This window comes from Apodemus sylvaticus, chromosome 11 (assembly GCF_947179515.1).
Source record: "Apodemus sylvaticus chromosome 11, mApoSyl1.1, whole genome shotgun sequence".
Lineage (NCBI taxonomy): Eukaryota > Metazoa > Chordata > Mammalia > Rodentia > Muridae > Apodemus > Apodemus sylvaticus.
In genome coordinates, this window is record NC_067482.1 from 44,401,972 (window position 1) to 44,459,639 (window position 57,668).

The window sequence follows — 57,668 nt, forward strand, 5'->3', positions numbered from 1 at the left end:
AAGACCTTTTGGAAGCCAAGTACAGTAGCTCCCACCTATCATAGCAGCCCTGGAGAAGCTGAGACAGGAGCATCACTGCAAGTTTGAGGCCATCCTGGGTAACTGAGTGAGAAAAAATAGTTTCAATTCACAACAACAAGCAGCACACACACACACACTGAAAGAAAAGTAAATACAAAAATCCTTTGTGTGTTGGAGACTGATTTCAGAGGAAATGAGGGATCTGGAGGACATAGCCTATCTCCTCCCCGTCTACTCAGTCCTTTGGCATTCCAACCTTGATGCCCAGTGCCATGAACGGAAGACATGAGCTCTCAACTCAAGGCACATAGGTGGTCCAGCCGCAAGGGCAAGCCACAGAAACAGAAGGCTGAGAGATTAACTGAAAGCAAACGTATGAGCCCTGGGAAACGGCAAGCAATTCTTCTACCCAAGACCAAGATCTAGGTCCCAGGCTTGAGACTGGGCATGGAAGAGAGAGACAGGGGAGAAAGCAGCATTGGGGCGGGGGCAGGGAAGTCTGAGGTGTTTAACAGATTATAACTGCAGAGAGTCAGCCAGAGAATCTATATGCCAGGCTGATTGGCTCATGTCAGCAGAATCCGCAGTAGGGTTGCTCCTGTAGTCGCCTCACCCTTCATGGTGACAGCAACACAACCCCTCTACAATGCTGGGCTCCAAGAAAGGTGCTCAAGTTCCCAGGTATCAGATTGGAACTATAAATGATACATCAGGGTATAGAAAAGGTGAGTGACCCCATCGCTCTCACCCAATCAGGAAGGAGGACTGCATATGCACACCTCCCTATTGAGTTAGTATTTCCCAACAACGCTGTATTATCTCAGTAGTTGCTACAGGCTTTCTCATTCTCTGAACCTGAGATCTGTAATGTTTTTTCACAAATGAGTATCTACTCATGAAACAGGAAAAGCCACAAACACTGCCTTTTCCCCTTACACATATACACAGGCATACATATATAGGCGCCTTTCTAATCACTTTTAGCCTTAAAATTAATAAATGATGGGGTTGTGCTAGCCAATTAACTATTATAACACTGTCTGTTCTGTTCTCTTCTCCCAAGACCTGTAACCAACTAGGAAGTACACATCAGGAGACGCAGGCAAGGAGAAGGGGTCCCCCTCGCATCCATTCCAAGTTCTGCTGCTGTTACTTTGCACAGTGTGACTCTCTAGATGAAAGATTATTTTTCCCTTCCATCTCTGTCTTAATGAGTGAGAAAGGAACATTTAGTATGCAACTGGAGTTCTCTGAGTGACATGTAATATCATAAATAAGAAATGTTCTTTCAGAATTACAGAGAAAACCATTTGGCAGTGTTAAAATACCTTCTGGTCTGGAGCTGTATTTTATACACAACTCTGAATAATAGGAAAATGGAAGATGAATTACAGGGATCAGCTTATGGTTATTGGAAAGTCTGATTATCTAGAAAAAAAAAAACAGCACGCAAGTAGTTCCAACGAAATTAAATTTAGGAGTAAGTAATAACACCACAGACATGGTTGAACCCCATAAGGTCATTTTCCTCATACGGCAGTTTGCCTTTCCAAAGACAAGACTTCCCAAGCATGAAAGCAAGAGCTCTATATTTGGTTATTATTTAAATAAGATGTGGGTTTAAATATGGCATAGTTGTGAAATGCACTTCATTGTCTAAATTTGGATGGTTGTTTTAGTCTCTCATTGAAGATAGACTATTCATATGGCTGCTCAAGAAATCTCTCTGGTGTGCTGGGCAGAGTTCATCTGCAGAGGAGAGCTGGTGGGAGCATCAGCGGCAGACTTCCCTATAACCCGAGCTGCAGAAAGATTGTTTAGATGTGCCAAGGCAGAGCATCGGTCCTCTTGGCTGGCCCCTTCTCCTCTCCCATGAGCCTTTGAGGTTCATTCATGAATGTTGGGTACAGGACCTCAGGGTTTAGAAGATCTTGCATTCGTTAATGGAAAACAGCTTCCTTCTGTTTCGTCTCCTGGCCTGGTTGACAGCAGTTCGGACAGCACATTCAAAAACCTGTTGTACTCCTCGGTTGCTAAGGGCTGAGCACTCCAGGTAGCCCTTGGCCCTCACATCCTGAGCAAGTCTCTTCCCTTCTATGGCATTGATGCAGGAAGCCCTGTGAGGTCCCATCTCTCTCTGGTCAGTCTGTGTGGCCACAACCAGCACCGGGGTACAGGGTAGGTTGCTCCTGATCTCGCTAATCCATTTGTTCTTCAAGTTCAGGAAAGAACTATGGTTGGCCACGGAGTAGCACATCAGTACCACATCTGCCTGCTGGTAGGACAGGGGGCGGATGCTTCTGAAGGCATCATTGCCGGCAGTGTCCCAGAGACCCAGGCTGATCTGGATGCCATCCATGAAGACATCCACACCCGTATTCTCGTACACAGTGGGTTTGTAGGCCTCTGGGAAGGTCTCAGAGGTGAAGCGCACCAACAGGGAGGTTTTTCCCACAGCACTGTCCCCGACCAACACGCACTTGATAGAGCTCAGCATCGTCCTTGTCTGACGTCGTATTTAAGAGTCCGGGGATCCCAAGGGAAAGAACCCTCAAGGGCTCTTGGGCTCAGTGGGCTACTGTAGCAGTCCCATAGAGTAAGGAGACAGCAACCAGGGCTTATGCTCTCAGAATCTCAGACATCAATTATAGATAGTACTTCTCCAGTCTGCCCAGGCGAGAAACGGAGACTGCTTGGAAAGCCTCTGAAGCTTGGTTGCCAACTGGAACAGAAAGAGAAGGGGGAAACTGAGGTTCTCCTTTCTGGTGACAAGAAGCATCTTGTTGACAAACTAATTAAGAACGCCCCCCCCCCCCCCCCCCCCGGCGTTCCCATCTCAGAGAGTAGCTGTTCAACCCTATTTGTCTAGTCCCATCCCTCCCCTTGGCAAGTTAGAACCTGTCCCCCAACACTTAGCATTCAAACACATCTCCTGGCCAAAGGCAGAAGGAGAGTTTATTCTTAAAAATCAGCCCTTAAATGGAGAGTATAGCACTACCCATCTCTAATCCAGGAGGATGAGGTGGGAGGATCCTGAGTTAGAGGTCAGCTGGGGTACATAGCAAGAGATCACGGGGAGAGGAGGGGAAGGGAGGGGAGGGGAGGGGAGGGTGAAGAGGAAGAGGGGGAGGAGAGGGGAGGGGAGGAGAGAGGAGGGGAGGGTGAAGGGGAAGAGAGGGGAGGGAAGGGGATGAAGGGGAGGGGAGGAGGGATGAAGGGGAGGGGAGGGGGATGAAGGGGAGGGGAAGGGAGGGGAAGAGGCAAAAAAGATCACCCTGGTAATAACACAGGAAACTGCTCTGATTGCCACATGGAAAGGGCCTCAGATGCCCACCTGGTGAATGACTCGTGAACAGCTCTTGACTGACCAAGACGCAGGAAGGCAACGGGGGCAAAGGCAGCTGTGCATGCGTGGCCTCAGGTTCTAGTAGATCTCACCTACTTTGGGAACTGCAAGGAAGAAAAATTAATGAGTGACAAATGCCATATATAATTTCCTTCACTTGTTGAATAACCATCCTGTCCTTGACTTACGCAGGAATTGGTGTCGAAGCAGGAAAAATCACTGGACCACTAATAATTGCTATGGTTTCTCCCTTGAGATTCTTTAGTAAGGTTGGCTAGAGATAGGGAAGACTCTCTCCTGTTCTCCACAGCTGAAAGCAGGTCTGTTATCTATGCTGCTGTGTGTAGAGGGTGACGTGTGGCTTTAACTCTAATACTTGGTTTACAAGTGTGTAAGCCTGTGATGCACTTAAAGATGTGGAGACTAATTTATTTCTCTCTTCAACAATTTGGGACAGGCATCTGCAGAGCAGGCCCCTAACAAAACAAAACAACTTGCTTGAAAGCAATAATATTCAACACTAACTGTTAAACAAGAGTACACAAATATGGCAGAACCTGAATTTTATGAAGGGGAAAATAAGACTCTCAGTTGTTTGCGGGTTTAAAAGCGCCAAGCTAAGAACTCAGACTTGCACCCAGGATGCTATCCGATGAGTGATTCTCTCAAGGCCAGCCCTTCAGTCAAGTGAAAGGTGTCTGAGACCAAAGTTTAGAGTAAAGGTTGTCCTCATAATTGGCCTTATTCACCTCTCCTGACAGCAACTGTCCCAGCTTATCACACACTAACCACACCCAAGGCAGAGTCCTGTACAGGACAAAGGTTAAAATCACCCTTCTTAAACCCGAGGATTCCTCCAAAGACTTTTTATATCCTCGTCGGCTTGCACTTTCTGTTTAATTAGACATGACAGCCTTTGCAAATGAGTTAAATAAATAACACATGGTTTTTATGAATTTTGTTTTTCCTAACACATAAGCTATGTGACTTTGGCCAAGTTACTTAACATGTCTGAATCTTGGTTTCCTCTAAAAATGAGCTGTATGGGGACCCATCATGTTCTCTGTTTTCACACTAGAGATGCCAGCCAACCTTGGATGTCCCCAGCATAGCGCTGCAGTGCCACACACATGGGACATATGGGACACACTCACACAGGACGGCCTGGACGCCCTGGACACCCATTTGTCACCAGATCTTTGACAGAAGGGCTCCATAATATGTCTGTTAGACATAAGCTCCTCAGACCTGTAGACAGCCTCAATGAATTTGTGACTTTGTTTAACAGATGATGATCTCATTCTTTAATTTTTCCTGCCAGTGTTGCGGGACAGGATTAGTAAAAGTGTGTGCATCAGACTTGTGGGTTATTTCTATCGGATTTATAGCCATCTATAAAAGGATGTCCCTGAGACGGCATGTTAAGAATGGGAGAGAAAGAAGCCCAGTGGTGGTGGCACACACCATTAATCCCAGCTCTCAGGAGGAAAAGGCAGCAGAGCTCTGAATTCAAGGCTAGCCTGGTCTACTGAGTGAATTCCAGGATAGCCAAGGTTACACAAAGAAACCCTGTCTCAAAAAAGGGGGGAGGGTGATAAAGGCAGGTAGCATTGGAATGGAATCGAGGTGACTAATTAACAATCTGTATGGTCACATTCACCCAGTTTCTTAACCTCACAATCCCTCAGTTTCCTCCTAGTAAAAACCAACGTCATAATACCTGTCTCACATGGTTGTTGAGAGTACCCTGTGGCCTTAGACCCTTGGCTTAACACATCACATGAACAAACTGGACGTAGCTATGTATATAAACACAAAGCACTCGTGATCAGCAGCACTGGCGAGCAGTCATTACTAAATATAATGACAAGCAGTTATTTATTCACATGAGGAACTCGAAACCTCACGAAAGGAATGCTCAGTGATTAGGAGCACTGACTGCTCTTCCAATGTGAGTTCAAGTCCCAGCAACCACATGGTGGCTCACAATCATCTGTAATGCGATCCGATGCTCTCTTCTGGTACATCTGAAGACAGTGATGGTGTATTCATATACATAAAATACATAAATAAATCTTTAAAAAAAAGAGAGAGAGATTTCATAGAAATGAGATTTAAAAAAAAAAAACCCCAAGACAGAAATTTCTTCTTATAGCATAAAAATAAAATAGTACAGGAATAAAGAAATACTGAGATGTGTTTCCCACAGAGATAAAAAGAAATGCCAGGCTGGAGTAAAAGGAGGCTCTTTTCTGAGTGCAGTGGCCTTCCCACAGCAGCCCACTGTCACTAAATGACACAGTCAGGGCTTCAGGTCCCCAAGCAGTAAACAGTGAGGCATGGCAGGCTTTCCTGGTGGCCACCATACTAAGACCTTTGTTGCCTGACCCAGTAGCAGAAGAACCAAATCCCTGCACTATTCTGTAAGGCGAAGTGACAGGCCAGGTCTTCAGCAGATGGCTATATATGGAGCTGTGGGAGTGGCAGAGAACATACCAGTCTAGGCTAGAGCAACCCCCTATATAGACATGATCTTCAGGCCTCAGCACATGTCACATGTACCCTCGGGAGAGCCACCGTGGCCCACACAGGGAGCATGCAGGCTGATGGCCTTTCAGTGAAATTTCTCCTACAGAAGGACATTACCCCTTCTATGGTTTGCAGGTGGAAAATAAAAGTGAGTTTGGAACAGTGTGTCTAACCGGCTGGGTGTCTTCTGGAGGGGTCTCCATTGGGAAGACTTACTTCAAGTGTCCTCAGATAATGTTTTAAGGTACACCCTGAGTGTTAAGCAGTTAAGCTGGTCTCTGCGGGTCTTCAGTCTGCAATGAATGAGCCTCCAACCCCAGTGTGTCTGAGTCTCATCTCGTAGCTTGATTTCCCTTTGCTCTCTTCCTACTGTTTCTGTGAACGGGGACATCGTCTGTGGGGCTCCATAGTTCAGACACAGAGTCACATGAAAGAGAGCCTGTGCGACCAAAGCAAAGTGCTGGTCTTTCGTTCTACTCCGACAAAGGCACAAAGGGGGGCAGAGTGAGGACTTGGGGCGTGAGGTGTCTTGGTCATCTTCCTCTAAGGACTAACATTTAGGACACAACTCTCACCTGGCACAGACAGACACGGTTTCTCACTAGGACCCTTCCATAGACAAACTCAGTGATTCTCTAGTGGCTGACAACATACCCCTCACCCATGCCAAACATGCCCCTCACCCATGCCCCTTTTCAAACATCTTCCTTGACCCCCCAACCCTGTATCTCCCATTACCACACCTACATGCTATCTCGGTTGCCCTGCTTTTGTCCCTATAATTCCTTCTGTGTTTACTTGATGCTGAAATCTGCACACAGCTGAAACAGCCCCATTTGAAAAATGGAACCAGATCCCTTCCTCACAGGGAGCTCGTGAGGACCAGCTTTAGATGCAAACATGGCCGCTAATTCCTGCTGCACTTACAACACTTTGGCATAGAGAACTGCTCTAATTTGCCCTGAAAAGCAAAGCCCCTTCAGAATACATCAAAATTAAAAACAAACATCAAATCATACCCGTATGGAGGGTTTTGAGTAGATGGCATTGGTGGAGGTAATTTTTCACAAATACTGCCCCTCTGGGTACAGCAGTTTGTGCTTGTAATCGTAGCACCATGAGGCTGAGTCAGGAGGGTTGCTATGAATTCCAGGCTAGCACGAGCTACAAAACCTTGTGCTCCCCACCTGCCCTCCCAAAAAGTTGAGATCACAACAGTCCAGCAGTTTGGGCCTTCCTACCAACAATCAGTCACAGAAATAGGCGGGGTCCCCAGGCCCCTGACCATTATTGCTGAACTATTGGCTATTGATTGCCTCTGAGAGAAGAGAGTTGCTTTCTTCAGTTGTGTACACACTGCTAAGCCCGCTGAGCTTCAGGAGACAACTCCAGATTCATGGTCACACAGATCATTCTGGGGAAACTCAGTGGGGCATAAAAAAATAGACATGAACAGGAAAGAGATGTTTGTGAGAAGATGGGGTAGACAGAGGTTGGTAAGGACTTAGCAGGGTGTGCGTGGACAGGATGCACTATGCAAAAGAGAAAAAAAGATGAAAAATGTAAATAAGTAATGTCTTTATTTTCCCTTTTATTGTTGTTTGGTTGTTTTTTTGGTGGTTTTGTTTGTTTGTTCGTTTTCTTGGAACCATGTAGCCCTGGCTGTCCTGGAACCCACTCTGTAGACCAGGCTGGCCTTGAACTCAGCAATGCACCTGATTCTGCCTCCCAAGTAATGGGATCAAAGGCATGCACCACCACTGCCCAGCAGTCTTTACCTTAAATTCCATTTTATACTATTTAATGTCACTAATTCTCAGTGCTATGTGAATGATTCACCCTACTATGCTGCTAATTGCTACAGCCATTCCCTTTCAAAATAAAAAAGACAGTACATTTGTCAGTTTCTTTTCTATACAGATTGCCTCTGTTCCAAACAGATCCTGCTCAGGACTTACCTTGGCAAGATGCCCGCTGCACCTGTTAACGTATTCTTCAGAACCAAGGTTCTGGGTCAGCTTAATATCCCTAAGCCCAAGATGTATCTGACCCCAGCAGAGCCACATTTAAACAGAGCATCGCCTTCCTAACCCAAGGTCTGTATCCAAAGCCTCCAAGTCAGAGTTATGAGTTCTTCTATTATCCCCAGACCAAACCAGGCCCCAGAAGAAGTGGGCACTTTAGTCTGGTCCCCACCAATGAGCTGGAGAGATTACAGGTGTGAAGTTATCCCTGACCCTAACGTGGGGGATGATACGTGGCAGCAAGGACCTTTGCAGGAACTTTGACATTCAATTTCTAACTGGGAGTGTACTCTTTTTTATAGTGTTTAAAATAACAGGCTTTATCTAACAATAGAGAGCTAATAGATAAACTAGTTTCTTCCTATAATTGAGATCCTTTAAAATAACAGTGGAGAGCTGGACAGTGTTGGTGCACACCATTAGTCTCAGCACTTAGGAAACAGTGGCAGGCAGATCTCTGAGTTCAAGGTCAGCCTGGTCTACAGACTGAGTTCCAGGGCAGCCAGAGCTACATAGAGAGAAACCCTGTCTCAAAACAAACAAATAAATAAATAAATATTTTTTAAAAAACAGTGAAATAGATGGAGGAAATAAGATTGGAAAGCAGGCTGGAGAGATGGCTCGGGGGTTAAGAACTCTGCCCCCCAAGTACTGTAATTACAGGCCTATGTGACACTGCCTGGCTACTATAATGACTTTTCAAGTGTTTGGAGGAATGTTGTTGGGACATCAGGTGACAAGTGACTGAGACAGACTTGCACGAGCTCAGAGCATGTGCCCTCCAGGTGGAAGCCACCGCCCTGGTTAAGGATCCTAAAGTAAAACCTCGTGATTCAAGTCCAATCTGCTTTGTGTCTCAAAGAAATGTGAGCCAACTGTATCCAGTCTCTTTTTTAAATCTCCTAAGTCTTCAGCTTCTCCCAACCAAACAAGAAGGTCATTGTTTCTTAAAGACTTTTAAAAATTCTTCTTAGGGATGAGAGGGTATTAACTCTTTTCTTGATTAAATGTATTGCTAATATTTGTTTAATATATACGGTGTGCCCATATGTTTTAGGAAATTCCCCTGATTACTGGTACTCCCTCATACCAAACAACCCCACATCTGCAGGGTAACAAGTCCCCCACTGTGGAAAGAAATTCAGTGTGTTGAAAGGACCAAAAGGTCATCAGCATCAACCCACTCATTTCCCCCACAAGGAAGCCAACAGTTACAGAAAGCAGTTCAGCTGCCAGCGACCGACTTCCACGCCCAGAATGGAACCGGCTGAGTCAGCACATTTTCCATCCGCTGGGCATGTTTCAAACGAGCCCTGTCTTTTCTTTCATATTTAAGCAGAGAGAGCTCATAAAGCTAGCTAGTGCCTCCAAGTTTCTCATTCTAAATTAACCAATTCCCCCGCCTCTCTCCAGGGGAAAGATTCTACTACACAAAAGTAACCTTTTTTACTCAAAAAATAGCTCCCAATTCTAATATGAAATTATTTCTCCAGAAAGCCATCCCCTTTCTTGTTGACATGCTTTGCAGACGGATCAATTCTCTTTCAGGTAACCCAGGTAACCGTTACTCTAAGTCCTTTAGAATTAGGATAAACCCTTAACTCTTGGCATTATTTAAATGATGGAGAAGGCGGGCCTTTTAGCCCTGAGAAGAGAGCAGTGATTTCAGTTAGTGAGGACATCTAACATCTGTGAAGGACTCAGGTGCGGAGGCTGGGGGCCTGGTTAGAGCCTCTTCCCCTTTGCTGATTAATAGCATAACCTTAGGTGAGTCACAGAACTGGAGCCACAAAGCATGGATGGTAACAGGTAGCCTCCAGGACTTCTGAGTCATCTGAGAGGATGCTACCGTACCACACCAAGCTGAATGCTCGACCTTTGGCAAGGAATTATCAACACCAGCATTTGCCAGACGCTATTTTAAGTGTTTTACAAAAATTGCCTCCTTTGATGGCAACTGTACCCTGCTGTCAGCTCCACTGTCCCCTCACAGTTTACAGAGAGGACAATAAATAAGGCAGGGAGAAGTAATGAGCCTTGCCCAAGATGACAAGCTAGTGAGGTAGACTGCTGGGGTCTGAACGCCTGTAGTTAGCTGAGGAACCTACCATCAGACTCTCTGCCCCTCCTGTCCCTGTGCTCCCTCGGGTCAGGCCTGCCTACCCCTGTAACCTTAATGAAACTAAGATACAAAATAAAGGCAGTGTGGAGTGGGATTCTGCAGTGTGTCAGTGATCTCTTCCCTATTCCCAACACCAATCACCAAACACAAAACATTTCTGCTCGCTCTTTCTTTTCTTTCTTTCTTTCTTTCTTTCTTTCTTTCTTTCTTTCTTTCTTTCTTTCTTTCTTTCTTTCTTTTCTTTCTTTCTTTCTTTCTTTCTTTCTCTTTCTTTCTTTTCTTTCTCTTTCTTTCTTTCTGTCTTTCTTTCTTGTTTTTTGTTGTTATTGGCAGAGGTTGGGGACTCAGTGATATAACCTCTGCCTAGCATAAGGCCCTGTGTTCAATCCCCAGCGGAGAAAAACAATAAAAACAAAGATCTGTTTGTTTTTTTTTGTTTTGTTTTGTTTTGTTTTTTGATAAATGTTGTTGGACAAAACTCAGTGGACATGTATTTGACAGGGCTCAGCACTTACGCCTCCCTCTGCTTTGTGACAAAACCATTTCTAAGAACAATCATGTTCTTGATTCAATCTTATTTCGAGTAAGTTATAAAATATGTTTCAATTCTAAAATCTTATTTAAATTTAATAAAATAATTTATATAGGCACTAAGACTTGTCCCTATCTGTTAGAGAACCAGTTATTAAGTTAGCAGTCCCCCATGACTGGATGGTTTTCTGAGCTCTGCATAAAGTGGGGGACTTCCTTTCTCAGCAGGCCTTCCCTGTCTCTACCTGTCTTTGTCTGGAGAGTGTCCCTGAACACAGGTGGCTGGCCTTGTCTGGGCTTTGGCTGAAAAGTGACCTTGTACAAAGCTCTCTGCAAGGCTGTATAACTCGGCATACATGTGCTCCTCTGGCTTCCCACCTGCATGATAATCAGGTGCTCTATTATAACCGATCAGCCCTTCCCGCTCGCTTGATGTAATGACCGATTGGCCCTTTCCACTCATACTTCTATATAACCTATTTCTGAAGCCATAAAGTAGACTCATCTTGTTGCAACGTCTCTGGAGGTCAATCTACCACACTCAGCCTTCCAAACCCTGTTCAGGCTCATGGCCAACAGTGTCTGAGGAGAAAGGGGTGGCACACTTACTAGTCAAAATTAATTAAAATTCAAAATTTCCAGAGGTCCCCTGAAAGACCAGGATTCAGGTAACTCTAGGTCTGCTTCCTACTCGTGGCAGCTGCCCCGCTCTCATCAGGGAATTCTGAATCTGCACACGCTATAAAGAACTTACTCAGACAGCCATGGTGGCACCCATCTGTAAGGCCAACATTTCAGAGTCTGAGGCAGGAGGATTGACATGAGTTTGGGACCTGCCTGCTCTAGTACTTTAGAACTAGGCTACATAGCAAGACCTTACCTCAGTAAAGAAGAAGGAAATGAAATGAAAGGAGGGAGAGGGAGAGGAGAGAGGGAGAGAATGGGGGGGGGAAGAAGACAAGGGATAAAGGAGAAAAAAGAGAAGAGAAGAGCAAGAAAGAAAAGAACTCAGTCTGACTTGTCACTGCCAGAGCACAGTGTTCAGCCAAGAGGACTCTTGACAGATCATAGACCCCTTATTACCTTGTCCGCCCCACTCTTTCCATATATGCCAAAAGTTTAAACGCAGACACCTTCTAACCAGCAGCTCCATTCTCTACACACATTGTGCCGGAATATTCATGCACGTCGTAGAGGCAAGTGAGAACTTCCACTGCTGCAGCACTTGTAACAGCAACAAAATAAATAAGTATGCTAAACTAACAATGCCATGTCCACACAATGGACTGTCATGGGGCATACACACACACACACACACACACACACACACACACACATACACACCCAGAGTCAAATCACCCTTTGTGCATTGCCCAGCAGTATACACTGTACACACAGAAGCAAGTTCTTGGCTTGGTAAAGGATTCTTCCTTCCCATTCATATAGAACTAAATGTGCAGATACAACCCAACCCAGTGGCTCTAGTGAGATCCAGCTTCCCTTGTCCAAGAGAACACTGGTCCAGGCGGAGCAAAAGGCATACGTAGGTAAAAGGCCTTGCTCTCACCGATGAGTGGCCACTCCAGCTTGTTGGGGGTCCTAACTTTACCTGACACTTGCTCCTCTGGAATCTAGCCCGATAGGTGCATGGCTGCAAGCCTTAAATTGCCTGCTCCTTAAATCCTCTAGGTAAGAGAAGAGTCAGGTAAGAACAAGAGATCCTGATGCCGTCTTAAGAGTTTTAAACCCTCCTTTGGAATACAGACATAAGTCCTTTTTATGTGGATTACGTCACAGACATAGTCCACAGCTATGCAATTAAATGTCTCTCTAGAAGCATCTGCTCAGCTCAGGTCAAGAAACTGAGACAGGAAGCTGTAACACCCATGAAGCCACTGGGGCACCTCTGTGGAGGGCCCTTCTTTTCTTCTTTGAATGGCTGAATTTATTGTTTATACATATATAATGCTCTATTAATATTAACTTAAAAATTCACGGAAGTCTGAAAAAAAAACAAACTACCTTTAACTGGCTTTCTCCTAAGCTTGACCTAATGGGGACAGAAGGTAACAAAAAATAAAATGTTAATGTGGTGAGATCATGAGGGTATCATTTGAACTAGAACCTGGAGTAAAAAGGACAAGAGAGAGTGGGCGATGACCAAACAGAGGAAGTGGCCCTAAGTCCAGGTGAGCACATGGAAAAGCCTGCATAGGTAGGTGGAGACTGTGTCTGAAGCACAGCTGTGTATGTGTGTGTGGGGGGGGGCGGGGAGACAGGAGCAGATTTGTGGCTTGTTTTTGTGCATTGCATGCAGGTGCGTTCTCTCTGCATTCCACTACAGCATCGACTGGATAGCCTTCCCCACCTTGGTATCCTCGACTACACTGCCCTCCTCTTCTGCTGAGATTAAAGACACTCACTACCCCTCCCAGCTGGATAGTCATTTTCAAGGAAACATGACACAGGAGGCTTGAGCCAGGGTGGGATGGGCTAGAAAATTGGCTTGGAACAAGTCTAGGGACATGACCACAGTGGTGTGACTATCTCCCTCCTCTTCACCACTGCCCCATCCGCCATGCCAGGGAGCAGCTCTTGCATAGCCTACCCCAATTTAAAATGAAAGAAAGAGAGCATGGGGTCCAGTTACTGACAGCCTTAGTTTGCTCCAATATTCCTCCCAAAGGGACAGGATAATAAAAAGTACTGTTTAAGATATCTTTTTCAAAAGCAGGCTCTTGGTAGATACGAAAAGGTACTGTTAGGACATGAGAACTTAGTAAGGGAGATAACGTGTGTAAGCTAGAAATGACAGAATTAGCAGCCCCCACGGGGTCTCCAGGCAAGGATGACAGGCGTTAACCCGGTAGCCACCCAGAGACATGGATGGAGCCTAACAGAGCTCCAAAGGGCAGGTCAATGAAAAGTAAGTGCACCTCCTCCTCTACCCACAAGGCACTGGGGGTGGGGGGCGCTGGCCTGACCCCAGAGAGAGTGGGAGGGAAGGCGTGTAAGAAACATGGCATCCATCTGGGTTTCCCACAGACATTTTCAAGTCCTCTCTAAAGAAACATACATTTTTTTATTCTGGCTTTGGAAAAGCCAGGCAAATAACTTTTCAAAGGAAATACGGGGCACAGAAAATCATATTAGTGTTTGTGTACTGACACCGAAAGCAGAAGTGGCAAAAGTTGAAGAGAGGTTGCTTTGGTGTTCCAATTAGTGATGTCCTGTTTCTGACACTCCTGTTACATAATGAGAACCTTCCTGAACATATTTTATTATAGTACCAGACAGATTACAGACTATCCAAAAAATGCCACCATACCCATTAACCCTATATCTAATGAAGATATTAAAGAATTTGCATTATAGCAATATTGCCAAAGTGAGGAACCAAGCATGCTTCCCCAGCACTCTGTGTTTTGTGCACTTGGGTTTCTAACACAAAGGAACCAGAGAGAATATCCCAACGGAGAAACAGAGGTGCCCTGCTAAGAGCAATCACTGTTCTTAGGAACCACATGGAATTCTTGTCTCTGCCACCTCTGATCAGGGTGCTGCAGTAAACTGTGTCCTGGACTATGTTGCTCTGGGCCCTCCCAAGCATCTCCCACCATGGGCTTATTCATTTCAGAGACTTTCTTATTGTTGTTATGTTTTGTATGAAACCTTCAAGTAAGTACTCAGTAAGAGTAAACCTGAAAACCTTTCAAAGGGATCTTCTGCTTCATTTCTAACCTAGTCCAAGTTAGGTGAGGGTAAGCATGTGTGTGTGTGTGTGTGTGTGTGTGTGTGTGTGTGTGTGTGTGTGTGTGTGCGCGCGTGCATGTGGTCAGGTACTAGAACAATGAGATACACACATGCCATTTTTCAGAAACAAGGTCCAAGTTAGGTGAGGGTACACACATGTGTGTGTGTGGGGGAGGGTCAGGTATTAGAACAATAAGATACATATATGCCATTTTTCAGAAACAAGGTCCAAAGCATGTCTGCTGTCTGGGGTTCAGTTTGAGCAGGCGGCGTCCATCCCCTCCTCTGTACCCCACAGTGCTGATGGTGTAGAGGTTTCCTCTCTCCATCACATGAAAGCCTGTTACCATTCTTCCTTACGTGTCTTTTCCTGGATGAATTCCAGGGTCGCCTTGGCTGGCTATTTTGCACTGCTTGCACTGCTATTTTGTTTTACAGACCAGAATATTCTGGGCCCCTTGTTTTTAAGGATTACAGACCAGAATCTAATCAGATACCCCAAAGAGGAAGAAAAAGAGAGGTCACATCAAGTATCCATGAGGTACCTGCTGGCCTAGGGTGACATCAGGTACCGTAAGAACACCCTCCACAGCAAATATGGCCCTCCATTAATGAGGTAGAAGGTCAAGTCTTTTTCACAGTCCACTGGACTTCTGGTCCCATGCTCTCTTCAAAGCCACTGGAAATAAAAATTACCCAAGTGAACCACGCAAACAAATCCACTTGTACACCAGAATGCGGCACCAGGAAACAGCGTCCTGGGTGTTGATTCCATTTCTGAACACTCCCCATTTGAGTACCCCCATAGCAAACCAGTCACAGCTGACCTTTAAACTGTCTCCAAAAAGGCAAGGGCTGGGAGACTTGGCTGAACATATCTTGACAGTTGGTGGAACTGTGTAGCCCTGGCTGTTCTGGAACTCACTCTGTAGACCAGGCTGGCCTCAAACTCAGAGATCTGCCTGTCTCTGCCTCCCAAGTGCTGGGCTTAAAGGCGTGCGCCACCATGCCCAGCTTAGCCTAGATGTTTTAAAAATGAAAAATCAAAGATAGTTTTGTAAAGTAAGATAGTAATGAGTTTTTAATTACACTTATATATTATTTGTTTATCTTGTGGTCAATTCTCCCCTCCCACCTGGGGATTAAACTCAGATCCTCAGACTTGGTATCAGGTACCTTTTTACTCACTGAGCCATCTTGCCAGCCCCTTAGTTCCTATTGATTTTTCAGTTTAGCATTCACAGGAAAGCGCTTCAGTGTGGCATCTTCAAATATCTGTATGCCATTATCCTTCAGTCTCTTCCACTCCAGCCTCAGTTTACTAGTTTCTTTCTTTTTTCTTTTTTTCTTTTTTTTCTTTCTTTTTTCTTTTTTTCTTTTTTTTTCTTTTTCTTTTCTTTTTTTGGGGGGGGCTATATTAACATTTTTGGAATAATAGAACTTAAAAAACACTGACGACAACAATGTCCTCACTATTCCAGTGCCTTTCCTCCTTTCAAAGGCACATTCTCAAGGCCAAGAGAAACAGCATGCCGATAGCATAATTAACATCTGATACTCCCTACCAATTCATTTTTTCTAATTTTTTCCTCTAAAACAATTTATTTTTTAATTGGTACTCATGGGATATTTATATACTAAAATTATTACTAATTCTTTATCTGAAATTCAGATTTTTAAAGGTGGTATCTGGTATTTAATTTGCAAGTTATAACATCTCTACTTAAGTTAGAATGGGGTTTTTTTTACACTATGGAATACTACTCAGCTATTAAAAAAACAATGAATTCATGAAATTCTTAGGCAAATGGGTAGAACTGAAAAATATCATCCTAAGTGAGGTAACCCAATCACAAAAGAACACACATGGAATGCAGTCACTAATAAGTGGATATTAGCCCAGAAGTTCAGAATACCCACGACACAATTTACATATCAAATGATGCCCAAGAAGAAGGAAGGAGAGGGCCTGGTCCTGGAAAGGCTCAATGCAGCAGTGTAGGGAAGTACCAGGACAGGGAAGTGGGAGGGGTTGATTGGGGAACAGGGGGAGGTGATAGGGCTTATGGGACTTTCAGGGAGCAGGGAACCAGAAAAGGGGAAATCATTTGAAATGTAAATAAAGAATATATCTAATTTAAAAAGGGGGGGGACCTAATTAAGAGCCAAGACAACTGACTGACCTCAGCTGGGTTACTGGAGCAATTTCAAGGCCTGCCTGCACACAGAGAACAAGTGGTCTAAGTTTTGCTTAGACACCAGGAGCAAGTTATCATCTCTGGACTTAGTTTCATCATCGTGTGAAACAAAAGGATTTCATTTCAGGTCAGAATGCCAGGAGGACTTTGGAGGTGTGTGTGTTACTTATTTCAGTTCCTAGACATACAGCTACACCGTGCCTGTCATCTGTAATGGGCTGCATATCCAACAATGGCTCCATAGCATCTGTGACGTCACAGCTGCCCCCACTCCTACCCAGTACTGACGACTGCCCCTAGAGATCTGAACAAGCTAGGTAGGCATTCTACCACAGAGCTTTGCCCTCGGCCCTCTTTGTTTTTATTTTATTTTGCTTTATTTTTATTTTACTTTTGAGCCAGGGATTTTAAACTAAGCTGTCTAGGTAGGCTTTGAACTCACTCTAGCCTAGACAGGTCTCGTCTTACAACTATCTCACCACAGTCTCCTGCAATTACAAACTATGTTATCACGTCCAGTTTAGTAGCTGACTTGCTTTATGTCAGTACACTTTATGAAGTCTACACAGTGACTATGTGAATATGTTAGCTCATTTTCTCTTCACAATAATCTCATATGGTAGTACATACCCTGAATTTATAGACCTACTGGTCAAGACACAAAGGAAAATGTATGGCCTCTGATTATGTTCACTGTTCATTGGGCCAGAGCTACAACTCTGAGTATTACATCATCCCACCATCCCCTCCTCCATAGAGGGGAAAGAATCAGAAGGCAGGACAGGGCAGGGGAGCAGGTTTTTACTCTAGCCAGGCTGCCTAGCACTCCCCCACATGTGTGTGTGTGTGTGTGTGTGTGTGTGTGTGTGTTCTTTTTAGATAACAGTCTCACACCATAGCCTTGAACTCACAACCTACTCAGGCCACAGCTTCTCAAGTGCTGATATTATAAATGTGAACCACCACACCCAGCTTAGGTTTTGGTTTTTTTGTTTTGTTTTTGTTTGTTTTTTGTTTGTTTCTCTGTGGAGAAACAGGGTTTCTCTGTGGAGCCCTGGCTGTCTTGGAACTCACTCTGTAGACTATGCTGACCCCAAACTCAGAAATCTGCCTGCCTCTGCCTCCGCTTTAGAGTTGTATATAGCTGTGAGCTATACCCATGATGGTAGATGTAGCTATATTAAGACACAAATAAAGTAGGGTGTAGAACAGCCCTCCGACCACCTAGTGCTTCCATTTAGTCTACTGATGTCTGTGCATTTTATCTTGTCTTAAAAAAAACTTTTCTTTTTTCTTTTTTCAAAGGTTTATTTATTAATATATGTAAGTGCACTGTATCTGTCTAAAGATGCACCAGAAGAGGGTGTCAGATCTCATTACAGATGGTTATGAGCCACCATGTGGTTGCTGGGATTTGAACTCAGTCAGTGCTCTTAACCACTGAGCCATCTCTCCAGACCCCAAACAACTTTTCTTAATTACTTGTTTTACACACAGCACTCGTTGGTCATGGTAGTCCCAGCTTGCCTGGGATTTGGCTAACTGTGGAGACAAGATACAAAGGAAGACACAAATGCAGGTGCAAGATGCACTAATTAATGAGTAGATGCATCAAGGAAGAAACCAGACTGGAAATGGAAAGGGATGAGTGGGGTTGAGAGGCTCAGGCTGAGGACCCTACGAAGGACTTATGGAGGAAGCTGGACTTCAGAGAAAGATATTAAAGACTAGAGAGGAAGCAGTGAAGATTGCCAATGGCTGAAACCACTCAAGTGGCACACAGGAAGGGGCGCCGAATAAAATCTGGGAAGGAGTTTCACAAAGCAAAAGGAGGGCAAAGGGCAAAGGCTTGAAGAAGTAACAAGCGTGTGTCTAGGGACCATGCAGCTCACTCTACCTGTACCCAGGCTAGAGCTGAAGAGGCAACAGGAAACGAGGAAGAGAAGCTCGGCCTGCTGGGATGGCCAAGTGGCTCAGTGGTAAAGCACAAGGCACACAAGTGTCAGGGCAAGCCTAGCTAAGTCCGTGAGCTCTGGACTCAAGCGAGAGAGTCTGCTGCAGTCGACAAGGCAGAGGGCAATGGAGGAAGGCGTCCAGCCTCAACCTGTGGCCTAAACACACACATGGATGTGCACACATACCTAAACACACATGGGTGTGCATACACACACCTAAACACACACATGGGTGTGCATATACACACCTAAACATACACATAAATGTGCATACATACACATACAAACCCACATGCCTATACACACATGCACAGCATGCACACACACCTAAACACATACATTTTTGTACATATATATACACCCACATGTCTATACACACATGTACAGCATACAATACACACACAGATCCTTATGCCTATACTTACACACACACACAGCCCTAAACACACTCATGCATTGCATATGCACACACACCTTAACACACACATGTATGTGCATACATACACATACAAACCCACATGCCTATACACCCATGCACAGCACATACACACCTAAACACAAATGTGTACACACATATACACACACAAACCCACATGTCTATACACACATGCACAGCACACAACACACATACACAAATCCTTATATCTATACACGCATGCACGTGCACAGAATCAAATATATATGGTTCCTTTGGGAAATTTCTGACATGTGAAGAACTTAGAAATATTCAGCTGTATTCATTATTTGAAAATTTTGTTTTGCTTAAATTCCAGAACTAGCTACAGAGCTATACAGCTAACAATAAATTCTCTGATTTTAAAAATATAAACTCACCAACCCTATAAACTCCAATACCCATCATTAGAAGTGGTCTCTGTGTATATTAAAGTATAAGACCCAAGAACCTTAGATTCCTCTAATCTAAGATCCTCAGAATTTTAAAAGATAAAATATAGAGAGGTTTTAAAGCATCAATTATCTTCAAAATGTCACGACAATGTTCACATCCTAGCTGCATCTCACTAGGATCGCTGGGTTTTTCTTAATAATATAGTGAGTACTTCAGAGGCAACAGTCATTTTAAAATTGGCAAAGAAAAGAAAAAAAAGTAACTATAACTGATGGATAACATAGTGAGCTATCCACCTGTTAAAAAGAAAACCAGGCAGCCATGATGAAATTCAGCTGTGAAACAGCATCAATATATGCAGGAAATAAATTTGAAGTACAAATAGCTCAGCTGTCCAAAGGAAGGACACCTATGTCTGAAAAGCTTAAAATGTAAGGTGAGTTTGTCACAGGTCAAACAAACAAAAACATGAACTTAAGTTAAAAATTCTGGGTTTTTTTCCTCCTTGACTACAATATTGAAAACTAGCAATCTAGTTTTAAATGGAAACCACAGGCATCTCACCCCTGTTGGAAGAGGAATTAACCTTTCTCCCAGATAAGCAGGTAATGGGTCTTTCCCAAGTCAGATGGCAGAACTTGGGGAAATCCAAAGCCATCGGTCTGGTTTGGAACTTCCGATTTAAATTTCATACAGGCCTCCCCGCTATCCACATATGTTCACAGCTCTAGAATTTAATATTAATATTGCCACAACTTCTCTTTTAATTACTTTCCCAGAGACACAGATAATGAAAAGAAGGCAAAGACAGCCAGCCAAAATCTCCCTTTAATTCAAATGCTCCTGAGAGTCAGCAGAGAATGTGGGGGAGGGGTTCTCTTACATTGGGATTCTCCCCTATGGACTCTGTACACCTTAGAGTGAAGACCCCGGAGTAATAGGGATTTTAGTAAACAAAATCTTACAGATTGCAAAAAAAGCATATTCTTGTGTGCTCATGTTCAAAAGCATATGTCACATGTGTTACTGTGGATGGGCACCACTATTGTGAATCTATATTTACTATTAGGTCTTAAAGCCAATAGTACTGTAGATATTTCTCTGATACAGCCAGAAAATCTAGGTACCGGAATAAAATAAGACAAAATAATATTGTCTTAGCAGATAGAGGAAACTGTGGGACTGCCGATGTATGAGGGTTTTCTGGCTTTACTCCTATTTCCTGTACAGGTCTCTAACGCTGTCTATCCCCTCAGCATGACCAGAGGAAGAGATGCCACCAACATTAAGTGAGCCAGTTACTGTCCAAAGACACTGGAACTGATGAAAGTCAGGTTTTATCTGGAGAAAAGTATTATAAAGCAAATTATACAAACCCTCCTGAGGGGGGTTATTGCTGAAGGAAATGACTTGAGTGGTTTAAATTTGAGTCTAAATATCTGTTCTTCCTTTCCTTGTTAGGCGGACTGATCCTTGTGTTCTTAGATTTCTCCACCATGGCAGGCATTGCCTTCAGCTCACGGTTGGAATAAAGCTAATAGAAGATTTTGTGGCCACTGAGAAAAAAATAACAGGAAGAGGAGAAGAAAAGGATGCATGGTGAGGTGTGCATCCTTAGAGGAGTCTCAAGAGACAGGGAGATGGGCCTGGAGGGGAGGGAGATGAAGAAAATGCAGGGCTCCTCCTGAAAGACAAGGGAAGCATCCAGAAGGGAGAGGAACCAGCTACTCATCTGCAGTAACGAAGGACTCAACCGGCTAGCAAGGGCAGCAATGAAGTTGAGTGGCCTGCTAAAAAGGTAGGAGCTTGCCACTGGTCTTCGGTGTACGTAGACTGTTCCTTGGCTTACAGTGAGCCTTCCTCAACTGAAAGTATCGTCTACTGGGAATCCACTAGGTAACATGCATCCCTGCTTAAGCCAACCCATGCCGACATGCTCAGAACGCTAGCATCCACCTCTGCCTGGGCATAGTCATCTAACTTGAAGATATTATTTCATAGTAAAATGTTGACCATCTTCTGTGATGTAGGGAATATTATTCTGAAAGGGAAAAGCAGAACAGCTCTATGAGCACCACTGTAACTCAGAACGATCATGAGCCTAACCATTGTAAGTGCGTGCTCAGGGTTGTAAGCAGGGGTTATGGGATGGAATGTTATGATTCGGATACATACAGGACTTGGCACAAAACCTAACCACAGGGCTACAATGATTAATGCAGTAATGGAAGGCAAGCTACACGCCTTACGTGAACACATCTGTTAGAGATCTTCATTTTCTACCTCAAAGATAGGTATACAATTCTCATACTACCCCAGAAAAAGAGACTCTTGACTCATATTTCATAAATCCATAGGCAGTTTCACATACTTGATCTCTGGAGGGTTGAAAAAAAGTCCCCTTCCCTCCCCAGCCTGCAACCCACCCTATGACATCATCTCATGGCTTTCAGCAGAGCTGGCTGGTTAAAGCACACGGATTCGGGTAAGTGTCTCTCTGCTGAGAAAAGACTAGAAGAAGCTTGAGTTTTCAACCAACACACACAGTTCCCCAGACTACAGGCTCTCAAACCCACAATGGCCAAAGGGGCATCTGTGGTCAAAAGACTGTATAGGGAAAAGGCTGTCCCCAAAGCTGCCAAGGCCTGGCCGCATGTCAGTTTCAGGAAAGAAAGACTGTTTAGGTGGAGGATCTGGATCCATGCTGGAGTGCTTACCTAGTACATGCATGAAGCCATGGGTTCAATTCCCACACAGACATAGACAGACAGACATAGACAGACAGACATAGACAGACATGCACACACACACACACAGAATGAGAGAGAAACAGAAACAGAGATGACAGACTCAGAGAGACAGAAAGAAAAGGCTGCATCTTACACTCAGAAACAGCACAAATGCCAGCTGTTTAGCTTTCCCTGCCAGGCTGGGGGTGTCAGCTGATCCTGACCGGTCACTCCACACTGTAGTCTGATCCTCTCTGTATGCAAACGTCGCTGTGTCTCTGGTGCTGTCTGAGGTTACACCCAGCTGTATATAGCATACTTAAGTGGAATCTTGGGAAGCTGTTCTCCCTATAGGGAGCTGACCGTGACTTCACGGAAGAGGACTCAGAAGGAAGGACTTAGGGCAGTGAGCATTCTCTCTCTGGGAGGAACGTGCTCGAGCGCATGCGCAGCGCAACTTGAGGATCTGATGCTCTAAAGCATCCGCCAGCCGCCATCTTGTCCTCAGGTCAGGATCAGTGGAGAGCCTGTGTTAACCTGAGATCGCAATGAACAGAGAGGGATTTCCTCTATCCCATAATGCTTCCCCTGTGCTACTGACAGCCTCTGAGGCCAGGGTTCTTAATGTGAAGCTTATGGAATCATAAGAAGACTTTAAAGAATTTAAACAAAATACAGAAATTAAAGACTAGGTACATACTCCCAAACTGTACAACAAATGTCCATAATCTGATATATGTTCTTTTTCTCAGAACTCTTTGCTTCTCATTAGATCCCAACTGACTCAGTAATCCCAAAACTTACTAAGAAACTTCCCTCAGGGCTGGAGAGATGGCTCAGCAGTTAAGAGCACTAGCTGCTATTTCAGAAGACCCAGGTTCAATTCCCAGCACCCACATGGCAGCTCACAACTGTCTGTAACTCCAGCTCCAGGGGCTCTGACACCCTCCCACAAACATACATGCCGGCAAAACACCAATGCACACAAAATAAAATAAATAATAATTTTCTGAAAGACGAAAGAAGCAACATCGAGCCAGGCTGGTGGCTCACACCTGTAATCTCAGCATTCCGTGCGTGAGGCCTCCTAGACTATAAAGTGAGTTCCAGAACACCCAGGCTACTGAGTGAGACTCTGTCAGAATGAAAGAGAAAGAGAGAAAGAGGAGGAATGGAGGGAGGGAAAGTTACAATGAAGGAGGAGAGATGGATAGATGGTGGGGTGGACAGAGGCTGAAGGCTCTTCCAGAGCACAAGGCAACACCATCACACAGGTCACACAGGGATGGGGAGGGTCAGCAGATGCTCACAGAAGTCTGACTCTAGGTATCTGATGCTTCATTGACAACAGGCCCTAAACCAAGGTTCTGCTGTAAAGACGAGCTCCCAGTTTGTTCTTGATTTATCACATCCTGACCTGAGCGATTCGAAGCCCTGGGGATGGGAACTGTGAATGGAGAAAAAGGCTCATTTCCAGCATAAGAAGAACATTTGAGAGTTAATGACAGTCACTGACATTCTAAAGGCAGGAAAAGAAAACAGGTGGCCTCAGGACCTTGGTTACTGCTGCAGGGGTGCCATTTACTGTTCTGTTCATTGTATGATATACATCTGTCCTTATTATTGTAAGTGCTATAGGTCTATGCTTATGGTACTCCATTTTATCAAAAATTATTCCTTCCCTCTTCCTTTAATATATTATCATGCACCACAATCCCCAATACTTCCTGGTATAACCCCTCTTCATATTCTCATGTATGTTTATTCTTAATGACAACCTCCCTGCCATTTGAAACAAAGGTGTTCATGGGTTTTCAAACTTCCCTGGATGATTCAGATTCCTGCCAAAAGATGCTTGCTTATGGAGGGGAATTCTGTGGTACTAACTGCATCTAAGGCGTGTAGTTGAGTACAGCCTCCTGGCTTTAGCTTATTTCTAAAACAAGCAAATAACTCTGTCTTTACCTTCTGTTTCCATACTCTCACATGATAAGCTCTTGATTTGTGAGTTTCCAGCCCCCGAGCCTCACCCACATCAGAGAGACAGATAGAGAGACAAAAACAGAGACAGAGAGACACACACACAGACACAGAGAGTATAAAACAGACAAAACCAAACTATAACCTTTAATCTATAGCATTTCACAAAATATTACCTGAAGACCAGCCACATCAGATTTATCAAAAATGTATTTGTGTGTTCCCGCCTGCCTCCTTCCTGACAGAAAACATGAAGGGAGACAACCTAGGATGGTGTACTTATTAAACCCTCCCCCCGACACACACACACATCCATAGGTGACTCTTGGATACACACATTTGAGAACCCATGATTCAGAATAATTGTAATAACGTATTTATTTGATGCACATTGGTTATTTGACTGCATGTGTGTGTCTGTGTGCCAGATCCCCTGGAACAGGAAGTTATAGATAGGAGTTGTGAGCTGCCATGTAGGTAGTGGAAATTGAACCCGGATCCTCCGAAAGAGCAGCTAGCACTCTTAACCACTGAGTCATCTCTCCTGCCCACAATTCAGAAATATTTTATCCTTTCCAGTCTACATCCTCATTTTTTTTTATCAAAACTGAACTATTCCTACATACACTCCGTGGCCTCTGAAACCATCACCCCTTCCTCTCCTGAGGAAGCACTCTTCGTCTCCTTTCATTGTGTCTTCACCAGTCCTGTTGTTTCTCTCCCTCTCCATTGGAACTTTATTCTTCTGTAAATAAGGAGTGGGTTCAATGATTTTCCAAACAATTATCACAGTGCTCCCCTCAATACTGTGGACCCTGAACTAGTCGGCTCTCTTGGGTGAGTTTTTATTTTTGTGCTGTTGTTGCTGTTTGTTTGTTTGCTTTGCCTTGAGACGGTCTTACAGTGAAGTTAAGGTAGCCTCCAACTCTCAAACCTCCTGCCTCAGCTTCCCGAAGGCTGGGATTGCAGGCATGCACCAGCACACCTGGCTCCTCTGGTCACTCCGTGGGTTAGTTCTCAGTCTACCTAAAGAAGAACTGTGTCCAGAAAGTGTTTAGGGTCTTAGTTTATGGTGGCACTGGTCTTGTAGCCTACAGGGTACTTGATCAAGTCATCAGAGCCCAGCACTTCCTCCATTCTCAGATGCCAAAAGGAAACCTTCAGCTTCCACAGCACTGCACAGCCCGGATCCAAACTCCCTTTACTATGTCCTACCCAAAGGGCTTTTCTCAAGCCTTACAGGTTAGAGGCAAGGCACATCCAGTCCAGAAATCTCCTCATCCCTTCTTACTATCTCTAGTTTTTAAAAACATGCATGCAGAGTTACTGTAGGTGAAGTAAAAATAAATTCTATTTTACCATCCCAACACACAAAATGCCTTTCTTTTTCTTCCTTTCTTTCAACTGTCCAGGTATAATAGAGCATGCCAATTTTATTTCATTGGCAGTGGTGATTTGCCTGCATGTATGTCTGTGTGAGGCTGTCAGATCCCCTGGAACTTGAGTTACATGCTCTGTCGTGTGGTTGCTGGGAATTAAACCTGGGTCTGCCGGAAGAACAGCCAGTCCTCTTAACCACTGAGCCACCTCTTCAGCCCCAATGCCTTCATTTCTAATGGCTCACATTTCTCTTTCATTGTTTATCAGCATGGAAGTCAGACTTTTAATCCTCCTTTTCTAAGCAGATTACTTTATTTGCTACTTTGGTAAAATAAACATCTCATGACAGGTTTCTAGCTAACAACACAAGATCACTGAACCAAGAGGAGGAGGAGGAGCTGGTGGTCACATAGCATAGAATCAGCATAGAATCACACAGCACACCCATCACACAGATCAACAGCGCCAGCAATTTGAGCAGCCTCCGAAAACTTCTGCAAACATGACAGCCTGCTCTTGCAAGCTAGCACACAACAGCAAGGGTCTCAGTTGGCACTTTCCCAAAGCAATTTTCTTCTCATGAAAGGTACTGAAAATTCACCTTATTCTCGGCTGCTCAACAAACAAGGATTTCTATCAGCCTTATATGCAAATAACCAAAAAAAAAAAAAAACATTTAAAAACCGATAGGGCAATACTACGCCCTTTTGGACTTGATTCATCACCAACTCGCTGAATGTATTTATTTCGCATCTCCTTCCATGAGGTCATACACACACACTACCCAGTTGCTACAACAATAAACTGAATGAATGACAACTTGTGGCACACAGGGGTGCAGTGAGAACCCCAAATCCTGTTACCTCACCAGACTTGACTTTGGTTTTCTTTTCTAGGAAATGGGGAAGAAGCCACTGCTGACTTCAGTTTTACCAGAAACCAACAGCAAGATAAGACGGTCCCAGCTTACACTAGAAGCCATCAAGCAACAGTAATGCTCTGGAAATCTCTTCCCAAGTAACTCACTAGCATCCCATTTTACAGGAAAAAAAAAAGAGAGGGAAATGATCAGGTACTTTCTCCTTGATAGTAAATTTCTTCCTTTGTGCTCCCCCAGAGTAATAATGTATTCCTCTGCAACACGTCCGTGGCAGTTCTCAACCTGTGGGTCATGACCCCTTTGGGGGTCGCATATCAGATATTCACATTACGATTCATAACAGTAGTAAAATTACAGTTATGAAGTAGCAACAAAATAGTTTTGTGGTTGGGGGGGGGGTCACCACAACGTGAGGAAGTATATCGAAGGCCACAGCAGAGTTAGGAAGGCTGAGAACCACTACTCTAGAAGTATTACAGAAAGCAACTTATGAAAACAGGATTGAGCCAAAAGTGCTCACGCCCTTGATCTAGTGACATCACTCCCAGAAACTCATCTCAAGAAATAAATTCAGGACAAAGGAAAATCCTCTTCCATGTACCAAATGTCAGTCACAGCACAGAGAGACCAGTCAGGATCCACACAGCACTGTTTACCATCCTGGTGTTTAGGGACTGGTAGGAGAGTGCTTCAGTTAATGGTTCTCAGATCACCTTATGCAAAACGGCTGGTTCCATTTCATTTCGGGGCTTGTATTTTTAATCACACAGATTCCTGGAGGCCCTCTCCAGGACTATGGTACAACGTGTAAGAACTAAAGCTCTCGTATGGTTTTGGTGTCCAGCCAGTACTAGACTAATCAACCATACAACAGTTGTCTGTATCCCAGAACAGCATGAGAATTCCTAGTGGAGACTGGCCAGAGATCGCTCAGAGCATTCAAGCAGTTGCTGCGGTGACAGGAAAGATGAGGACAGAGGCCAGGTGTTTCTGGTACCCCATCCTCACCCCCTCCATCAAAGGCTCCCTTCTCTCACTGATCACCTCACCCCCTAACATTGCCACGCCTCCTCTCAATTCCCATTCAGGGTCCTCTTTCTGGCTGCTGCCCCTCTCTAGTCAGAGCCCCTGGGATGCCTCCCTCACATTCTCAGAAGGTCTCTAGAAGAAAAGCAATATCGATTATTTGACTAACCTCAACACATACTTGAGGCTTCCTAATTAGCACACCAGCTGCACTTGTGCTCCTAAACAGAAACCCTCTCCGATCCACACAAACCTTCAATCAAGTGAGTGAGGGAAAGCAGGAAGCTTTGATCCTGGGCTTTCAATGACCCTAAGCCTCCAGACCCGGAACCACTATTTCAAGAACTCGTGGTCAAAAGCATTCCAACTGCGGAGCAGGGATGGATTCTCAGCTGTATCTTTCGAGCAGTGCAGCTAAAATAGTGACATGATCTTATTTGACTTAAACAGAGACAAGAAATAAGCATCTCTCTCTGGCCTGGGTTCCAAAAACCTCTGTACTTCTCTGCCCACCGCCTTCAGACACCCTCCAGACACTCACACACATCTGCAGATGCTTAGAGGGAGGCATCCTCTAGGCAACTAACTGAAAGAGCTGGCGAGGAAGAGCTTAAAACGTCCTTTCTAATTGTTCTCTTTTCTTCACGGGTCAACACTATAAAATATCTAAACTCTGTGTCCAGTCTATAGCTGGTGCTCTGAAGTGCTAATTCCCAGCTTTTTACCTGCCAACCCCAATTTCCCTTAAAAGGATCAACCTCCTTTTCCCTTAAAAAGGAGACGTTTGTAGACAGCTTGCCTCCAGGCCAGGGATTTATCTGCTCCTTCTCTTTTTTCATTATCCTACACGTCCTAAGTAAGGGCTGACCTTTGAGAGTTTATTGTAAGGTAGACACTACATTAAAAGCACTTTGTATATTTTACCTCAACAGCAACCTTTTGGGGGTAGTAATTTTCAGTTATTACTACTGTTATTTAAAGGTCTCTTCTAATTTAATAACACCACCAAAAAAGGCACATAGAAGAATTTCAAAGACTTGTCTGAGGTTCCCACGGCCCAGAAATAATGGAGCGACGGTTCCACATGGGCCCTTGGACTCCAGGTTCTTGCTTATCTTACTGTGGTTTTAGATTCCAGTCGTGGTCCAGGAATCATTATAACATGCTGTCTCTCTAAGGGAATGTCTGTGCAAACAATCGTTACGGGACCCAAACAGCTCACTCCCTTCGCAAGGGAAGCTCTTCAAACTCAGAGACTTGCTTATCCACCTAGTCAACCTCCCCAGAGGAGAGCAGGATGATAGAAAGTCTTTAAATAGGAAAACAGACCCAGAGGTTTCCCCAAGGCCTTTCTCTGCATACACAATGTACTAAGGAACTCTGCTAGAGGCCCTCGGGGTATCACAAAGCAATGTAAGCTTTCAGGATACAAAGCTGGTAGAGCCTCTCTGCAAATGGCTAAAAGAAGGCTTAGAAAACTACAGAATGCAACCTCTTCTTGTTCACCCCTCCAGTTGGTTCACATTCTATCTTTCTAACCCTGTTCCTGCAGCTGGTAAACCACTGGGCCTGTCAGTCTCCTCTTTCTGGAAAGTTCACATGGCCCTCCAAGTCTTCCCCTTCTCCATCGGTTAAGCCCCTTCCTTCCTAAGGCTCCCGGCTCCTGACCGCTCCAACTCACACCCAGTACCCTTCTCGAAACCCTACAGCCCTTAAAGCTGCTGCGACCCAGCTTCTTCTCCGTTCCCAACCGGTGTCTTTCACTGTGACTACTAGAGTCGAAGGTCCACCAGAGAACGGATTTCCTCGTATTTCTCTTCTCTCGTGCACAGCACCATCTTAGATCCGGTGAGGGCTTATCAACTACCTGTCGCTTGAACCCATCCGTCTCCACTTTAATTTAATAAAGCACCTAAAACCAGTGATTTCCCAAGCTTTTGTTGTTGCGGATGTTACAGCCCAGTCAATTGGCATTGCACAGCATGAAACCTCCTGAGAAACTAGAAATTTAATCTAGAAATGTACAGAAAGAGGCCATTGGAATGGAGAATAATTAGATAGGAATTCTGGAATATGGTTTTTATTCTGATTTTCTTTACCTAGCTAGATGACTTTAAAGCTGCTATCTGTGGATGCTGGAAGGCCCTTAGATTTCCTTCATCAAATATTGCTGCGAGTTGTCTAACGTCCCCACACAAGCGGAGCTCAGACACAGCCAGCCCCAAGAACAGGCTTTGTCTACACATGCTAAAATCTCAGAAACCAAGACAATCACATTTTTAATGTATCAGAACTATGTGTGACCTTTCTGACTCAGTGGCACATACCTGTAACTCCTGCTCCTAGGAGGTAGAAGCAGAAGGGGCAGGAATTGAAGGCCATCCTTGACTACATATCAGCCAGCCCAGGCTGCCGGAGACCTCATCTCAAAACTAAAACAAAGCAAAATGGGAAGAAAACCAAAGTGTGCCTTGTTAAGACTCTGGAGAGGGGGTTACACTGCCAAATTCACACCCATCTCTGAGTTTGGTCTACACTTTGAAACAGATTAAACAAGGTCATCACAATGTTCAGCCTAAAGAAAAGAAAAATCTCAACAAAGCTACAGAGATTCCTGGGACACAAAAACAAACAAACAAACAAACAAGCAAGCAAAAAACATTTTTAAAGAGGCCAAAGTCTTACCTGTAGCAGAATGCCAAGTCTCAACAGCAAAATGACTGACTCCGGAAGTCTAAGTAGCTCTCCACGCCATATAAAAGCTAGTGTAGTTCAAATCTATCACTGATGAGAGTTCCTCCTGGGGTCTACCTCTCTCTCTCTCCTCCACAAGGTTCCCAATGAGTCACTGACGGAAAAGTTGTAACGCTGGGCTAGCAGAGTCCAGCCTAAGGTGGTTGGCCTCGGTGTCCGAGGTGACCAAGGCAGTAGGAACACTCCGAAAGTGACAAAAGCGATTAGCAAGTTCCTGTGCAGAAGTGAGTTTCCTGTGGCTGGCTTCTCCACAGAGGGGTTTCGTCTGTGTGGGTTTAGGGCCATGTGCGCATGTGCATTTCCCTCCGTGAGCCTGTGAAACCTACCCAACCAAGAGGCAGATGGGGCTTTTGCTGTACGGCTGGTTTGTGTTTGATTATCGTTTTATCCTTTCTAGATCATTTCTCTCTCTCCATTCCCTCCAGTTTCCTCCCCAGAATCACCTACATACAAGTGAGGGAAGGAAAGGGGGTGAAACTGGGATGATTCTTTCGGGAAATGAAACAAGAGAGGAAAATCAATTTCACTGTCCTGGCCGGTCTTGGTTAATTTAAGCTTAAGTAAAAGTACTAAACTGAGAACTTAACTTCCGGGCTGAGGATGGAGTCGGTGGGTAGAGTACTTGCCCGGCCCTGTGCTCGTGCCCCCGGATTGAATAAAATGCATAGTTCCTGGCATACACCTGTTATCCCAACGTTCAGAAGGATCAGAAGTTCAAGATTTCCCAGGTATCATGGCACCTGCCTTTAATTCCAGCACTCAAGAGGCAAAAACAGGTGGATCTCTGTGAGTTCAAGGCCAGCCTGGTATACACAGAGAATTCTAGAACATCCAGAGCTACACAGAGAGTCTCTGTCTACACACACACACACACACAAAGACGTTGTTCAAGGTCATCATCCTCAGATGCACAGTTCAGTCCCAGCCCAGTGGGAGATAATCAGTGGGTTCTCCGGATCACTCCGCTTTATTAATAAAGAGTTGTGTTGCTAGTATTAGTAACAATTTAAAAATGAGCGGCTACTGAGCACAGCAAAGGAAAGTCAAGCAACGGCCAGAGCAGCACCTGGGCCGGGAGGCACTAGACTCTGAGCTGTTTTCAGACCCCCCTGGGTTTCACTATTTGTCTAAAAGCACAACTGTACTTGTCCCTCCTCTCTGTGCCAGCCAGGTGTGGAGAGCATCTGCAACAATGAAGCCCACGGCCAAACTGCCTAAAGAGCCATTTGACTCTCCTGAAGTACTAAGGCCCACACCCTACCATGCCACGTCCCTGCACCCTAAGTCCTGAACCTCTGTGAATGCTATCGTCCGGGATGGTAACTCGCTCAAAATACCTGAGTCGATAAAAGTCAGTGACATTCAAGTCAACAACACAAAATGATGCTCGGAGCTGGGGTACAGCTGGGGGGAGGGGGGACCAGGGACCAGGACTTGGACTTGATTACCACTGAGACTGTTATGACCTGATTCTGTCTGAAGAGAAATGCACGAAACACAAGGTAGACAGAGTCTATTCTTATAGCACGAAAACCCTACAGAGGTTGGAAGACAAAGATCTTCAAATAAATTCAGTCATTCCAAAGTATAGCGACTATTACAAAGGAATCAGAGCCATCAAGCCAGAGAGCAAGATATCCTAGAGGTAGTATGGGCTGTTCACATGTAAGATAAAGCTTGAAACTGTAACACAGCTCTGACAAAAAAATTAGAATGCCTGAGGTATTGATTTTGTTGTAGTTGTCGGTACCAGGATGCCACCTGCAAAGATCTCATTATTTTTAATGCCCACCCCTCAATTTTCTTTTTCTTTTTCTTTTTTTTTTTTTTTTTTTTTTTTTTTTTTTTTTTTTTGGAAATGTAGCTATGGCTGTCATGGAAAAGAAAGAGGCGGGCCAGGGAGGGGAAGAGGGTCCAAATAGGCAAACAGCAAAAAGACCTTAAGGCAGACATGAGATTGGAGAAGTAAAAGGTTAAAAGCACCTACTATGCCGGGCAGTGGTGGCGCATGCCTTTAGTCCCAGCACTTGGGAGGCAGAGGCAGGCAGATTTCTGAGTTCGAGGCCAGCCTGGTCTATAGACTGAGTTCCAGGACAGCCAGGGCTACACAGAGAAACCCCGTCTCAAGAAACAAAAACAAACAAACAAACAAAAACACCTCTCAGGAAGGTTAAGTAGAAGGATGAGGACCTCAAGACCATCTTGGGGTACACAGAGCATTTCCAGGCCAGTCTGGTTTATGAGACATCGTTTTAAAATTAAAGAAATGTATGTGTGTTAAAGTGAATACAAAAAAAAAAAAAAAAAAAAAAGCTTAAACAAGGATTGGGTTAAAAAGGAAAGTGTCTACCATGTGGTCCTAAGCGCTCCAGCAGCCAATACGAAGCAGAGAAACAGAAAACTCACCACTCACTGGGTAAAAACGTGCACATAAAACAATGCTCAGTGCTGTAATGCCAGCACCCACCAAGAATTCAAGGCCAGCCTGGGCTGCAGAGGGATATTGTTCTCCAAACACAAAAGCAAACAAGCAACAGTAGCTACCTGGTTTGGGATGGTGGTCCTCTGGTTCCTGGGTGCTAAGACTACATGGACACTGCCTCTGGGCTACCATGGGGTGGGGGGGTGGGGGGGAGGAAACCGCCTTCCTTAAGCAGCCAGCAGTAAGGTTTGTGAGGTGAGTCCTCTTCGGTCTCTCCTTGGCCAGGCTGATTTCCCCGTGACACTCCGTGGACCGGTGTGACAGGGCACTAACATACCCCGTGTGTTTCACCAGGCTGTTCTAGTTCGATCCAGATGAAGACTGACGTCAGCTGTGCTTTGAGAAAGGCATCGCCAACGGTTTTTCTCACCCTGTTTCTGAAAGCTTTGCTACTCCAAAGTTTAAGAGTTCAAAATGATCTATCGATGGGGGTGGGGGGATACAGGCAGGGGGGGTGGGTTTTCTCAGGGTACCAGTGAGCTGGGCCTACTCTAGGGAAGAAAGGAGAAGGGCAAAGGTAGCTGACCTCATGGGCCAAACCTCCTCCTCCAGGTGCTTCTGCCTTCCTGAATACGAAGCAAGACATGCCACCGCAGGATCTAGATGCTCCAGGCTTCGTCCTTTGCTTATGGTCTGCACACGTGAGGATACACACCCAGGTCAGGCTGGGGTGAATGTGTCCAAGCCCCAGCACTCCTGCCCAGCCTGGAAGGGACTGAGAAGTTAACACCCACGTCTGCAAGGTTCCTCTTTCCCTTCTCTGGCTGACCACTGACCACACTTCCTATCTGAGAGGCCTGCTCTTGCCTAGAGAAATCTCTCTCTCTCTCTCTCTCTCTCTCTCTCTCTCTCTCTCTGCCTCCCCTCCCCCCACTTGTGTTCTTTTAACAGAGTTAAATGGGGCTGGAAAAAAAAAAGAAGGAACCCAGTACCTTACATTTAAAACAGGACAGACAAGTGCACACACACATAGCCATCCTCTCTGGATAAGACTTCTCACACTTTAGTCTAGCCTGGGGAGAGATGGGGGAGGGGAAACACTGGAGGGCTCAAAATGGCAGTCAAGAAGGAAACCTTTCACTCCAGACAGAGCCGGGCCACTGTGGGGAAGGAGGGACAGTCAGGAAGACAAGGCCAGTGGTCCATTGTCTTAGTTTCAAGCACATCCCTCTCCTGAGATTCCAAAGCAAAGGCCATCAACGTGAAGAGGCGAAGACTTGGGCCAGTGAGATGGCTGAGTAGATAAGACACCGTCACCAAGGCTGGCGACTCCATTTGATCCCTGAAACCCACCCAGTGAGAGGAGTCCCTTACACAAACCCACCACACACACCTGCCGAACAAACGAACTGGCTGTAAAAGTGAAGTCGTTCATTTAAACAAAAACATTACAAAGTCATCCTCCACTGTACAATGAGTTCACTCACAGCCAGCCTGAGATACATAAGCCCCTGTCAAAAATAGATAAATAAAAGCCAACAGCTTTCTCAAAAAAAAGAAAAAAAAAGAAAAAAGAAAGCCACGCCTTCAATTGATTTGAAACTCTCTCTGATAGGGTCAAAGGAGGTCTTGGTGGGTTTCCATCCAGAGGTAATTTAATAATTTGGCATCTGACTCTGTATCCTGCACTCAGGTATAGTGTGGTCTTACCTCAGTTCTCTGCCAGCTGTTGTTGAGAGGCCTCTTGTATAACAACCACAGCTTGTGATGAACAGTAAACTGTGGAAGCCTTCAGACAGGTGTTGTTTACTGAGCTGTTTCTACTCTGAGTTTGTATAATACCTCTTTTTTCTTTTCTTTTTTTTTTTTTTAGCATTGATGCATTACCCAAAATTATTTTGGTTCCGTGGGGAGTGTTTGTTGACACTAACTCACGTTTGTGAAGTGCCACCTGAAAAAAAAAAACAGATCTCTGAAGGTGGGGTCTGTGCCTCAAATCCTGTCTTAAGGCTTAGAGTTTCCAGTCAGGGTATCAGACTGGACTTGTTCTAACTGGACTCTCCACATCCTTATAAGTGATTGTATTAACACGAAATTCTTTCTGATTGGGAGATTTTTATGATTGGGATTATAAAGTGCTGGCTCTACTTAAGAGAAAAGATCTTAATTATGGCGTCATTTTCCATGTAAAATTACCCTCACATAAAGTGCTCTTTAAAATTCCAAACATTAAAAATATCTTAGAAATCTCATGAATGATTTCCTCTTTGCAGTTGCTAATATGTTACAAGTCACAGGCTCCCTGACCAGATAAGGGTATCACTTCAAACACTGTCTCACTTCCCTCTTACAGATATAACTGTAAAACCATCATACACACACACACACACACACACACACAAACACACACACAGACACACACACACACACACACGTTATTCTCATCTGCTGTTTTTGCACCACGCTTCTGGCCTAACTTAGCACTGCTTTCCCATTCCTGGGATTCCCAGCTGCTGTTTGTCACTTCAGTCCGTTTGCCTCATATATCTGCGTTGACCAGGCAAATATTTGCACCGTGGTCCTTCCGATGGAGAAGCTCTCTCCGATGGCAATGCTGTCTAGTCGCAGAAGGTGACAGTCAGGGTTCAGCTCATTCTGTGCGACTGTCAGGTAGAGCCGACGTAGTTGAATAACCATTACTCCTTCAAGTTTCCCCAGATCTGCTCTCCCCATATGGCAGAAATCAATCAGGCGGTTTCTGGAGCCCTTACAAAACCCTTCAGGGGCAACATGATAAAAAAAAAAAAGTGCACAAAGCCGTTCTCCACACAGAACAACCCTCTGTTCACCCACCGCACTCCATGGCTATGATAGCACAGGACTGAGAAAACCAAGTCCCGTCTATAAAGGCAAAGACTGGGCCCCACTGGTGACACCTTTAAAGAAGGGGTTCTGCAGGCCCTGAGAACAAATCCACAGAAGAAAACTGAAATGCAAGGGGGTGAGAGCAGAATTTGGGGGTCCAGTGTGTGAACACCTAAGGAGCGACTGCAAACTGCAGGCCACAGGCTCCAGTGCAGCCAGTCTGTACAGGAGGAGGAGGCCTTCTCTGCTTCTCAGAACTCCGTTGCCTTGATAGGGATCTTTGGTTTGGGCACAGACATCACAGGGTAACCATAACCCACCACATCTGCTCAGAGCACGGAGTGCAAATGTTTCAGTTACCGGGCAGAGCAGGGAGAACCCTCACATGCCTTCATCCTAGACTGACTGACTGACTGACTGACTGACTGACTGACTGACTGACTGATGGATGCCATTCTGGAGGGAGCAGCCTGAAGCATGCACAGGGCAGTTTGGAAGTGTCGAGACAGGGTAAGTTCGGGTTGGAATCAGACAGATTTTAAAACCCAACTCCACTTCTAACTAAGAACAAGGTCCTGACCATCCCATCAGCAAAATGGGTAGATTACTATCTAGCCTGGTCAGACTGTATTAAAAACCTAAAAATAAAAAATAAAAGCCTGGTCTGGAACAGTGGCCAAGGATTACTACAATCTCCAGATCTCAGCAATAGGAAGGTTGATGTGGGTCATTCAGAAGTCTGTTTACAAGTGAGACCCATCTTGTAACAAATTAATTAATTACAGCTACACAGTGCTTGGGAAGCGGTAGCTACACACTCCATGGGTGCTGTGACAGCCACGTGTTTGAGCTTTTGCCCTTCTGGGATCCTTCCACGATCACCTTTACCCCACCTTAAATAACAACTGTTGAACTGTAGGACTGAAGACATTTTGTCGAGCCCTAAATCCTGGTGAGGATAAACTCACAGAGGCCTGCACATCACAAACAAAATTGCAATGTTGTATATTCACTTTCAAATTAATTTATTAATTATTAATGATTTATCAACTTATTAATGCAATAGCAGAATCTCTTATACATAATATGAACATTACAGAACATTCAAGAATATCTCCTGATGTCATCGCACTGTGAACGTGTAGAATATTGTTCTCTTTCACTGGGCAAATATTTATTGAACATTTTGTTTTACTATTTACTAGACACTCGGCTAAGCACTGTGAAGGCAGCGTTTACCAAAAAAGGAAAAAAAAAAACTTGGTCTTCTGAGTTTGCCTATGGAAACAGTCAGTCATATATGTGTGTGTGTGTGTGTGTGTGTGTATGTGTGTGTGTGTAATTCAATGATGCATTGTGTTACAGTGTGGCGACTGCTAGAAAGGAAATAAAGGACTGGGAGGCTAGGAAGCTGGGGGGGAGGCAGGAGGAGGGGGATGGAGGAGGTGGGGGAGGTTGAGGGGGAGGCAGGGAGTCCTGTGAGGAAGAAGATAAAGTCTTTTTGGAGCCATCTTGTGCCTTTTTTGTTTATACAGATCCTTGGCATTAAACTTCAATCCCTTAATGGTAATTTCACTGCTGTGTCCTGGCCTACCACACGCCGACAGGAAACAGCTTCTTCTGCCAGGTCTTCTGCCCCCTTAACAGCAAAGGGCAGCCCTACCCCAGTAGCAGGGCACCCAGCTTATTTTCACCCTACCCCAGCCCTCATCTTACACTCCTTCACGGTTCTGAGCCCCCCTTGTATCTCTTCTCCGAATCCGGGGTCTCTTTCCATGAACGGACTGCTGGCTTTCATCTAGACAATGGCTGTCGCACCTGGTGAGCGATTCCCAGCCTCTGTCACAAGGCCAGTCTGTCTTGTAGAACAGTGTCAGTGCCCACTGCTGGACCGTTTGCTAAGCACCTAACCTGTTGAAGCTATGCACTTTCTGTGAGTTTTCCTACTAATCACCCCAGCAGTTATGAAGCTATAACATAGCAGCATTGTTTGGGTTTACAAAGCAAGAAACTGTGGAAAGGAGAGTTTAAGTATCTAGCGTAGGGTCGCAAATACGAGATGGCCCAGCCTGACCCCAGAGGACCTCTTTGTTTGTTTCACAGTGATAGTCATTGAATCTGGCTACAGTCTGTAATACACTAGACTACAGGATACAGCCTTGTCCTTTAAGTGTTGTTAATTCTTCCACATCAGATGGGGTACCTCAACCTCTGAAACTTGTCTTATCCTGAGTTCAAAATGGCTTGTGAGGTTCGATTTTAAAGTTGAAAAACTACTATTGATATTGCCTGCCTCATGTCTGTAATCCCAAAACTAGAGATGTTGAGACAGGAGGATGGAGAATTTGAAGCCAACGTGGACTGTGAAACAAGGTCCTGTCTTAGTAATGCAGAACCACTGTTCTCATCACTGAGAGAGTTTCTATTTTCTCTCTCCTTTCCTTGCTCCTTTAGTTCTCTCTCTCTCCCTCTTCTCTTCCCCCCTCCCTTTCCCTTTCTCTCCCTCCCTCTTTCCCTCCCTCTCTCTCCCTCTCTCCCTCTCTCTTTCTCCCCCTTCCCTCTGTCTCCCTCCCTCCCTCTCTCTTCCTCCCTCCCTCCCTCCCTCTCCCTCCCTCCCTCTCTCCTCCTCCCTCCCTCCCTCTCTTTCTCCCTCTCTTTCTCCCCACTTCTCTGTCCCTTTCCCTCTCTGCTGCCCCCTCCCTCTCCTCCCTCCCTCTTCCTGCGTGAGCACACAGGCACAGCTTTCAGACACTCACTTTTAGGTGCTATTTTTATGAGTTATTGACATTGTACAGCTAAGCAAGAGGAGTTTCACCCTCAACCAAGTAGTTTTGCTTCAGTGTGAACCATATGTGAAAATGACTTTCCTTTGCTCTCTTGAGAAATTCTGGAAGCTTATAGATGTGCCTTTATTCATACATAAGGCATGTTGCCTTATAAATGTCACACAAAGTAGTTTTTTTTTTTCTACTTTGGACTACTTTATCTACTGATAAACTGATGACTCATGATCTGACAGAGCAGAGAACTTTTGAGTGAAGAAACGTGTTTTATATGAATCTCCTGGACCCCAGTTAATTTCTTGCATTAGAAATATCCACTAGCTATGGTCTACAGTGATTAAGAGCGCTTTCTGGTCTTCCAGAGGACCCAAGTTCAATTCCCAGTACCAGGTGGGTATCAGACAGCTCACAACCACCTGTAGCTGCAGCTTCAGGAGATATGACACCCTCCTCTGGCCTCCTCCAGCTTGCATGAACACACACACACACAGCAACAGAGAGAGAGAGAGAATATACAAATAAATCTTAAATTTGCTCAGTGAACAAATGCCAGTTAAACTCTGTAACTGCATCGAGCAAGTCTACCTACATTTTTTCTATAAACCCTTAGCATTGCCTTATCCCACAACATGGTTTTGTAACAGCTAGTGATTTTAAAGCTATTGAGTCTCAGAGGAAAATCACTGAACCATAGCGGAGCACAGCAAAGTCATCTTCCCGTCATTCAGCCTCTCAAGAGTCATGGCTACATGATTCCACCCAGATGTGAATGGTATCTCGGCATCTCGAAGGCAGACCCCCCCCTCAGTGGGAAACTCCAGAGATGGGGGATTAAACCTATTAGAAATCCCATCTCATCTTTCCCTTAAAATGGGAGTCACAGCTGGACAAATCTGAGCTATCTACCAACTTTATCTTCTTCTGGGAAGATGAAGAAGCACTCAGAAACAAGAGAATGGGGTTTCCGGATAATTAATTCAGTGTCTGAGCTCAGAAAGAAAGCGGTAGTGGGAAATGCTTGGTGCTCATTAAAGAAAACATGTTTGTGGCAGGTGCAGCCAGCGATGGCGAGATAGGGCTTCAAGCCAAACCTGCCTCTTATTATTATTATTATTATTATTATTACCTAAGTTATTGTGACTGTGCATATTTTATCATTTAGAAGAAAAAGTCTTCTTGTAACTCTCATAAATGGGCACTTTCTGTGAATTTTATTGCATTTAAAATTTCAAGATTAGTCATAAATATCTGTTCACTTTCACTTCTTTAACTACATAGCATCTTTTTTATTAGAATACTTTTTCCAAATAAGACTTCTCATTTCTCTTAAATGCGTATGAAAAGCAATGCAGGCTTTTTGCCATTTGAACAACCTGTCATTATGACATTCATCATCCAAAATATAGGGTTTTTTTTTTTTTTTTGCTAATTCCTGTCTTTTCAGCTTTTAATTAAAAAATTTTAAACTTCTTCAAAGTACTTTGAAAGGATTATATTAACATTTCTAAGCTTTATTTTAGCTTAGTTAAAAGTCTTTATTTTTCAATTTATAGTTCACTTTTATAAATATTACCAGAATTGACCACCCCATAAGATTGCCATAAAACATTAGCATCATCTGTATTTTATTTTGTAAATGAAAAATCAGAAACTCAGAGAAGCTAAGCAACTTATACAAGATCACACAGCTGGAGAGAGGAACACTGGGATCACTTGACTCCTATCAAGTTACCCTCCCCAAAACCAAACAACTTTTCCAAATTAGCTCTTTATAATACAAGAGACTGAATGGACAAGAGAGATGCAAACTGACCTTTGACCTCTTCAACAGAGGTCATAGACATATTAGAATAAAGGTAAGTTATTAAGTTATATGTTCAATAAAATACAATTTTTAAAATAATTATTTTGGGGTGTGTGTGTATGTGTGTGTGTGTGTGTGTGTGTATACTTGCACATGTGCATGAGCATGCTGGCAACTGTAAGCCTCATGCATGTGTGTGCCCCAGGGACCAGAGGAGGCATCAGACCCCACTCAAGTGGAATCATCTGCAGTCATGGAAGAACAGCATATGGTCTTAACTGTTGAGCCATCTCTCCAGCCTCCAATCTCAGTTCTTTATGAAAAAAAGAATGCATCCATATGTCTAAAGGCTAAGAATTATTATGCAGAACAGTAATAAGTAACCGAATGTGTGACATTAGAAATAATTCCTCTTTTTTTGTTTTTGTTTTTTTGTTTTTGTTTTTGTTTTTTGGCCTCTGTACATTTTTAGTAAATCAGTGAGAACAAATTCCAAGACAAGAAAGATAATGTTCAAGTCTGTCTATTTCAGTCTCTTCTACGATTAGACTATCTGGTGTGTTTGATTATTTCACTTCTTTTTTTTTTTTTTTTTTTTTTTTTTTGGTTTTGCTTTATGAGGCGTCCCCTCCCCCACAACCTGGGAATTTTTTTTAAAGCAAATGTGGTTTCAATGTGTGTGTATAGATATATATATCTATACACACATACTCACACACTGTCCAATAAGCACAGTGTAGTATTTAAAGTGTGTTTTTCCATTCTGGTCCAAGTAGCATAGAGAGTAGGTTTTGAGAACTCAATGCAAAAAACAAAAAAAAACAACCAAACTAAAAAAAACAACAACAAAAAAACAACAAAAAAACCCACCCACTTCTATAGTTCTCATTATCTCTGCATTGTCTTGATGCTTCCCACAAAATAGCACCTGTCATTTCTAATTTTCCTTGCTATGCCCCAGAGCCATTTATTCTTTTTCTTGTTAAAACAAACTCTATTTGGAAAAGAAAAGTGCACAATGTCCCATACCAGGATGTGACTGATGCTGTCTGGTCAAAGATGATAAAAAAGCATCTTCTACTTCTTAGCCTCCCCACCTCCCTTGCAGCTAAGAGTGTCCATGTCACCCAGTTCAAGTCAATGACGTACGGAGGGAAATCTCCTTGCTTTCTTCCTAACCACCAGAGCCAGGAGATGTGTGCAGGGGGCTGCCACTCTTTTTTTCCCCTTGCTTTGAAGGCTAAATTAGATGTGGAGTACCTAGGGCTGAAAAGCCAACAGTCCTGCAGAGACCAGCAGAAGCCTGGCCTTGTCGACCACCTCTGATGCTTTTTGTCTGTAAGAGCATGAAATGGCTCTATTATATAAGCCATGTTTCCTTGTTTTCTTCACTGAAACTGAAGGCCTGTTATTGATGCAGTTAAAATAGGAAAAACAATATCAAATGAGAAAGATTTGAAGTTGATGCTACCAATATCTTATAAAATGGAAAGAACCAGGGCTAGAGAGATGGCTCAGTGGTTAAGAGCACCATCTGCTCTTCCAGAGGTCCTGAGTTCAATTCCCAGCAACCACGTAGTGGCTCACATCCATTTGTAATAGGATCTGATGTCCTCTTCTGGTGTGTCTGAGGACAGCTATAGTATATTGGTATACATAAAATAAATCTTTTAAAAATATATAAATAACTTAGCCAAACCCCAACCTAAATAACCAACAGTGTAGATACTGAGTTGTTGTACTGGTAGTTTTGGTTATTTTTGTTTTGAGTCAAAGTCTCATGTAACCTGGGCTGGCCTTGAGCTCATAGCCAAGGATGGCCTTAAACTTCTGATTCTCCTGCCTCTACCCACTTAGTACTGGGATTGCACTCATGCCATCTGGTTTTATCCAGTGCTGAAGATCGACACCAGGACTTTGTGCATATAAAGCAAGTGCTCTACCAACTATATCCCCAGCCCATATAGAGCATTTAAAAATATTATTTAGAATCTGCGTGGTACAGTTAGTCCAGCTTAGTAGAACAGAGTTTACCTAACATGTGCAAGGCCCCTCCCTGGGTATGGTCCTCAGCACCACAGACAACAATAAATAATAATAACTATCACTAGTAGTAGTAGTTAAGAAAATCATGTGCCTTATAAGAGCTACTCAGGAAGTGAGATGACATGGAAGAGACAGCAGTAAATGAGGCAGGACCAAGACTGAGTTTCCCTGCAACTACAGGTGTTTAGAACGTTCGAGAAACCACTAAGAAAACTATTTAAGGAGATAGGATTGACTGCTGATTACCTATCTCATCCATCCCCCCATTTTCTAAATGGTGGGCCACATAGGCTACATTATTTTACACTAAAAAATATCAGCCGCTGGGCGGTGGTGGCACACGCCTGTAATCCCAGCACTATAGGAGACAGAGGCAGGCAGATTTCTGAGTTCAAGACCAGCCTGGTCTACAGAGTGAGTTCTAGGACAGCCAGGGCTATACAGAGAAACCCTGTCTAAAATAAATAAATAAATAAAATAAAATAAAAAAAAATCTAAAAAAACAAAAAAAAAAAACCAAAAGTATCAAATAACGGGACATGATTCCAACACTTAGGAGCCTGAGGCAGGAGGATTACCACAAGTTTATGACCATCCTAGGCTATCCAGTGAATTCTTGGCCAGTCTGGGTTACAGAATGAGATCCTGTCTAAAACAGTAGAGCAAAAATACACACATATAAATATGTGTACTATAAAGTACTCCAACTGACAGAAATGCTTTTTTAAATCCCCGGAAGACTTTGTATCAAATACAAGAAGGTGGTTTGCTCCCTCCTATCTACAAGACAATGCCCAACTTCTCAGCCTGCATCCTCAGCTCAGTCCTCCGAGCCTGTCCCATCACTTACACTTCGAACACACTTTTTCTTGCCTCTGTGCAGGTTCTTGGCACAGCTAAAAAGTCCTCACCTTTAGATCAAGATTTGAAAAGCGAGAAGTGACAACAAATTTTAACATTTTTATTATAAAGAAATGATCCGTGCTTAGTGAGCATATTTAGCACATTGTGTGCATGTGTTGATGTATCGCACGGTTCTCCATTAATATGCACATTTTAATATTTTATGTCTCAATTCAGAGTCTAACAGCAACCTCTCCTCTGCCTTTCTCTTCTTGGGTGGACATTACTCTGCTCCCATCAGCTTCCGCCCTTCCATCTTCTTGAAACCAAGAGCCACGCCTTTGATTAAGCTGCAGAGACCCGCCGGAGAGACAGTTAATGACACAAGCAAACACACGGAGACCACAGAGACCACGTTGGAAGACCTGAAATGTGGTGATGAAGAGGAGATGAAGGAGATGACGGTGAAAGAGAGGATGACCCAGTTTCTCTACCAAATACTAATTTGGCAGTGATATAGAGAAGAGACGGTTCAGGAACACACCCACCACACGGGCAGCCTGCCTTCTCAGGATGGCCAGAGCAAAGTGAACCACAATCCCTGCAGACCCAGGAATTTCTGCAAACTACTTAGACGCCAAAGGTTGACTTGATGGGTCATGCAAGACTGTGCGCAATAACACACTGGTGGGACTCCTTAAGCACTCTGACAAAAGCCCAAATCAAAGTGGCCTTAAGAGACAGCCACGGTGGCCTGGTGCACGGGTGACCGGCTGTTCCTAGCTCTGTGGTGTCATAAGGACTGTGGTAAGTACCAGCTGCACTTCTCTACCTTTAATTGTGAATATTAGACACCCCGTGGACAGATGAGCAACCGTGAAATCAACCAGAATAGCAAAAGAACGCCTTATCAAATGTGCAATTTGAGAAGAAACTATCCACCTCTTGTATACATGCTTAACTCCCTTTCCTGAGCCATAGAACATCATTTTTAACCATGTGCTCGGAGCTCAGGATGGAGCTGTGACGTGACATAGATCTGGAAGTATAGTCCTAAGGGATGTATCCTACCCTCACCCCATCCATCCGCTCCACCCTAGCCTCCACCAAGCCTCTGCCAGGAGTGTCTCCAATGAGAACAAGTGTTCTCCTCTTCCTACCCTCCTCCTTTGGTGGTCAACTTTGAACAAGGACCTTGGACCTTGAAGTGAAAGCCACAATCACACTCAAGAGAACAGCTTGTGCCACATCTGTTTTTGCATACTGTGTTTTCTTTATTCTGGAAAGAGAGTCGTGCAACACACATTGTTTCGCAGTTTAGTTTTGTTTTATTTTATTTTATTTTATTTTATTTTATTTTATTTTATTTTATTTTAACCAGTTGTCACAGTGCAGATATCTTCTGGAAAACTGAATAGCCACATCTTTTGAGCTGCATGATATCCCATGGTGAGAAGGTGAAGTCGTTTACCTGGCCTACCTTGATGTCAATTCACGTTTTAGTTTTATGAAGCATTACACTTGTAAAAACAGTGTGACATTTGAACAGAATTGAGCATGAAGAGTATTCCTGTAGAAACCTCAAGGAAGCTGCTTTTATTTATATGATTTTGGTTTCCTTAACTGGTAAGTGGGGGACCTGACACATTATTGAGAGGATTAATGAATCAGTGTATAGCAGCCACCCTCTGTGCAACTCAATATTTTGATAAATGGTAGCTACTGTTTTGGTCTCTATTTTGGTGATTTTAATGAAAGTTTTCCAAATGCTTTTGTATTTAAATAACCCATAAATGAGTACCTCACTCATGTACACGGCCCTTACAAATTATCTTAAGCTTTCTATCAGCTGCTCAGCTTGATAGAAATGAAACTCCCCAACTGAAAACAGACTGAAGGCTGTAAACAAGAAGGGCAGAGTACCAGACAGGAAATCAAACCCAAGAGCCAGCTGCAGACACTCAACAGACTATAAGCAAAGAGAAGATCACAAGCAAAGGATTCTGGGTTTTCATCATGAACCTTGCCAGTATTGCAGCTGCCAAGCAGCAACCGGGCAAACCCATCTGGTTCCACCCCACACAAATCTGCCATTCCTGGAAGAAGGCAGAGGGCTTAGCTCTGGTGCCGGTCTCGGGGAGCCCCAGCTGAGCTCTGCAGGTTGTCTTGGACGACTTTATGCTATTACCCTAAGAGCTTGATACTTGTGGAGCACATTCGCACAGGGAGATGGTTCATCATTTCCACACTGAGAAAATGTGTCATGGTAACAATCATTGGAACTCATCAAAAAGCATGCCATCCTCAGAACCACAAATTCCTCTTAGAGTTCTTCGAGCTCTTCCAGAGGGTTGAACCTTTCTCGTACAGAAAGCTGGAAGGTTCTGATGTTAGGTTGTTTTGTTTTGTCTTGCTTTCTTTTGTTTTGTTTAGAAATGTGCTGTTTTTCAGGGTTGTTTGTTTGTTTGCTTGCTTGCTTGCTTGTTTCTGGATCTTCTTGTCAGAGTCTCCCAAAGTTTATCCAGGCTGGGCTTAAATTTGTTACACAGCCTGAGCCTCAGAATGGTGGTCCTCCTGCCTCAGTCTCCTGAGTAGCTGAGATTACAGGCTTGCTACCAGGTCCAAGAGTTGTACCTATTTCTGAACAAAGAGTTCACCTCCAAATTACTTTGGACTATGCTTTGTATTATTTTATAAGTCGTTTATAAGTTAAACATTTTTATAAGTTAAATACTTAATTTTTTTTCTTTTCCTCTCCTCCTAATTCATTGTAGACACATTTATCTGAAGCAATTTAATTTGAGTATCAAAGGACAAATTGATCCCAGCTAACACCAACAGCCACGTAAGGCTTTTGCAGTAGAGCCGTCCTCTCATCGGAAACCTCTTGCATGAGATGCTGGAGGAAACACGAGACAGAGTTAAGAGCATCCTTAGAGAACCCTGCCCTAGCTTTGCAATGAGGACTCAATGCCAGAAAGTGCAAGCACTTGCTCGGCACATCAGGCTGGGGAGAGAGTCCTGTCAGCCAACAGCCTACCATGCAAGCACAAAGACCCGAACTGGATACCCAGAACCTATGTACAAAAGCCAAACAGTGTCTGGCACGGTGTTCCACACCTATAACTCCAGTGCTCTGAAGGCACAGGCAGATGGAGGGATCTCTGTGAGCGTGATCTCTCCTGATCTATACAGTGAGTTTCAATACAGCCAGGGTGACATAATCAGATCCTGTCTCAAAAATTAAACAACAACAAAGGCCAGGCATTGCAGTATTTGCTTGCAATCTCAGTGCTGGGGAGGCGGAGACTGGGGGATTCACTGACCAGACAGTCTAACCAACTTGGCAAACTCCAAGCCAGTGAGAAACCCTGGCTCAAAACAAAACAAACGGAAACCAAGGCGGACATGCTCACACACACACACGCACACACACACACACACAGAGAGAGAGAGAGAGAGAGAGAGAGAGAGAGAGAGAAACAGAGACAGAGACAGAGACAGACAGACAGAGAGGAGAGCATATTCCCACAATGCCACAACGAGCCTTGAACAAGAAGTCTTAGAAACCAAAGCAACCTGCTTATCCTTTGAGTAGCCTGATGTGGAGAAAGAGAAACACTCCTCCACTGCTGGTGGGGTTGCAAATTGGTACAACCACTCTGGAAATCAGTCTGGCGGTTCCTCAGAAAACTGGGCACCTCACTTCCGAAAGATCCTGCTATACCACTCCTGGGCATATACCCAGATGATTCCCCAGCATGTAATAAGGATGCATGTTCCACTATGTTCATAGAAGCCCTATTTATAATAGCCAGAAGCTGGAAAGAACCCAGGTGTCCCTCAACAGAAGAATGGATGCAAAAATGTGGTATATATACACAATGGAGTACTATTCAGCCATTAGAAACAATGAATTCATGAAATTCTTAGGCAAATGGATGGAGCTGGAGAACATCATACTAAGTGAGGTAACCCAGTCTCAAAAGATCAATCATGGTATGCACTCACTAATAAGTGGATATTAGCCTGGAAAACTGGAATACCCAAAACATAATCCACACATCAAATGAGGTACAAGAAGAACGGAGGAGTGGTCCCTTGTTCTGGAAAGACTCAGTGAAGCTGTATAAGGCAAAACCAGAACAGGGAAGTGGGAAGGGGTGGGTGGGAGAATAGGGGGAGGGAAGAGGGCTTATGTGACTTTCGGGGAGTGGGGGACCAGAAAAGGGGAAATCATTTGAAATGTAAATAAAAAATATATCGAATGAAAGAAAAAAGAAAAAGAAAAAGAAAGAAACCAAAGCAACCAAGGGCCGCCTGCCCCTTCCCTCCTCCCCTGGCCTCGCTCTGCTCAATCTTCTCCCCCATCCCGCCCCAAAGCCCCCACGGGTTTGTCTCCTTCCATTACCAACCTGCCTAAGAAGTGGGGCTCTCAGCACCCAGTTCCCTCCTCCTCACTAGACAGAAGAAAAGTTCAGGGAGGCAGAGCAGAGGACCAGCCTGCCATGAGGCCCGCCATTGAAGCACCACGTAGCATCTGCATTGACTGAGAATTTTAGATGCAAGCCCAGCACAGGGAGCTCAGAAAAATTTCACTCCATAGATTAAAAAAAGAAAAATAGAAGTCTTAATTACTCAGGCCTCCAGGCCATTCCCCTCCTGTGTCTTCTGCCAGTCACCGAAGTGATTTGTCGATGAACCCTTCTGTCCTTAACCAGAGTTGGAGGAGAGAGAGTCGTGCCCTTTAGAGTCACCTGGGAGATGTCAGTTTGTTTGTTTTTTCCAGAATGACACTTTTCTCCTTGCTTAGATTCTAAACAATGATCCAAACAAAGAAAGGGAGATAGAAATATAAAAAGGAACCTAAGAATCAGTTCTGGAAATAATGACAGATTTTCATCACATTATCAACAATGAGAGCTTGAGTCAACATGGTTTTTCATCAACAAACAAATGATGCTATATATTAAAGAGAAGGCTTGTGCTGGGCGGTGGTAGGTAGCACACGCCTTTAATCTCAGCACTCAGGAAGACAGAGGCAGGAGAATTTCTGAGTGCTAGGTCAGCCTGGTCTTCAGAGTGAGTTCCAGGACAGCCAGGGCTACACAGAGAAACCCTCCCTCTCCCCCCACCCCAAAAGAGGATATTTGTAATCAATATAATCACTTTTACACACATCAGGAAAGACCATTTAGGGTTAGTGAGATGCGAGGTGGTTCAGCAGGTAAAGCCCTCACCACACAAGCCTGGTGGCCTGAGTTTGGAACCCAGAAATCATGTAAAGGTAGAAAGAGAGACCTGACCCCACAAAGTTGACTTCTGAGTGCACCCACCCACATCATCAGATACACACACACACACACACAAAATATTTAAATAAACTAATCCTTACTGCAAAAGTAAAGACAATTACACATTTAATCAGTTAATATTAACAGTTTTAATTATTTACTCTAAACTATCAAATATTTTATATGCACAGAAATATGATGAAGGAAAACATTAATCACTGATTTGGGGGGACTGTTTTATTCTGTTCACAGTATACTATTAACCACAGGCTCATGCTACACATTAGCTTGTAAGGCTCATCTGTGCTGCCATGGTTGTATCCTTTGGCCTATATTTCTTTCCCTCCACCACCTCATCCCACGCCAGCACTGTTTTATTCCCTAGCTCTGTAAATCTCACTTTCCCTCCTCTGCTTTCATTCCACACATAACTGAGGTGATACCGCATTTTCTTCCCATGTCTGTTCTGTGTCACTTAGCATAGTCATTCCACACATAACTGAGGTGGTACCGCATTTTCTTCCCATGTCTGTTCTGTGTCACTTAGCATAATGGCCTCCAGTTCACCCATGCTACCGCAGAGGGCTCCTCCTTTTAGAACCCTGCACGATATTCCGTTGTATAGTTACAGTTTCTTCTTTCTGTTTCCATTCGCTGATGGACATTTAGATGGTTTCTGTGTGTTAGCCAGCACTGCAGCGAGCATGGGGGTGCAGATGTCTTTGCAGAGCAGTGATCTCATCAGCTTTGGGAACATGCCCAGAAGGAAGAGAGATGGCTGTGTCCTATGAGAATAATATTTTCATCCTCCCTCGATGCCTACAGCTGTTGTCCAAAATGACTGGCTAGTTCTACAGTCTCACTGATGGTGCACAAGGACTTCCTTTTCCCTCACCCCCGCCAACCCTGTCACTCCGTCTTTTTGGAGCAGTTAGGGAGGCGTTACTTGGTTTGGTCTGGAGGCCAGGTTCTCACTGTGTAGCTCAGACTGCCTTGGACTCCAGATCCTCCTGCCTCAGCTTCCCAGGGTGCACCAACACGTGCAGTCTCCTGGTATTTTTGTATTTTTAGTGCTTCCCCCACCCTACACACACACACACACACACACAGAGTCATTTCTTACTTGTGTATTCATTAGTAAGTGAAAAAATGCTGATGGATCCAAACCACAAATCTGTGCTTTGTATGTCTTATCCTGGCTTTGGGGAAAGGAAAGGAGACACGAGAAAAGATCGAAGGGAAACACGGGAGGGGAGACAGTTACTGCGGAGACCAGTGTGGAGTGACGGGCAAGGTCCTTGGCAGCTGTGCAGCCCAAGGCTCCCCCGCCCCCTGAATGCACAGGGCACCAGGCTAAGCTGGAAGCTGGCCTCGGCTCAGAAAACGTCTAAATTGTTGCTATGATTTCCACAGCTGAATCTGGGGAGACACAGAATGCTACCCCTAACGCCCATCTATATTTAAGAGAGAATCCGAGGCTAAGCCCTTCTTTGGCTGACTTATGTGTAGACTATCCTCGGCATTCTGACAACATGCCCTACCCCTGTGGCTTGAAGAGATTTGCCAAGGGTCCAAGACAGCCTGAGAAGAGCTAAATAAAACCTAGAGACTGGGGGTGTCGCTGGTAGAGTGCTTGCCTAGCAGGCGTGAGGCCTGGGTCTGATCCCCAGTACCTCATAAGGCAGATGTGGTGGTGCATGCCTGGAATTCAACCCTCGTGAGGTAAAAGCAGGAGGACTAAAAGTCCAAGGCTATCCCTGGCTACACAATGAGTCTGAGACAACCCTGGGCTACGTGAGACCCTATCTCAAGAAATAAAGGAAGGGGCCAAGAAGACAACTCAGTGAAAGCCTAACAACCTGGGATTCCACGGTAGAGAGAGAGGAGGAACTCCTGACCAATGACCTCTGACCTCTGACCTCTGACCTGCATACCTAACACTGTCCTGGGTCTGTGGACATACGCCCAGATATACACAGCCACACACACACACACTCATACAGATATTTATCATAAAGTTTGAAAAGACTTCTTATAACTTTTTAAAGGCTTTTGCTTCTCCCCCTCCTCCCTCTTTCCTCCCTCTCTCCCTTCCCTTCTTCCCACAACCCTAGGTATGGCCCTTTAGCACCCCTGGAACTGCAGCACTGCCACTCCTCCATGCTGCTCTCTCCCCAGACACTACGCCCTTAGCCCACGTTACGCCCACGTTACCTGAGGTGAACGACAACATTCACCTCTACCGACCTCCTGGGCTCTTTAAAATCACATTTATCGGAGTTGCCACTGACTCTGTCAAAAATAGTACAAAAATGAAGGTGTATATTTTGTGTGCTTGTTTACTTAACGCTAAAGCAGCAGGCCATGTCCTCAAGTGAAGTGACCCAGACCCACAGTGGGGCCTGGGTCCGGAACCATCGAGACGTATCCTGTTTCACATTCTTAAAGAAGCAGCCTCGTTCCAGGAAGCATGTGTAATCTGGCTCCGCTCTCCTGGAACATGGGGGGTCAGTCCCAATCACTGTAGAGAGACTGTGGCAGAAACTGCGTAACCGTGTTAGAAGACACGTCTGCCGTCTGCTCTCATCTTCTTCCGGCTACCATGTTGTGAGGGAACCCTGGCTAACACCAGGCACCCAGGTATGAAAGTCCTGAAAGACAGCTTGGGCTATGATCTTACAATGACAGCAGCTAGACATTCTGACTCTTCAGATGATTCTAGAACCTGCCTCGAGTCCTCGGTTTTCATCTTCCCATGAGGCCTCTGTCACTGTTGTGCCTTTTCTATGTCAGCCTAGTTCCTGAGTAAGGACATGGAGACTTATTCATGATGGCCCAGACATTAAGCTAGGCTTGCTCTCAACTAGCTTGTGGGACTCAGTTATCCCGTTTCTATGAAGTTCTGCTCCGGGGCTGGTTTCCTCTCCTCAGTTTCATATGTCCGACTTCCTCCATGTCTGGAGTCTCAGTGGCAAATCTTCCACGCCTATTTCTCTGAGTTCCTCTCTCTCCCCTCTCTCTCTCTCCCCCCTCCCTCTCTCTCTCTCTGCCAGATGCCCCACCTTCTAATCCTGCCTCAGTTTATTGGCCATCAGTTTTTATTTTAACCAATCAAGTGATGCCTTAGGCAAGCAAGGAAGGACGGAGACACATCTTCACACAGTACATATAAACTTTATGCCTACAGGCCTCAGTCGCCATGGAAACAGACAAATAGCTCCCACTGGGCTTGCAATCTTGCTCTGTATTATCCAAATTGCAGACACACAGAATCCATGAACGTAATAAAAATTTTATTTTATGACAGTAAGTTATAGGGACCTTATTCCATGGCAATACAATAGATAACTGGAATAGAATCGGTTTTTATGCTTTCAAGTGACTGTACAATAGATACTTCATAGTGTGACTACAACATAGCCCAGTCAATGGCCTCCCTTGCTTCCAGGTCTTCTTACTGTGAACATTAATCACTACAATACCTATCCTTGAAGATACATTACTTGAGGGTCTAGAGAGATAGCTCAACAGTTAAGAATGCTGGGTATTGGGATCCAAACCCAGACCTTAATAGTTATTCAACAAGATCTCTCTCTCTCTCTCTCTTTTTTTTTGGGGGGGGGGGTTTGGTTTTTTGGATTTGGTTTTGTTGAGACAGGGTTTCTCTGTATAGCTCTGGCTGTCCTGGAACTCACTCTGTAGACCAGGCTGGCTTCAAACTCAGAAATCCACCTGCCTCTGCCTCCCAAGTGCTGGGATTACAGGCCTGTGCCACCACTGCCCGGCTCTACTGTATGTTCAATCTTCCTTTTGGGGGGAATATACTTCTGAGCTGACCATACTATAGTAAATGAAACAGAGGGAGTTTTCAGGAAAGAGGCTGTGGAGGACAAGGCGCAGGCCCTCCACTTGGCCTTCAGGGTCCTAGGAAAGGATCTAGACAATTTAATCACAGGGCCACAGAAGCTTACACGGTCCTATTTAGAAATGGTTTGTTGCCAGACTTGGCCTTGAATTTGGAATTAGGAGGAAGCACATGTACCCTCCAATCCCATGACTGCTGCATTAATCAGCCAGGATGAATTTAGAGATATTAAGGATAGAGAGAGTGGTTTCAGGAAGACAGGATATGGATAGAAAAATAAGAATGTACGTATAGTTTAGGAATAATTAGTACTGGAAGGAGAGTGCATGGGGCTATGGAATTGCTAGGATAAGGAAATGAAGATTAGAGAATTAAAAGATGATGTAGAAGCATATAAAAGTTGGTGCTCTGGTTTTCTAGCTGTTTGAAGAATTAAAGATAACAATACCTGGAAAGATATTAGAGAAAGCTAACTGTTTTACTGTTTTATTTACATAAACTTAGTTTCACATTTTTCTATTCTTACATGGAAGCAGGTATTACAGACTGCTGTCTGCTGTCCCAGGAAACTAGAGGCACCGTGGCCAGCTACCTGTAAAGAACGGGCCTTGTAACCTATAAGGAGATGTGCGCTTGCTTTGTGCTTGGTTCTGCTCTCAGCAAACTGGGGCTGGGACTGTTGATCTGAGACTTATAGAGGTTATGTAAATCTAAGGATTCTTGATAATTATTAACAATGATGAATGCCTTGATGACGTAGCTTTAGTAAATAAAAGACTGTATTCAGGCTCTCTCTGGAGGAATCGTTGAATTAAGAATTAAGCTGGAGAATAAAGAATGCTGAGAATCGCCAGGGAACGGAAGAGAACCCGAGCTAGCAGCTTGCATCCACTACTGACTCTGAAGCAGCACGGGTCTCATTCCAGCCTTTCTCAGGACTCTCCTCACACTGCAGCGGGCTTCCGCACTGGGTCCTATAAGAAAGCAGGCGGAGCAAGCCGGGAAATTAGCCAATAAGCAGCATCCCCTCATGGCCTCTGCACCAGTTCCCGCCTCCAGGATCCTACCCTGTTTTGAGTTTCTGTCCTGACTTTGTTTGGTGATGAACATCAATGTGGAAGTGTAAACTAAATAAAACCTTTCTCCCTAACTTGCTTTTGGACCTGGTGTTTTGTCACAGCAATTGAAACCCTAAGACACCCCAGAATCTATTCATTTTATGTATTTGTACTGTACATACGTACGTACACACACACACACACAAAGAGAAAGATGTGTGTTGTGTGTGTGTGTGTGAGAGAGAGAGAGAGACCTAGCTACATATTTTCTGTTTTTAACATTTTTATTTTTAAATATGTGTAGATATGTGTGTATGCATATTATTTTAGGTATCTGTAGAAGCCAGAGGCACTGGATTTCCTTTGGCTGGAATTGACTGTAATTATAAACAGCTGTGAGCTACTGGGTGGATGTGGGTGCTGGGAATTGAACACTATCCTCTGGAAAAACAGCAAATCTTTTGTTTGTTTATTTTTCGAGACAGGGTTTCTCTGTGTAGCCCTGGTTATCCTGGAACTCACTTCTGCAGACCAGGCTGGCCTCGAACTCAGAAACCCACCCACCTCTGCCTCCCGAGTGCTAGGATTAAAGGCTTTCGCCACCCCTGCCTGGCTTAGCAAACGTTCTTAACCACTGAACCATCTCTCTAGACCCGGCCTCCCATATTTCCTGTTTTAAAAATGGGATCCTATTATGAATAGCCTTTTGTATATTATTTTTTTTTGCATATGCATGTGTGTGTTAGCACATGTGTGACTTACACAGGAATCCAAAGCTGATGTGGGGTGCATTTTGACACACACACATGCACGCACGCGCACTCTCACACACACACACACACACACACACACACACTTTATTTATTGAGATGAGGTCTCCTGATGAACCCAGACCTAGCCAGTTTGCTGTGGAGATTCACTGTCATGCCTCCCAGGTTCTGGAATCACGGGTGGCTGCCCATCTTTTACATGGGCTCTGGAGAGCTGAATTTCAGTCTTCACATGCATGCATGCCGCAGGCTTCACGTGCTGAGCCAACTCCCCAACCTTGTTTCTATTCCCCTTAAAAACACAGATTTTTTTTTTTGAGCTGCCTACTTCCAAAAAGAGATCTAAGTTGGCTTAAACAAAATCAAAGGCTTGTGAAAATCCAAGAACAGGAACCAAGACATATAAGAGCCTAGGGAGAAACTATATTCAGAAATTCTAGCTAAGAATTCTGTGAGTATAACACAAAAGTAATAAGGTACTTTTTTTTAAAAAAACCAGATTCCTAAGTGTTAACTGCTGGGAATTATTTTTGAGAAGAAATTAATTTTGCCTAAGGAAGGGGAGGGGGACAGATTAGGGCTGAGTGGATAAAAATGCTTGCTGCCTAAATCTGATGACCTAAGTTCAAGGCCTGGAACCCACAAAAAGTCATTTGTGGTGGCTCACATCTGTAATCCCAGCACCCTTTCTTTTTTAAAAACAAATTTTATTTTATGCACATAAATGTTTAGCTTGCATGTCTGTCTGTCTGAGGGTGCCAGATCTCCTAGATCTGGAGTTACAGACAGTTACTAGCTGCTACATGGGTTCTGGGAACTGAATGCAGGTCCTCTGGAAAAGCAGCCAGTGCTCTGAACCACTGAGCCATCTCTCCACCCCCCCCCCCAGCACCCTTTCTTGATGGGAGATGGAGATGGGAGAATTGCACAGCAGCTCAAAGACAGCATGCTAGCAAAGCAGCAGAAATGGCAGCCCCTGCCTGACTCAACGAGACAGGAGAGCATCTCACCCAAAAGTTGTCCTCTGCCTCCCACACTAATAATAAGTAAAAGGAAATAAAACAAAATTGCCCATGAGCCTCTGAAGCTAGTGAGTTCTCCCTATGCACTCAGATACTTTGAAGTCTTAGCAAAGAGACTGAGGGGAGTGGTCATGAGTCCTCAGTTTCCCTATCTGTAGTAAAATTACAGCATTGTAAAACTATGTATCATCTTTTAAATTGTGTGTGTGTGTGAGATGTAGGTGAAGGGCATGGCTCATGTGTAGAGTTGATACTCTCCCCCCATCTTTAAGTAGGTTCCAGGAATCAAGCTCAGGTCACCGGGTGTGGTGGTTTGAATATGCTTGGCCCATGAGACATGCCACTATTAGGGGGTGTGGCCTTGTTGGAGGAAGTGTGTCATTCTGGGGGTGGGCTTTGAGGTTCTAGGCTCAAGCTCCACCCAGTGTGGAAGAGATCAAGATGTAGAACTCTCAGCTCTTCCCACACCATGTCTGCCTGCAAGCTTCCATGTTCCCTGTCATGATAACAGACCGATCCTCTGAAGCTATAAGCCAGCCCCAATGAAATGTTGTCTTTGATAAGAGTTGACCATGGTGGTCATGGTGTCTCTCACAGCAATGGAGACCCTACCTAAGACACCAGGTTTACACTACGGGGCACCAAGTACCTTTATGCCCTGAGCTACCCCATCAGCTTTAGTGTATCTTTTTAAAAGTATACCTTATTGGTTTTTCATAAATTCAGATGGGAAAACAAACAAGAAGGAACAGCAAACTGAACTCCCACCGCAATGTGATTCAAAGAAGCCCAGACCACATCCATTCCCCATGACGCCTTCGTAGGTTTCCCCTGTCACCCTCTGTCTCCTCCTTCCAGTCAATACAGAACAGCAGAGTGAAGAATGATCCTAACATATCCTTCTTCCAAGCATCACTAGACTGAGTCATTCCCTATCAGGGTAAAAGATGGGGACTGTACAAATAAAGAAAACATTTCAATCTTGCACTCTCTCACACTGTCTGTAATCTTCCTTGATAATGTGTATAGAGTAGATGACCTGGAAATTTGATATTAGCTTTCTGACCTTCTCCACTCTGATGACAACTATCTCCATGATGCACCACAAATCAAACTGTGGGGAACAAGGATCCTCATCGCTAATATTTCACTCTGAAATTCACTCCCTTCCTACCTCCCCCAACTTCCCTTTGGACTCTGAAGCTGTTATGATGCCTGATTCCTCACCTGGGCCATGACTTGCCAGCCACTTCACCCATAGACATACAGTGCCCTGAATTGCTCCTGTTATTGTAAATCTCAGGAGAATCGAGAATCCCCTCATATTCAGTAGATACCATGGAAATAGTCCCATCTTGGGGGGGGGGGTGTCTTAATCTCATTAATAAAATGATCTAAGAATGGGCTCCAATGGAAACTCAAGCTTTTGGACACTTTTATTAACATTTAAGGGGTTGGGAGCTCAGTGGTAGAGCGCTTGCCTAGGAAGCACAAGGCCCTGGGTTCGGTCCTCAGCTCTGTTAAAAAAAAAAAAAAATTTAAAAGGCAACTCCCAGAGCAGCAAACTGTAAATCAGCTTTCCCAACAGAGATTGGGGAGGATGTCAGTGCCATGCCATCTGAGTTTAGTCAGCATGGAAGCCAGCTACATGGGACCAGGATGGTGGAGGTGGGGGGGGGGGGGAGGGCGGAGGGGAGCGGGGAGGGAGCAGCAGTAAGGAAGCCAAAGTATTATGGAAATTGTGCTTAGAACAGATAAGAAGGGAAAGTTAGGCTTTCCAGGGCAGTACAGAAAGGCAGGCAGACTTACAAAGCTGTTACACCTAGGGATCTGGATAGGGTTTGTTTTCTCTGCTGGTTAAAGAATTTAAAAGCAGGAAAACAATCTTGAGGGCAACAGAGGGAAACTTAGATACAGCAGACCTGTGAAGAAAAGCTTTCATTGGGGTGAGAACAAACAGCACAGCTAGGCACAGACCCTCTGCAGGCCAGGTTTTCAGGAGCCAAAGCCAAGAGTGCTGGGGGTTTAAGGGACTTTGAGGGATCTTCCTCCTCTAACTTGGGGAGACTCACAGGCATACGACCTCAGGGTAAACATTATGTTGGCTTTAGACTTTTGGGGTTCATTCAGGGGGACTGGGGTGACTAAAGACAGGGACGAAAGCTTGCTAGGCCTTTGTTTTCAAATGCCAGGCTTTTGTCTCAGGTCAGGAGGTAACCTGAGGAGTGGGGGGCACGCTACTTAGCTTGGTTGCAGTGGTGACTCTACAACTTGTGTGTACACTAAAATACGAACTTTACACCATAGGCACATTTTTGTTATTAATAAAACTGAAGACTTAAAAATGTGGGAGGTGCTGGAAAGATGGTTCCGTGGGTAAGGCCCTTGTTGTGCAAGCATGAAGGCCTACATACGAATCCCCAGGATCCATTAAGGCCAGCGTAGGTGTGCATACCTGAAGGGTTAGAGACCTTAAAGTCCCTGCTGGGCAGAGAAACTTGATTTGATTGGCTACACCATCAGGCTGTTGGGACCCAGGATGCTTCTGATGAGATCAATGTGCCAGCTCTGCACCCGGAGCCTGAAAGGGAACAATGCCCGAGTTCCCTTTTCTGCACACTATAAAGCCTGCCAGGACCCTGCTCCCTTCCATTGTTCTGATGAAAGGACAATCTGCTTCTAAAGAGGTCACTCTGCTTTTATTTCCAAGTCCCTATCAATCCTGGTCTAACAATGCCTAAAACCGGAGCACTGAGGGACAGAGAAAAGGGACTGAGACAGCTCCACAGTCAGTGAGACTGTCTCAACAAAGTGGACA

General features: G+C 44.4%; 1 protein-coding gene and 1 long non-coding RNA gene across 7 annotated transcripts; one reads left to right on the forward strand and one right to left on the reverse strand.

The window, feature by feature from the left end:
- Positions 1-1,475: 1,475 nt before the first annotated feature.
- Positions 1,476-34,293, reverse strand: Rhoh (ras homolog family member H). Of its 5 annotated transcripts, none has more exons than XM_052199537.1 (4): positions 30,010-30,464; positions 14,872-15,005; positions 3,356-3,471; positions 1,476-2,743 (listed from the first exon to the last, which is right to left on the reverse strand). In XM_052199537.1, exon 4 carries the CDS (start codon positions 2,516-2,518, stop codon positions 1,943-1,945), a length of 576 nt encoding a protein of 191 aa, XP_052055497.1. In that variant the 5' UTR covers positions 2,519-2,743; positions 3,356-3,471; positions 14,872-15,005; positions 30,010-30,464; the 3' UTR covers positions 1,476-1,942. The 5 variants fall into 5 exon arrangements, with proteins under 5 accessions (XP_052055497.1, XP_052055496.1, XP_052055499.1 ...); XM_052199536.1 differs by lacking the exon at positions 14,872-15,005 and adding an exon at positions 29,652-29,756; XM_052199539.1 differs by lacking the exons at positions 14,872-15,005; positions 30,010-30,464 and adding an exon at positions 34,211-34,293.
- Positions 34,294-35,615: 1,322 nt separating this feature from the next.
- On the forward strand, positions 35,616-46,993 carry LOC127696658 (uncharacterized). Of its 2 annotated transcripts, XR_007980295.1 has the most exons (3): positions 35,631-35,875; positions 43,143-44,467; positions 45,616-46,993. It is a non-coding gene; the product is annotated as an uncharacterized LOC127696658 (long non-coding RNA). The 2 variants fall into 2 exon arrangements; XR_007980294.1 differs by lacking the exon at positions 45,616-46,993 and having other exon boundaries at positions 35,616-35,875; positions 43,143-45,508.
- The last annotated feature ends 10,675 nt before the right edge of the window (positions 46,994-57,668 follow it).

What these genes read in the sequence shown, in the direction of transcription:
- Rhoh (XM_052199539.1), bottom strand. Translation starts at nt 2,518, where the DNA reads ATGCTGAGCTCTATCAAGTGCGTGTTGGTCGGGGACAGTGCTGTGGGA.